Source organism: Camellia sinensis, chromosome 7, assembly GCF_055761805.1.
Source record: "Camellia sinensis isolate YWXY chromosome 7, ASM5576180v1, whole genome shotgun sequence".
Taxonomy (NCBI): domain Eukaryota; kingdom Viridiplantae; phylum Streptophyta; class Magnoliopsida; order Ericales; family Theaceae; genus Camellia; species Camellia sinensis.
The window spans coordinates 195,463,769-195,535,857 of record NC_138967.1 but is presented as its reverse complement, the minus strand read 5'-3'; the positions used below and the strand labels follow the sequence as shown (position 1 = coordinate 195,535,857).

The window sequence follows — 72,089 nt, the reverse complement described above, 5'->3', positions numbered from 1 at the left end:
GTGAGCTTAGATTTATATTCGGCTACTGACATAACACCCTGTTTCAGTTGCTCAAATTCAAATACTTTACGGTCTCAGACACACTGAGGAAAATATTTATCATAAAAAGCTTCTCTGAACTAAGCCCGCGTCATGGAATTGTTCGTATCACGGATGAGCATCCACCACTGTCCAGCTTCTTCTTGTAGGGTAAAAGTAGCCAATAACACTTTATACGCCTCTGAACACGGAAATATTTTGAATAGTTTTTCAGTCTCTAAGATCCATGCTTCGGCCTTCAGTGGCTCAAGACCTCCCTGAAATGTTGGTGGCTTCATTTTATTAAACTTCTGCGTTAAAAAATCACATCATCATTGGCGTTTGGTTCTAGTTACATCAGTAGCGGAGGAGAAGGTGGGAGCTGCTGATTTTGTTGTTGTTTTAAAGCCTCAGTCAATAATTCAACCATTCTTTCCAATCGAGAAATTCTTGTTTCGGATGATTCAGTCTCATTTGTATTCCTTGCTGTTACGACCCAAACCCGTCCCTATAGGTTTAGCATCGTAACCAGCCAGTAATCCGTGGATTACTGAAGGCCTCTGAACAGAAAAGCACATGATAAGGGGCTGCGGAAGCAATTATACAAAATATACAGGGTCCAATGAGCCGTGATGACATACATGGGACAGAAGATTTCAAAACTTATATATATACACAAGCGTGTTGGTCTGAGGACCTCAATATTTACAAAACATTTACATAAGTGGTGTTCCCAAGACCTGACTTACAAATATTCAGAAACTAGCATAAGTCCAAAAAAAACAGCCATACAACTAGACTTCGATCGGAACCTCCTCGGGAGGCACAACGGTTGGCTGACAAAACAGAAATGAAGGTCGTCAACTCTGACCCGGGTCACACGCCGGCTCACACACCGGCTCACTTGCATACATAATATAAACTGTGAGCTAAAGCCCAGTGAATAATAACAGAGTAAAGGATTTAATGAATGATGTCCATCACCAAGTTAGAAATCAGATTATTATCAGAAACAGAGTCTTACGTATATTCAGTTTCTAAATCAAAAACAGACTTATAATTGTTTTCATAATTAGATTTTGCATATAGTCACACGTGGTACATCCCTTAGCGTTAACAAATCCGATGGCCCATAAAGGGACAGCCTTGAAGGCATTTTGATGACTCATGTGCACAGAGACGTTTCTGATGATCCATGAAGGAACCTGATGACCCATAAAGGGACGCATATCATATGATGTTAAGGATGCCACGAATAACTTTCAGAATCTTGGACAACCATTCATTCATTTCAAACGTAGCATGGCATTTCAGAGAACTAATTACTTCGTATCATAATATTCAGAAAATACTTAACATTAAACATAACTTTACAAAGTTATTACGCACAGATGATTGGTAGCCCTAACTAGATGGTAAGGCGGCCCTTCACTTGTTCTGAGCCGCGTGACTTAAGGTTGATTACAAGTGTGATCCTAACTCAAAGCTTCAAATTATCTTCAATCTTCTAGCCAATTCCCCCCTTGTGAAGTCAATTCTTGAACTAGGACCCAAATCCCTCAACTCTCTCTCTCTCTCTCCCGTCTCTTGCATCAGTTGTGGAATGAATGAAATAATAAAGGCAACTTAGTGGGGTCAAAAGGCCTTGTAGGTGGTAATTGACAAAATAAAACAAATAGCATTATTTTAATCAAATTTAGTCGTTCCGAACCAAATTTTAATTAAGCCTACCATAAAATTCTATAAATTCTAACTAGCACATAAATCAAGTCAATTTCTAATTTGAATGCCGATAAGGCTTTCAATTCGCAAACCGAAACTAAATCGTGAACAGATCTTTCTACGCCTAACAGATATAAACACAACAATGCAACACACACACATGCATTTTAATTCAAGATTCAACAAAATTTCTAATTAGGCATAATTAATCATGGATTAGCGTTAATCAGAGGTTGGGGTTGTTACAGTCTTCCCCCTTAAAAAAGTTTGGTCCTCCAAACTTGAATTACCTTCGTTCTGGGACAACATTGGGTCCAATGGGAATAAATCCAGATATCTTTTCATCATGTCTGCTTCGGTCTCCCAGGTTGCATAGGTTTCTCCGTGGTTTTGCCAATCAACTTTTACTAATGATATTTCTTTGTTTCTCAACCTTTTGATCATGCAATTCACAATCTGGATAGGTCTTTCCTCGTAAGCGTAATCATCTTTCAAAAGTACGTGTGTTGGCTCAATGACATGGAGTGGATCTCTCAAATACTCTCAAAGCATCGATACATGAAACATATTGTGCATATACTCCATCACTGGAGGTAAGGCTACCCGATACGATACTGGATTGATCTTTTCAAGGACCTCACAAGGTCCAACATACCTTGGCGCCAATTTGCCATTAACACCAAACCGAGTTTGATCCTTCATCGGTGTCACTTTAATGAACACATGGTCCCCAACTTCGTATTTCCTACCTCTTCTTCGAACATCAGCATAGCTCTTCTGCCGACTCTGTGGAGTCTTTAGACGTTGCTGGATCAGTTTCACTTTCTCGGTTGTTTCTTGCACAAGTTCTGGTCCCAACAAAGGTCTATCACCTACTTCAGCCCAACATATCAGAGAACAACATTTTCTTCCGTACAAAGCTTCGTAAGGAGCCATTTCAATGCTTGAATGATAACTATTGTTATACACAAATTCAGCTAATGGCAAATAGGTTTCCCAATTCCCTTGGAAGTCTAACACACACATTCTGAGCATATCCTCTAAAGTTTGGTTAGTTCATTCAATTTGTCCATCTGTCTGTGGGTAATAGGCACTACTCAATCTTAGTTCAGTCCCCAAAGCCTGTTGCAAACTCTGCCAAAATCTTGATACAAACTTTGAGTCCCTGTCAGACACGATAGATACTGGCACTCCATGCAATCTCGCAATCTCACAATTTCAGTCATATAAATATTGGCCAATTTATCCGCATTATAAATAGTTTTGACAGGCAAAAAATGGGCAGACTTAGTTAAAAGGTCAACTATTACCCAAATAAAGTCCATACCTCGGGAAGAACGAGGCAATCCCACAATGAAGTCCGTGGTAATGTGTTCCCATTTCCATTCCGGTATTAGGAGTGGTTGTAGCAACCCAGCGGGTCGTTGATGTTCAGCTTTAACCTGTTGGCAATGTAGACATCTAGTCACAAAATCAGCAATACTCTTCTTCATTCCTGGCCACCAAAAATTCTATCTCAAATTGTGATACATTTTCGTGTTCCCCGGGTGCATGGCAAACTTACTGCTGTGTGCTTCGATCATCACACGTTTTCTCAAATCACAACAATCGGGTACACAAAGACAGTTTTGAAATTTTAGCACGCCATACTCAAACACAAATCCCGGCCTCAGCTTTGAATCAAATTCCTCTATGATCTTTCTCAAGTATTCATCTTCACATTGTTTTTGTTTGATCTCATCAAGAATCGTAGGTTGAGCGAAAATGGCAGTTAAAATCCCACCTTGTTCTTGCACACTAATCTCAATCTCTTTCTGTTCTAGGTCAACTAGCAGTTCCTTTCGATTGGTCAGCAAGCATGACAAATTTGCACTGGATTTTCGGCTCAAGGCATCTGCTACGGTATTAGCCTTCCCTGGGTGATATAAGATCTGCAAATCATAATCCTTGATTAACTCTAACCATCGCCTCTGCCTCATATTCAATTCCTTTTGGGTGAAGAAATATTTCAGGCTTTTATGATCGGTATACATCTCACAAGTTACCCCATACAAGTAGTAACGCCAAATTTTCAAAGCAAACACCACAGCTGCTAATTCGAGATCATGCGTCGGGTAGTTCTTTTCATGAGGTCGGAGTTGTCAGGAAGCATAGGCAATCACTTTTTCATTTTGCATCAATACACACCCTAAGCCTTTGTGAGAAGCATCACTGTAGACTTGAAACCCATCAGTACCATTGGGCAAAGCTAAAATTGGCGCAGTCACTAACCTAGCTTTCAATTCCTGAAAGGCTGCCTCTCTTTGTTCATTCCAGTCAAATGACACATTTTTCTGAGTTAACTGGTTCAACGGCATAGCAAGCTTGGAAAATTCTTTCACAAATCTTCGGTAGTAACCTGCAAGTCCCAAAAAACTTCTAACTTCTGTAACGTTCGTCGGTCTAGGCCAATCCACAATAGCTTCAATCTTCTAAGGGTCAACAGAAACACCATCCTCATTGATCATATGCCCCAAAAATGCTACATTGTCAAGCCAGAATTCACATTTGGACAATTTAGCATACAGTTTCTTTTCTCTCAAAATCTGTAAAGTAGTTCTCAGATGGTTCCCATGTTCTTCCCTATCTTTAGAATAAATCACAATGTCATCAATAAACACGACAATGAATTCATCAAGATATTGTTTGAAAACCCTATTCATTAGGTCCATAAAAGCTGCAGGTGCGTTTGTCACTGCAAAAGGCATTACCAAGAATTCATAATGTCCATATCTAGTTCTGAATGCAGTTTTCTCTATGTCTTCTGCTTTAACCTTTAACTGATGATAACCGGACCTAAGATCAATTTTAGAGAACACTTTAGCTCCTTAGAGTTGATCAAACAAATCATCTATTTGAAGTAAGGGATATTTGTTCTTAATAGTCACTTTGTTCAATTGTCAGTAGTCTATACACAACCTCAAAGATCCATCCTTCTTTTTGACAAACAAGACTTGAGCACCCCAAGGTGAAGTGCTCGGACGAATAAATTTCTTATTTAATAGCTCTTGAGGTTGAGTTTTTAATTCTTTCAACTCTGAGGTAGACATTCTATAGGGGGTCTTGGAAATAGGTTGTGTCCCCAGAAACACCTCAACAGTGAATTCGATTTCTCTATCCACTAAGTCCCCAGGTAAGTCATTCAGAAACACATCGGAAAATTCACAAGCAACAGGGATAGTTTCTACATTAGTTCCGTCAGATGACGTAGTCAGTATACAACACAAGTAACCCCTACATCCCTTCCTAAGCAGTTTTCTGACTTTCAAAGCTGAAATCAGATATGGGGGAGGAACTACCCCATTCCTGGTAAAAGTAAATTCAGGCATACCCGGTGGTCTAAACACAACAGATTTACTTGCACAGTCAATGGTAGCACAATATTTAGTCAACCAGTCCATTCCCAAAATACAATCATAGTGGTCAATGTTCAATGGCAATAAGTCAACATATATCATATCGCCAATCATAATATCACATGCCGGATAAACATGAGTGCACATCATAGAATCCCTAGACGGCATAGATACAGATAACACATATGTCATAAGTTCTAATGGTCTAGTCAATTTTCGAGAGAAAGCATGCGATATAAAGGAATGTGTAGAACCAGAATCTATCAATACGCATGCATCTTGAGAACATACAGAGAGTGTACCTGACACCACGGTATAGGTGTTTGGTATGTCACCAGGCACTAAGGCAAACACTCGACCCTGTCTCAGAGGTTCTTTCCCAGTATTGGCACTCGTGTTCGTCTTGGATGCAGAAGCGGATCCGGTTGAGTTTGTTGCTGGTTGGTTAGTATTTTCGAACCTGATAGGTCAATCCTTCATCATATGACCAGTCTTTCCACATCTAAAACAGGCGCCCAAAGCTCGATAACAATCCCCCTTGTGTTTCCTACCACATTTCGAGCAAGTCGGCATAGTACCACTACTTTGGTTTGAGCTACTGTAAGATCCTGTGTTTCGCCTCTTATTCCCAGAAAATGAACGACCCATTTTGAAACTGTTTCCATATCTTTTCCCCGTCCAATCAATTCTTGGGACAAGAGTTTGTTTCTTCGCTGCTAGAATGGACTCTGCCATTAATGCCCTATCCAAAACATTCACGTACATGGGTAGGCTCAGGACTCCCACCCTATCCAGTATGTCCAGATCCAATCCACCCTCAAACTTGTGGGCCTTCTTGTAGTCTGTGTCCACCATGTGAGGAGCAAACCTGGCCAACTCAGTGAACTTAGCCTCGTACTCGGCTACAGACATTCTGCCTTGTTTGAGTTCTTGGAATTCTGAAACCTTCCGGTCTTGGAAACACTGGGGAAAGTACTTGTCATAGAAAATTGTATTGAATTGAGTCCACGTCATATTCTCGTGGCCATTTCGAATCAGTAACCACCACCTTCGGGCTTCATCCTTCGGAGTATAGGTGGCTAGGAGGACTTTCTGGACTTCAGAACAAGGGAACACCTCATACAGTTTCTCCATTTCAAGTAACCACGTCTCTGCTTTCAACGGTTCAATTCCACCATAGAATGTTGGCGATTTCATTTTCATGAACTTCTGTGTCAAGTTGATGATGTCACCGGTACCCATTTCAACTTGAGCCGGCAGGGGTGGAGGTGGTAAAGGTTGTTCCCTCTGTTGTTGCATTACCACTTCGGTTAAGGTTGCAAGCATTTGTTCCATTCTATTCATTCGGGCATCAGAGGACCCTGCTGTGTCATCATTCCTTGCATTGTCCATTTGCTATAGGTAAACAAAACTTTATGTATTCAAATTCACATGCTTATACTTGAACTTATGCTTTCACTTTCGAACAATACACATAAACATGCAGATAAAATGCCCCTACTTCTTACTAGGACTTCCTAAGCTCATATGGACCTGTGTGTGCAGTAGAACACGTGCTCTGATACCACTCTGTCACGACTCAAACCCGTCCCTATAGGTTTAGCATCGTAACCGGCCAGTGATCCGTGGATTACCAAAGGCCTCTGAACAGAAAAGCACATGATAAAGGGGCTGCGGAAGCAATTATACAAAATATACAGGGTCCAATGAGCTGTGATGACATACATGGGATAGAAGATTTCAAAACTTATATATATACACAAGCGTGTCTGTCTGAGGACCTCAATATTTACAAAACATTTACATAAGTGGAGTTCCCAAGACCTGACTTTACAAACATTCAGAAACTAGCATAAGTACAAAAAAAAACAGCCATGCAACTAGACTTCGATCGGAACCTCCTCGGGAGACACAATGGTTGGCTGACAAAACAAAAATGAAGGCCATCAACTCTGGCCTGGGTCACACGCCGGCTCACCTACATACATAATATAAACTGTGAGTTAAAGTCCAGTGAATAATAACAGAGTAAAGGATTTAATGAATGATGTCCATCACCAAGTTAGAAATCAAATTCTTATCAGAAACAGAGTTTTACGCATATTCAAATTCCAAATCAAAAACAGACTTATAATCGTTTTCATAATCAGATTTTGCATATAGTCACACGTGGTACATCCCTTAGCATTAACAAATCCGATGGCCCATAAAGAGACAGCTTTGAAGGCATTCTGATGACTCATGTGCACAGAGACATTTCTGATGACCTATAAACGGACCTAATGACCCATGAAATGACCTGATGACCCATAAAGGGACGCATATCATATGATGCTAAGGATGCCACGAATAACTTTCAGAATCTTAGACAACCATTCATTCATTTCAAACATAGCATGGCATTTCAGAGAACTAATTACTTCGTATCATAATATTCAGAAAATACTTAACATTAAACATAACTTTACAAAGTTATTACTCACAGATGATTGATAGCCCTAACTAAATGGTAAGGCGGCCCTTGACTTATTCTGAGGCGTGTGACCTAAGGTTGATTACAAGTGTGATCCTAACTCAAAGCTTCAAATTATCTTCAATCTTCTAGCCAATTCCCTCCTTGTGAAGTCAATTCTTAAACTAGGACCCAAATCCCCCAACTCTCTCTCTCTCCCGTCTCTTGCATCAGTTGTGGAAGGAATGAAATGAGAAAGGCAACTTAGTGGGGTCAAAAGGCCTTGTAGGTGGTAATTGACAAAATAAAACAAATAGCATTATTTTAATCAAATTTAGTCGTTCCAAACCGAATTTTAATTAAGCCTACCATAAAATTCTCTAAATTCTAATTAGCACATAAATCAAGTCAATTTCTAATTCGAATGCCGATAAGGCTTTCAATTCTCAAATCGAAACTAAATCATGAACAGATCTTTCTATGCCTAACAGATATAAACACAACAATACAACACACACACATGCATTTTAATTCAAGATTTAACTAAATTTCTAATTAGGCATAATTAATCATGGATTAGCGTTAATCAGAGGTTGGGGTTGTTACACTTGCGTTCTCTATTGCACTATATAGAACACGATAATAATAAACACAGGAAAGATGGCTTACTTATACTCATGTTAGCACTTTTATACATAACATGTCCACACACGCGTGTTTATGGTCATGTAATGCTCTAATTGCTTTTCTAGGACATCCTATAGCTTATTTGGACACGTGTGTACGGTATAACCCGTGATCTAATACCACTCTATCATGACCCAAACCCGCCTCTATAGGTGTAACAACCCTCATACTGTTTACCGATTAATGACTGATTAACTGCTAATTACTGTTAACCGAGACTGATTATGACTGATAGTTGAACTGATTAAAGTACTGAACTGACTGACCGAAATTGAAACTGAATTGAATGAATACATCTGTTTGAATTGCATTCTATCTGTTGATTGTTTATTTTATCTGTTCATGTTTGAGCATTTAATTGAAGGCCTTATCGGCGGCCGAATTAGTAACCGATTGATGTTTTATGAGCGTCATAATTAATGTAATTTTATGGTATATTTATTTGAAAATTGATTAGGTATGATTAGATTAGATTAAAATAAGCTAATTAAAGAGTTAGGCTTAATTACCTTAATGCCACTTAAGTGGCCCACTACTTGAATCATCTTTGAGCCTCATTACACTCATTCATACACATTCCATCAGCTCATTCCTTAGACTCAACCGACCAAGATAGAGAGTGAGAGAGAATTGAGTGGATCTTGAGTTCATTGGTAGAATTGCTTGAAGGTTGAAGTGTGGATTGTTAATTTGAACCTCTAGACTTGCATTCAAGGAACCTAGGTATGAATTTCATCCTTTTGACTTGTGTTTAAGTTGATTCATGCATGGTTCATGTCCAATTGTAGAGCTAAGTCATGAATTGGTTCATTAATGGTAAATTGAAGCCCAATCTTTGCATGCATGGTAGTATTGTTGGATTTTGAGTTGTTTTCATGGCAAAATGTTACATGCATGTTCATGTCTTGAGTGTAGTCCATGATTTCATCATGTTTTGAAAAGAATTGGCTCTTTAGAGCATCAAATCGAAGCTTTGAAATGGTTTGAATTCATGCATGTTTGCATGTTCATCTTGTGCTTGAAAAATGGTTTAAATTGAGGTTGAATTAAACACCCTTGGGCTTTGATTTCTTAAAATTGAGCTTTAAAACATGTTATTCTATGTGTTTATAAATTTTTTCCAGAAAATGGGCCCAAGAGGATTGGTTTTGATGCTTTTGAGCTTGGTTTTGAACCTGGAGATCGAATCTGGGATTTCCAGATTTCAGTCGTCCGCTCGAGCGGGGGGAAGTGCCGCTCGAGCGGTAAAATCGAGCTTCCAGCATCTTGCACTGTTTTACAGTCCGCTCGAGCGGAGGATTGGGCGCTCGAGCGGAGTCATGTCTCAAGCTCGAGCGGGCGTCGAGCGGGGATTTCACCCATCCAGTACTTTTACAGTACGCTCGAGCGGGAAAGTTTACGCTCGAGCGTGTACCTTTGTTTGCCTGTACGCTCGAGCGGGGAAACCTGCGCTCGAGCGGGACTCTGTTTTTCTGAAAATCCTGAAAATGCTTTTAAATGTGCATCTTTGCATCCTCATCCCATTCTAGGCATTCTTAGGCCTAGTTTAAGGCATCTTGTTGAGGATATAGATGTAGAACACACCGAGGCATTAGGGATTAAGTTGTTATCTTTCCCAACTGTGTAGCTTAGTGTGTTCAATCTGTTAACTGTGTAGGGTTGACGACTGGGGAGACACGCTCTAGCATACTGTAGGCCGAACTCTGTGAGTAACGATTGTGTAAAGATATGTTCACAAATGATTATTTTCTAAACAACTGAACTGTACTGTTTTCTGAACTGATTACTGTTAACTGAATGAATGTATGTCCTATATTCTGAACTGTATTGTGGCATCCTTAGCACCTACTGTTTACTGTTACTGTTACAGAGATCTCTGTCGGTTCCCTTGTTGGAACCACTACTGTTTACTAACTGATGGCCATCATTACTGTTCGGTCTTCTAGACCTACTGTTTACTGTTATGCTAACGGATGTACCACATATGACTGTTTACTGTACTGAACAACTGAATGACTGATTGAAATGAACTGTTTTCATACTGTAAGGACATTCATTCTTAACCTCTTTACGCATTATGTTATTCACTGGGCTTTAGCTCACGGCTCATATATATATGTAGGTGTACAGGCACCAGACCGCGGCTAGGAGCGTCAGGATTCCTCCAGTTTTGTCAAGCCAGCCTTTGTGCCTCACTGCGAGGTTCCGAGTTGCCATGCTATGGCTTGGGGGTGTTTTGTTTGTTTTCTCCCGCCTGTCTTCATACTGTCTAACTGTTCTGTATAGACTGAATGTTTACCGTACTGTTGTCAAGGGATTAGGTCCCTGTATTGTGTGACTGTAAATTCTGTATAGACTGTACTGTTTGTGCATGTATGAATGCATGAAAAATCTTTTTGGCATACAGACTGTCACAGCTCATTGGACATTGTTTAATTACTGTATTGGCTTCCGCCAGGCCCTGTACTCTGTTTTACTGTATTACTGTTAAGCAGGCCTTCGGTAATCTCAGATTACTGGCCGGTTACGATGCTAAACCCATAGGGCCGGGTTTGGGTCGTGACAATAGGTTTAATGTCATAACCGGCCAGTAATCCATGATTACCAAAGGCCTGCTTAATAGTAATGACAATAATACAATATAAATGGGGCTGACAAAAGCCAATCAATAATAAGATAATGTCCAATAAGCTGTGAGGACCTGAATGGAAATAAACTTTCATATACATAGCCACTTATGCCAAACAATACATATATAAGACAATATACAAGCTAGGGAATTAATCTCATCATCAAAACTGTGTAAACAAAAGTCTTAAACATTCTTTACACTTAGAAAAAACAAAAGGGTGGATTTGCATCACCCAAAATCCTTGACTCACACGGGTTCGGAACCTTGTCATGAGGCACAAAAGCTGGCTTAACAAAATATGAGTTCGGGTCGACGCCTCTAGCCTTGATTCAGTGCCTGGTCGCCTCCATACATATATAATAAATAGTGAGCTAAAGCTCAGTGAATAACAATTGTGTAAATAGGTTAAGAATGAATGTCTTTTCAGCATTTTAAACAGTCAATTGCATCAGTAGATCATTTGATCGATCAATATCTCATATTTCATATCATATCTGTCATATAGTAATTATAGCAGTCATACATGGTACATCCAATAGCAAAACAGTACAGTAGGTCTTAACCGACCGAACAGTCAATTGAAGGCGATCAAGCAGTAAACGGTAGTTCCAAAATTTGGAACTGACAGAGATCTCTGTGACAGTAGCAGTGACAGTGACAGTAGTAGTGACAGTAACAATAACGGTTAGTTGTTATGGATGCCACGAGTACAATTCATAAATAGAACAAACATTCGTTCAATAAACAATATCATTTCAGAAAGAAGTGCAGTTAATTATTCAGAAAATAATTATAAGTGAACATAGCTTTATAACATTGTTACTCACAGTTAGTTCCAAGGCAAATAGATTGAGTAGGCGATTCAACTATCTTGTAGCGCGACCTACACAGACACATAACAATATACAATTGAAACACACGCTCAGATAATATGTAACTTATTTCACTTTGCTCTTTGTGAGTTTCTACTCCTTATTCCCATTATGGTGACCCAACTTGGCCTAGAAATGCCTAAGGTGCAATGAGGATGTCAAGATGCATGGAAAGACACTTAGCCAAATTTTTGAAAACAGGATCCTCGCTCGAGCGTAGCTTTCTTCGCTCGAGTGGACATGAAAAATATGAGTGGTCGCTCGAGCGTAACTTCCCTTGCTCAAGCGGTTTGCAAACTTTGAAAAAGTGTTGGTTGCCAGATTTTTTCGCTCAATACACGCTCCACGCTTGCTCGAGCGTATGACTCAAGTCCTCGCTCGAGCGCAACTATTCTCTCTCGAGTGGGCTGCAAAACATGTGCACTTCTGGGAGCATGCATTTCACGCTTGTGCGGAAGAGCAAGATCACAAAGTGGTCGCTCGAGTGAATGGTGCAAGTTCTGGAATTTCTAGATTGCACTCCTAAGCTCATAACTCGAATCCAATGCCACAAAGTATGTTATTTTGGACCAAAAACTTAAGAAAACATGTCTAAACTTGTCAAACATCATGAATTCAAAACCATTTCACCAAATCAAGGCCCAAAAGCTTAAAAATTGTGTAAAATCAAACTTAGTATATAAGCATAACATATATGAAGTATCTTGGCTCCAAAACTTTAAAAACTTGTTCAAATGAAATGTTAAGCACAAAAACATGTTGAACTCTTAAAACAAAGACAAAATGAGCACATACATGTGAGAATTCTTTGAAATCAAGCTCAAAATTTGATGAAATGACCGTGCATGCCTGATATGATCTAAATTCTCTTAATTCTAACTCAATTCTCATACTTTGACACAAGAACTTCTTGAATTCTCTTCATTACCAACTTAAACACAAGGATTAGGAATCAATTACTCACCTAGATCCTCAATTGAGTTCTAAATTGCCATGTCTTTGAGCGTCCAAGTCAATTTTTTCTATTTCCTCTAGATTGCTAGCAAATTCCCTTAGTTTGAGCTTAATTCTTCTCTAAATTGACTTCTCTCTAACTCTTCTCACTCTCCCTCACGTTTGCTCTCTCTCAAGATGGAAAATGAGGGTGCAAGAATGCCCCTTAATTCAACAATTGCTTTATATAAGCTTAACTAGGAAATCCACGTAATGACTAATTAATTGATGTTATTTACTCTAATTATTTGGTTCCAAATCAAATTTAAATTGAACCCGCCATAAATTTCTAAAAATCCTAAATAACACATATCTTAAGTCAATTTCTGATTCGGATGCCGATAAGGCCTTCAATTCGTAAACCGGAACAAAAACATGAATAGATCTTTCTACGTTAAACAAATATAATCACAAATAAGGTAATTATGATGTGAAATCTTACTTATACTAAATTAAATTATATCAATGCGGATTAGGCTCTAATTCCTATCCCATCATTTAATTCTAACCTGTTAAAATTAACGAATCAGACAGGTTAATATTCACCCTAACCTATCAGCCCACAATAACACATTTCAAATAGTCACATGGCACAACAATAACATTCAATACCACCCAATCACATAATTAATATTAAGCACATAATTAATCTAATTAATTTTCTTAATTAAGGAGACGGTTGTCACAACAATCCACCCCCCTTAGGGCTACACGTCCCCATGTAGTAGCCTGCCAGCTCATAAGCCCGCCTACATACACCGAGAGATGCTAGGGACCCACACTCGGTACTTCGGAAAGTCGGCTCTGATACCATTTGTAATACCCCAACCCTTCACATGTCATCAATATTGTCCGCTTTGGGTCTCGCTTGTACGGATTTGTTCTTCCCAATGGGTTACCCATCCCAAAACGACTCCAGCCTAAGCACGCTTAACTGCAGAGTTCTGCTAGGGATTTCACCACCTAGGAAAAGGCCTCGATACTATATAAGGGTCCGAGTTTTTGCTTTTATAGCCCAGGAACTCTCCCTCTATTCCCGATATGAGGTCCCAGGTTCCACTCTCTCTGGAGTTAGTTACCCGGGTGACAACATATATTGTTGGTAGGACGAACCTTCTAGGCTTGGGCGAATTGTACCCAGTGTCAGGAGTGTGAGTTCGAATCCACACCTATGTGCGTGTCATGCCCTAAAATTTGGACAATTAAATATTAAATTATGACTAAACCCCAATCAATATTCCATCATCTAAATCCTAGGAGTGAAACAAAATTTAAATATTCTCGTCTCTATAAGGTTTAAGTAAATTTCAATGCTCAAAAAAAATACAAGAGATAAAAAAAAATTAACAAACACCAGTCAAACCATCCATCATAAATTCATAACTATCCAATACCTCTAACATTAAAGTATTAACAAATGGTTAAAACAACTTAAATAATGTAAAGTTAAAAATAACTCACATGGTCAAATCATCAAAATACTAAGGTAAGAAAAAATAATAAATATATAAACTAATATCAACCCTAACCTCAAGAAAATAAAACAAGTTCAAAAGACATGTCCTACAATCGTAGTTATTTCTCGTCATCACCATAACCCCAACTAATCATGCAGAGGAAACTTGGTTACGCGCAAATAGAACACATCCGAGATGCCAAGAGACAAAATGGGTCAATATACAAGTATACTGGTATGAGTACAAATATTTGACACCCAAAAAAGTCCATAGTCACCATTTGGTAAAAAAAATTTGGGGTGTTTACATACAAGTCCTAATTTATGAATTTATACTCCATTAAGTCTTAATTACGATTTTTTGGACCTTCAAGCCCCATTAAATTTTTAATAGTCAAAATTGCCCTTCAAATAATGATTATTCATCATTTATGATTATCTATAAAGGAACATGATGATTTTTCATTTATTTTGATTTTCAAAACTTTAAAATATCAACTTTCAAATTGAAAAAAAAAAAAAAAAAAAACAAAAATTTATGTGCAAAAATTTGTTTTGAAAAAACTAAATTTTTTTTGTGCAAAACTGGAAATTTTGTATCTATATAGGAGCATGATGATGGAACATTGACGTGCAAAACTGAAAAATAAAAAAATAAAAAAACTTTAAAAATAAAAAAAACTGATAATATTTCAATTTTAAAACTAGAAAAAAAAAACTGATAATATTCTCGATTTTATTGAATAGTTAAATCAAACTAATAAGTGGAAAGGTAAAAACGTTTAATCCCATACTCCGTTTTTTTCATCAATTAGTGAAATAATTATCTGGAACATTACTATGCAAAGTTGATAATGTTCTTAGTTTTAAAATTTGAGAAAAACTAATAATTATCAATTTTACTAAATAGGACTTATTTGTTCAAAAAAATCTTAGATAAGACTTGAGCCACCATAACAATTGTAAATAAGACTCTTAGGTAATTAACTCAAAAATTTTTAGTTAGTTTTTTGGTGTTAAGACTTTTTTTAGTTTGGAATTAAAAGTTCATTTGACAAATTTTTTTGATTTTTTTTTATTTTTGTGGAAGAAAAAGTGAAATAATTATGATTTGAATATGACATTTTATTTTATTGACTTATTTAGCCTATTTTGTTTTTTATGTTTTTTTAGTCCCAACCAACTTAACCAAACGAATCCATAATAAGGATTCGTTTGGGATGTAGGTTGATTTTTTGGCTTTTTAACTATTTTAGTACTAAAAAGCTTTGTTTGGGATAGACTTTTTAACTTTTTTTACTTTTGTGAAAAATAAAAAATAAAAAATAATTATGATTTGGATGTGACATTTTGTTTTATTAAGCTAAAAAGCCTATTTTACTTTTTTGTGACAATTTTATTCAAAAAGCCTTCGTTTAGCTTATGTCAAACGAAGGCTAACTCACTTTTAGAGTTCGTTTGGCTTTGGCTTTTTTAGTCAACTTTTTTGTGTTGGGACTTTTTAGCCTCGTTTGGTTTGATTTTTTTTTACTTTTTTGACTTTTATAGAAGAAAAAATGTAATGATTATGAATTAGATATAACATTTTGTCTTGTTGGCTTATATAGCCTATTTTGTCTTTTTATGATTTTTTAGTTCCAAAATCTTAGCCAAACGAGGACTTATTAAGAGATTGTTTGAGATGATCTAAATAAGTATATTTTTTTATTTTTTATAAAAATATATATATATATATATATATATAAATAAATAAAATGATATGACCTAAAAAAATAAAAATATATATATTTTTATAATGTATCCTAAATAATGCCTAAATAGTTATGATTTATTATTTCTGAAGCGTACATGCTGCAAGTTTCTCTAAATAATGCCTAAATATGATTTCTTATTTGTAAAGAGTACAGAGTAAGGAACGCTCCATGTTAGTCCAAGACAATCTAAGGGATTAGAGTTAGTTGATAGGGATGACTCGCAGGCCAAAATTATTTCCCAAGGATGAAGAAGGATATAAAGTAATTTCATAGGTTTAGGGTGTGTTTGGTTTGGTTTTAGGAGATAAATTTTTAAATAAAATTTTAGGAAAAGAGTTTAGAAATTTTTTGGGTTTGTTTGATTGCATATTTTGGAAGTAGTTAGAGTATGGAAGTTTGGAATGATTTAATATTTTGTTATAATTATGTAGATATGTGTGAGAGAAAAAATGATTGAGAATGAGAGATGAGAGAAAAAAAGTAATTGATTGATGTGTAGGAAATAGAAAAGTGATTTTGGATTTTTTTTTTTTCCAAAATCACTAAACCAAACAAAATTTTAAAAAAAATTCTCTAAAATTTATTTTTCAAAAACAAACCAAACAAAGCCTTAGTATTTTTAAGTTTAAATTTGAATTTGATAATATTTGAGAGACATGCAAAATTCAACACATATTTCGTTGATATGAATAGTTCATTTTATAGAACTTTAAGTGTATTTCATATATGAAAAAAAATTAGTTCATTCTAATAATCGTAATATTTTTATTTTATTGTGTTTATTTTCAAAAAAAAATAATTGATTCATTTTCAAAAATATATTTGTCATCTATTATTTTAAAGACAAATACAATAAAATGAAAAAATTAAGATTATTGAAATAACCAAAAAAAAATTCATAGATGCTATATACCGAGCGTTTTACAAAATAAACTATTCGGATAATCAAAACGGAATCTATCTTTAGTTTTCTCAATTTCAAATCTAAATTTCATAGAAACCAAATCTTAATTTCTATCATCCATTAATCCCATTAAGTAAGATTGGTATAATTATATCAAAATTATAAAATTTATTATATATATTTCAAATCCTAAGAAATTTCATTATAATTTATCCAATAATTATGCATTCTAATTATTCTAAGGCCTGGTTTGGGATCCCATAAAAAAGTTAAAAAGTTAAAAAATTATCACTATTCACCAAAAAAAATTGAAAAATTAATTTTGCGCAAAATTAATTTTCAGACAGCTCTGACATCCCACAGGCGCAGTTGAGTTTTTGAAAAAATTGCACTGATTTAGGTGCACAAATAACACTGTTGTTTGGCCCGTGGGGGCCATCACGGGTCCCGTTTTAATAATCTGAACCGTTTAATGTGTAAAGCTCGTCGAGTATTATATCTCTATAAAAAAATCACGTTGATCGGATATCGGTAACTATATAATTAAATCAATTAAAATTTATAAAATGGATAGTGTTATAGTTAACAGTTAAAAAATAAACTAATCCGATCAAATAGCTATCGACGTCCGATCAATGTGATTTTTTATAAACATATAATACTCGATGAGTTCTACACATCGAACGGTTTTGATTAGAAAAATGGGACCCGTGGTGAGCCCCCACGGGCCAAACAGCACCTCCAATTCAATGCCCGAAAAGCAGGAAATCATATCGTACCGCCTATTCCATCCAATCTTCTCCTATACACTAATTTATACAATTTTTTAATATATATTTTTTCTTAAAAAGTTAAAAGTTGTCGCAAACAATCAATTTTTTTTCTCAATTTTTTAGTCTAAAAAATTAAAAAATATACTTATTTAGGACACTTTAAAACACTCCTAAAATTGATTAATTAATAGCCTTTAAGACCTCGTGAACCACACCTAAAATATACTGCCACACTTCTTTAACTCCTCAGATTTTCAAAACCATAAAAAATATGAAAGATAAGGATTGGATACCCACACCGCGCATTGATATGAAAATGATATTTAGGGGCAGGCGGTTAAAAGTCAATTTTTAATTTATTTTAAGTTATGTTATTTTTTTTATTTTTTTATTTATAAAAAATTAAAAAATTTAAAACGTTAATTTTTAACTAATTTCTTAAAACATATATTATTATTGTAATCATTTATTATTTCTCAAAGCATTAAAAAATTCTACTCCCTCCGTCCCAAAATAATGGTCCCTTTTGGGGAATCCAACTTTTTTTGGTAGTACAATTATTGTACTTTTAAAAAGTTGGTTTTCCAAAATTACCCTTTGATAGTACACTTTTTTGAGAATATCAATGTCATAATTGTACTTTTTATATTATTTATGAATTTAAAAGAAGGGCAAAATGGAAAATTTATATTATTTTTGTACTTGATTTTTGAAGAGGGACTAATATTTTGGGACAATAAAAAATGAAATAAGGGACTAATATTATGGGACGGAGGGAGTAGTTAGTATGGAGACGTGGGGTACAAAGTATTCTTGGGATGTTATGTGCCCGTATTTTTTATCAATTTTAATATATTATGTCTTCTCTTATCCTTCAATCAAATAATATAAAATTAAAAATCTCACATCAATTACCGATTACAATACTATTGAAGTATCACATGTGCCAGGACCCACGTGCCAGGACTCACGAATAACTTTTCAGGGGTTACATTTCTATTTTTTGTTATGGGACGGTGGGATACTTTTCTAAAAAATAAATAAATCAATCAAAGAGAAAGGAAATTATCTTATGCCATTGCACCCATAATAATTTTAAAATTAATTAACATACATACATTATTCTTATTAATAATTTTGTATGTAGAATCTTATGATTATTCATACAGTCTTATGATCCGATCTACGAGTCTCTCCGAACAATCTTATCAATCTCGATTGACAGATAAAAAATTAGATAGAGAGAGTGAAATATGATATTTAGTTAGGATGTGATAAAAAAAATATGTTAGGATGTGATAAAAAAAATATGGGCAAATTACATATACCTCCTTCGAGATTTAGCTAAATTACAGATACCCCTGAGGTTTCGGAAATTACAAATATCCCTTAATGATTATATTTTCATAACAAATTACTTCCTGAAGTTTATATTTTCATAACAATTTACTCCCTAATTTGTTATGTAAATAGTACCTTCAGGAGGGTATCTGTAATTTCTCAAACCTCAAGGGGATATCTGTAATTTTGCTAAATCTCGAGAGGGGTATATGTAATTTGCCCAAAAAATATATATAATTTTGACCATTGAACAAAGTAAGGCTAGACAAGTATCTATTTAGCCCATCAAAATCAAATAGCTTGAATCAATCAATTATAAAATAGATGATTTCAATGGTTTAAGTGGACAGATTTTTCTCGATGGAGCTAAGCTCAGATGGTTGTACTCAACCTAACTTGATTTGCCAACACTTCTAAAGATATGATGTTGTGTGTTTTATGTTTTGCGTTAAAAAATGAGTTTTTATTTAGTAATTATATTTGTTATTTTTAAAATATAAAAGTTGGACTTTTATTTTTATTATAAAAAATGAATAATAAAATTTGGTTCAAAATAGTAAAAAATTACTGAAAATTGTTCAAAAAAATGTCCAAAATAGTAAAATACTACCTGCCAAATCGATCTACATCCATCCATCAATCTGAATTCGTTAACTAAGTAGGCAGATGCAAATAATTTTTTTCAATCAACCTAAATTCAAACAGATAATAAATAACAAGTCATCTGATTTAACCCAATCCGCTAGAAATTTAAGTCAAAAATATTTAATCCCCTTACTACCACAATTCCATTTCTATTTCAGTACCAAAAAATTATGGAAAATTTTTATACAGTACTAAACAAATGACAAAACATATATATATATATATATATATATTTTTTTTTTTAAATGCTCGTGTAAAGTACAATTAAAGATGTCCCCCATAGGAGTGAGCGACTATTTTTGCGGATATCAGGACTTTGGCTCAACACCTAACACTAACATTTAGGTGGTGTTCAACGGGGCGACAGATTGGATAGCTCGTGCTTAACTAGGAGGGTCTCTTCCTGTAAATTGGGTGGCCGAAGAAAAAAAAAATACAATTGGAGATGAGATTTTAGGACTGAGTTTCTCTTCAATTTGTAATTAAATTAGAAAAGTAGAGGCCTATTATGGGTTCTTTTTATAATCTGAAGTCGAATATTATATATCTGTAAAAAAATCACGTTGGTTGGATATCGATAATTATCTCATTCGATTAGATTTCTCTCAACAGTTTATTTTTTTGATGTTTATTTTTTTTTATACAAAACTAATTTGATCACGTAATTATCGATATCCGATTAATGTGATTTTTAACAAACATATAATACTTAATGAGTTTTACACATTAAACAATTTAAATTATCAAAACAAAACTTGTGATAGACTCTACAAACAAAAATGCTAGAGACCCCAAAAATTATACCAAAAATTTTACCAAATGTCTCACATGGGTGTAGGACCCACATGAGACCTACACTCATATGAGACATTTGATAAAATTTTTAATAAAATATTTAGAATCTCTAACATTACTCCTCTACAAATTCAACAGTTCCCTCCAGTCCGTTAGGGAAGCCAGGCATATTGTAATAAACGAAACAAGCGTGACCCGCGTGTCACGTTGCATTGAGGATGTGCGTGGGACACGCTTTGTCTTTCTAGAAGTGAAAATGAAGATATCTAATCCACTTATGGATGAGAGAGAATTTGAATTCAAAATTATTTAGTTTTCAATTTTTCAAAATAATTTTTTAAAAATTTAATGCGTATTTTTATATTTTTAATAATTTTTAAAATATTTTCATTAATTTTTTTTAATCTTTAGATTAAAAATGTAAAAAACAATTTTTTAATCCTTAATCAATTTTTATATTTTCAATTTATTTAATCTTAATATAATTAAAAAGTAAAAAAATTGTACAAAAATCTTTAAAATATACATTGAATACAACAAAATAGGAAAATGTATTTAATTTTCATTTTTTTTTTGTATTTTTTGTAGTTGTTGATTTTTTTTTTTGTAAATATTATATTTTTTAAGCGTATTTAGATTAGATGTATCTAAAGAAAATTACGTAAAATATTAAAAAAATTCATTAAAAACAAAAAAAATACGAAAAATAAAATACTCAAATTCCTGAAAAATGAACTCAATTTTTTAAAGCCAAATTCAAATAAACTTAATAATTATACTAAAAATTAATAAATTGATCAAATTCAAATGATACTAAAAATTAATAATTATTATTCAAATAAACTTATCATTTTTATATAGGTTTATTATACTTTCTATTCCTTAACTATTGCTAAATTGTCTATTTAGTCCATGAACTATCAGTTGAGTCTAATAGATCCCTAAAATATATGAATCAAAGTCTATTTATCCTTAAACAATCGATTGAATTTATTAAGTCCATCTCCAATGCACTAGGCATATAATACTTGTTAGTTAAAATGTCTAGTGTGATTCACTTTTTTCAATTCCAATGCACTAGGCATATGATTAGGTATTTTGGCTCAACTCATATTCACTAGCTACATGTAGCTAGCCTTCAACGCTAGGCAAAATGTATTCAATCATTAGGATCATTTCCCTCCATCTTTATTGTTGACGTGACATTCTATAAAATTAATAGTATTTGGATAAATAGCTAAAATAAAGAGTATGGTTGGAGTAAAAACATAGAACAGTTGATAGGCAAAATAAAATATATACTTTATAGTAATATTTGGATAGGTAAAATGCCTACTACCGTTGGAGATGCTCTAAGTATTATAAATCAATAAAAGACCTTACCTAATTAAAATTTTATTACAAAAAAATCTTAAATTTTTATTTTGTCTTTAAAAAGTATTTTATTTCATTGTGTGATTAAATTAATATTAGAGTCTGTTTTTTCAGTCTTATCAATAAAATTATATGAATATTAGATATACTAAAAAATATAAGTAGATAATTTAAAAAATAACATTTCGCTACACATAATAATAATAATAATATATTAATTAAATTATAAAAATAACTTAGCAAAAAACATAAAAACAATTAATTATAAATTATAAACGAAATATAACATATAATATTAGATAAAGGCAAACACACTAGCCATTTTAGAAGATAAGTAAGAAAATATTATAACTAATTACCTTTATCCTCATAAAAGAAATTCACCATAACAACTCATGTTCACTTTTTTAAAATAAAATTTTAATTAGATATAGTATTTTACTAATTTATAATACTTATGAAATTATATTTTATTTTTGTAATTATTTCAGGGACTAAATAGGTTTGATTTAAATACTTTACGAACTTAATAGATTCGATCGATATTTTAGAGACTAAATAAACTTTAGTCTATATATTTTAGGGATTTAATAGACTCAACCAATAGTTTAGGCACTAAATATATAATTTAATAATAATTTTGGAGTATAAAATATAATAAATCCTTTTTATATTAATATTTTAAAAGACAATACAAAATGTGTGGCTCCTCTCCCTATTACTAATTTACATTTTCTTTTAGATTCTATTTTGTGTGTCTCCTCTTGAGCTCACAATAATAATTGGAACAATTTATCTCAAAACCTTGACAGCAAGCCTCCCTTTGGGAAGTGGGTTGGCTTTTTAATTTTTTGACTTTTTGACTATTCCTAGAACTAAAAAGCCTAGTTTGATAAGGGTTTTTTCACTTTTTAGCTTTTTTGACTTTTTTGTGAGAGATGAGTGTAATGGTTATGGGTTGGATTTGATATTTTGTTTTTTGTAGCTAAAATAGCCTATTTTATTTTTTATAGTTATTTTAACCCCTAACCCACCAAAATCAACTTCCCAAACTACGCTGGCAAAAAAAAAAGATTCATCATATATCATTAAATAAATGAATTATATTTTATTTTTTAAAATAGATAGTAACTATAAATTTAAACTTAAACAGTTTATTTTACAAAATCGAATACAATTTGTATATCTATTCATTAATATCTAATAAACTAATTTTATACACAAATAATTTTTCATGCAAAATTTACAAAATAAAAAATAAAAAAAAAAAAAGGTTTGAATCATAGTTGTGATAGAACTCACAAAATAAATTATGGAAGAGTATGGATGCAAGTGTATAGAGATAAACTATTGGAAAATTTACCCATAAGTCTTAGTTTTTGAAACGTTGAACCATTTAGTCCTAAAAGTTTTCTTATGCTCCATTTAGTCCCATTTTTACATCAACATGATGTGAATGATGTAAATGATCTGATGTTTCATTCTATAATTTCAAAATTTATTGAAATCTGATGAATATTAGATGTTTTTCATCCTATATTTTCAAACATTATTGAAATTTGATGAACATTAGATGTTTGAAATCCAATGTTTGTAACATGACTCTGATGTTATTAACATTGTATCTGATGTTATTAACATTGTAATGGGACCTTTCAGTCTATAAGAAAACTTTTAGGACTAAACAGTGCATAAGTTATTAATTTGGGATTTATTGGTGCATCCCCCTAAACTATTCCCATAATCTAAATGTATTTAAAAAAAATTAAAATATTTATAAAAAAAAATTAAAATATTGTTAAAAAAAAGAAATAAAAAAAAGAAAATTTACTTATAAATCTCATCTCGAGGAATGGTGATCCATTTAGTCCTAAGAATTTTTTATAAACCAATTAGTCCTATTGTTTTGAAAAAATAGATTTAATATATTATTTTAAAATTAAATTTACAGTTATACCCTTATTTCTATTATATTCTTTTTCTTTTTTTCTTTTGTGTTAGAAAGGTAAGATACAAAATATATGAGAATTAAATTTGGGATAAATTTTTATATAAAAATCTTTTTTATTTAGAAAATATTTCAAAAAGAATACAAAAATGACTTAAAATATGGGATTCTTCAAACATTCCAAAATGATATAAGATTTTTCAAACATTTTAAAATGAGTACAAGAACTACTTAATAAATTTTGGCCAAATGTATAATTTCAAATTGTAATACTCCAATGTAACACTCAAATGTAACACTTTAATGTAACACTAAAAAAAAATCTTAGTATAATATCCTAATGTAACACATAAAAAAAAACTTCTTACTGTACTTTTTTCAAACGTAACACTTCAATATAACACTCCAAAAATCTCCTTTGTATAACATTCTAATGTAACACAGAAAAAAATTCCTTATTATAACATTTTAATGTAATACACAAAAAAATCTTATTGTGCTTTTCCTAAACGTAACATTTCAATGTAATACTAAAAAAAAAAAAAAAAAAAATAGGTGAGATTCTGTAAACCATTCTAAAAAAAGTACAAATATTCCTTAGTAAATTTTGAACAAATGAATAATTTCAAATTGTGAGTATTATATTTGAAAAAAAAAGGTGCACTAAGGAAGTTTTTTTAGTATTTTTATGAGTATGTTACATTGAAGTGTTACGTTTAATATTACACTGGTTGGAGTGTTACATTTGGGAAAAATACACTAAGAATTTTTTTTTGTGTTATATTGGTGCGTTACGTTTAGAAAAAGTATACCAAAAAGTTTTTTAGTGTGTTACTTTGAAGTGTTATGTTATTCGAGTATTATATTAGAGTGTTAGGTTTTTGTTCGTAATGTGAGATTTGTTTTAGAATGAGAAAAAATCCAAAACTTCTACCGTGCAAATTGCCAAAATGTGTAATTTTACATTTTAAGCCTATTTTTATCCCTAAAAAATTAAATCCAAACATGTAAGTGATTACATTTTAATATAATTACTAGTTTAATGGAACTTTTGAGTTCATAAAAAAAAATAAAAAAAAACTAAATAATTTATAAGATCATCTTTTAAAATTTATTAATACTTCACTCATAAAAATAAAAATAAAAATTAAAAAAAAAATAAAAAATACTTTTCATAAGAACTCATTAATCTTCCACGGGGAAAGGAGAGAGTGTTGTGGATACGGCACGGGTCGTACTTGTTCCGTTACGCCCTTTTCCCTACGTCACACCGAATCTTTTTACAGTCTATCAGTACATCAACAGAAACAGTTACAGAATTTTTTAAAAAATAATTTCAAAATATCATTTAATATTATTTATGTGATATTTTATTTTAATCATAAAACATATATAATAAGTGAGTAATCTCTTATTTCCTAACTATCTAACAAAAATAATTAATATCATAAATAATATTTTATTTTAATCATAAAACATATATAATAAGTGAGTGATCTCTTATTTCCTAACTATCTAACAAAAATAATTAATCTCATCTTTGTCTTGATTAGGTAAATATTTTTGCTAATTGCTATGTCATGCAATAAAAAAAATTAAAATTTAAAATAAGACAAACGTCAGTAATAATAGTTGGCACAGCAGGATTTTTTTTTATTATAAAATTTGTTAATTTCTATAATATCACTCAAATAATTGCTCTCCCAGAAAGCGTTTTTAAAAATTATTTTTAATTTTTTTTCTCATGTTTTAATATTTTTTAAATATATTTAGAAAGTAAAATATTTATAAAAAATATATTTTTTTATTAAATACAAATATACCAAGATGTATTATTTTTTATATATTCACACACATATTATCACTTAAGTGCATCTAAATTAAATAGATTTAAAATGTAAAAAAAAAAGGTTAAGATATAAAAAGATTTCACTTAATAAAAAAAAACAAAAAAAATTAAAAATAACGTTTTAGTCTCAAAATCAACATGCAAGGATTCTGTTGAGGATAGTGTTACAATATGAGTAATATTAAGGATCATAAAAAAAAAATATCATAAAATGTTTCATGAAAATTTTTTATCCTTTGATTAGTGTGTAATATTTTTTTATATGTGTAATCCAACGATAAAAAATATTTCATGATCATTTTTATGATACCTAACCTTACTCTAAAATTGTGTTTGTTTTCAATATCCTTATTAGAGTGAGAAATCAATCAGTCCCCACTCACAATGATATCTTTATTATATGGGTTATAGCCTTTAGAATTGTCAATAAAAAAAACAATACATAATATTAAAATATTAGATAAATTATAAATATATTTTTAAAGTTTACTTAAAATACAAATTATCTTTATAATTTTAAAAATAATATCTTGCCCTTAAAATTTTTAATTTCATAACAAATGATCTCTTTTATTAATAAATTATCAAGTCAATTAATAATTTTTATTGATGTCAGAAATATAATTCAATTAATAATTCAAGTAATTTTATTGTTAGAACAGTTAAGAATTTTATTTTTAAAATTAATTTTGCTAAATAAAAATTCTAACAAGTGGTATTTATAATTTTTCAAATCATACGAAACAATTCATATTTGAACAAATCTCAAGAGATATATTTAGTATTTTAGTACATTTTTTACATACTTTTATATATTTTAGGGTAAATTATACTTTGCTTCCTTTATGTTTAGCCCTTTTTCCTACTTTGACCCTTCAAGTTTATTTTTTCTCACTTCATCTTCTCATGTTTTAAGTTTTTTTCACTTTACTCCGAAGTCTATTTTTTGTTAAAAATTAGATAGAATAATGACATATTGTTAGTTACGTGATATAAAAATATTTTATTATATATGACTTAAACCTCTAATGTAAAATTAAACTCTAATATAATATTATATTTCTTTATATTATGTGACAGTTATTGTAGTATTTTTTATCTTATTTTAAATAAAAATTAATTTTAAGAATAAAATAAAAAAACTTAAAATATAAAAAATTAAAGTGAAAAAAATGGTCAATTAAAATGTGACCAAGATGTAATTACTCTATATTTTAATATATTTTCCCACTCATGTTTTTCTAGTGGCAAGGTCAAGTAAGAGTTTGTTTGGAATGTGAGTTGATTTTTTAATTTTTTGATTTTTTAGTCTGGGGTTAAAAATCTCATTTTAAATAGATTTTTTAATTATTTTAATTTTTGTAGAAGGAAAAATTAAATAATTAAAAATTAAATGTGATATCTTATCCTATTTAACTAAAATAATATATTTTCTTTTATATAGTTATTTTAGCTGAAGGGCATGCCAAACGTATGTGAGGATGTGTACCTTCTACTATTATAATTGTTGAGTGTTTGAGAAATAATAATCAATATATATATTTATAATTAATAAAAAGTAGTGTTACGTAATATCCTACCCACGTATAAATATTGTGGTGTTTTAAAAAATTAATAAACAATTAATTTTTAACTTTTTAATCAAAAAAAATTAACTTTTTAAATAATGACTTGGATAAAAAAACTAACTTTAGTGAGAACAGGTAGGTATGAGACTGAAACATGTATTAAAGAGAAATGAAAGTGCTAAAAGAGAGAGAGAGAGAGAGAGAGAAAAGTACGTGCGACAGTCAAAGTGGGAAGAAGAAGAAAAGAACAAGACGAAGATGAAAATGAAAATGAAAATGAAAATTGGATCATCATCTTCAGATAAAGAAGAAAACAAGAAGTTTCCACTACTCAGTCACTCTCCTAAGCCCAAATTAGGTGGAATCAGAACCATTCCCTTCATCATTGGTATAAAAAAAAACCCCAATCTTATTATTCACATTCACACACATACACACTTTATTTTTAATCATATATACATATATATGAATTTGAGTGTTTTGTTTTTTGACAGTGAATGAATCATTTGAGAGATTGGCAAGCATTGGATTGAGCCCTAACATGGTGTTCTACTTGATGAATGACTATAACATGGAATTGGCAACTACATCAATCATACTCTCTTTGTGGTCTGCTCTTTCAAATGGATTAGCCCTTGTTGGAGCTATGCTTGCTGATTCTTGGTTGGGTCGCTTTCGGGTCATTGCTATTGGATCTGTCTCTAGTCTTCTTGTAAGTCAATACCTTCCTTTATTTTCTGTTTGGATCTCACGATTTTGATAGAATTTGTGAAGTGAAAAGAAAGTTATGAAAAACATTAACTTATATTTGAATTGAAAATCCATTTTAATTCCATGTGATATGCTTTCATAAAGCATTTTGGACTGGTTTGGTGCAGTTTCAGTTCTGATTGATAGCTCGAAATTCGGAGGTTCGAATTTGGCTCGACACCAAAACGACATCGTTTTGGTGTCTTTTTTTTTTAATCTTTTTTCCCTTCTCTCTGGTCTGAAACTGAGACGAAGAAGAAGAAGAAGAAGAAGAAGAAAGAAGAGGAGGGGAGGGGGAGAGAGAGAGAGATCAACCCAAATCAAAAACAGTTTTTTCTTCATCAAACCCGAGTTCATCTTCATATCCAAACCCAAGTAAAAAAAAAGAATGTTTGTTTATATGGCAGATTCAGATCAGAATATGGCAGATTCAGATCAGATCCAAGTAAAAAAAAAATATGGCAAAAAAAAATATGAGTACATCTTCATATCCAAACCCAATTAAAAAAAAATATGTTTGTTTATAAGGCAGATTCAGATCAGAATATGGCAGATTCAGATCAGATCCAAGTAAAAAAAAAATATATGGCAAAAAAAATATGGCAGATTCAGATCAGATCCAAGTAAAAAATAAATAAATATACAAAAAACATCATCTTCTTCAGATCAGATTTTTGGTAATAGGAATGTTTGGATCATCTTCTTGAAATTCTTTAGAAGATGATCCCGTGCATACCAAATTCTTGAAATTCTTGAAATTCTTCTTCAGATCAGATTTTTTATCCCGTGAAGAAGAAATTCTTCAGATTCTTATCCCGTGAAGAAATTCCTTTTTTATCCCGTGAAGAAGAAAATGATCCAAACAATTCTGAAAAATTCTTGAAATTCTTCTTCTTCTTCTTCAGATCAAGAAAAATTTTGGATCATCTTCAGATCAGATCATCTTCTTGAAATTCTTCTTCTCCTCCTCTCTTCCTCTTCTTTCTCTCTTCCTCTTTTCTCCTTCTCCCTCTCTTTCCTGTCCGTATTCTGATTCAAAAAGCAAGAAAAAGAAAAAAAGGGAAAAAAATCAAAATCAAAACCCAAAACGACGTCGTTTTGGGTTTCGACCCGAATTCAAGCTACGGATCATTTTTCGGAAGGGTGAGCATAGTCCGATTGGACTGAATTGGGGTAAAATCAGGACCAATCTGTTATCTACGGTTTCTAAAAAATTGGAACCAATCCAATCCATTTAAATCATGGAATCAATCCGAACCAATCCATTTAAATACGGATTGGATTAGTTTAGAATCACGAATTCACATAATTAAATAACAAATATATATATATATATATAATACTTTAATTTCATAAAAATATAAATATAGCGCTATATTAGTTTCACAATAACAACATATTTTTTTATAATAGCAACATACTGTTCTAAAATTTAAATAACCATAACAAAACTAGTTTCACCATAAGTATTTAAACCATTACAAATTAAAACTAAAAATTAACAAACAAAAATAATAAAAGAAGATATTATACGGTTTTAGGTTTGAATTTAGATTTTATATAGAATAAGAGAGATACTATGGGGAGGATGTATAATAAAAATATAGACTATTTATATACGGTCCGGATCGGTTCCAATCCAGAATCGTAGGGTTCAATCCGGAACCAATCCGTGGACTACAAATTTTTAATTCTTCAATCCGAAACCGAACCACGAATTCAAAAAATCAATCAAAACCTATCGAATTAGATTAGATTGAATCAGATTACGAATTTCACGGATTCCTTACTCAGTCCTAATTGTTCGTGCAGTTTTAACCGCACATGACTTCTTTTAAATATATATATATATATATATTATGTGCAGCTTTTCTTCATTTGGCATATCAACAAGGCTTCGTTTGGCAAGATTGTTAAAAATTATACAGAAAAGTTGCCTGTTGGCTGGTCCATTTTACTATTTTTCTCACAAAGCTTTTTTAAAAAAATTAAAAATTTATCTCTAACGAAACTGTTTTAACCAGACTAATTTTTTTTTAAACTTATTTATTTTTTACTTACTTTGTCTTTTATGATTTTTTTTTATTTATTTATTAACATTTTAGGTAGATAGGTCTCAACTAGACAATTTTACAAAATAAAATTAAAATTTTTTGTAAATTTTGAAAATAATTCACTAAATACAAAAGTAAATTAAATTATATATATAAACTTATTAAAAACTGATTTATTTTTGCATTTTCTGAATTTTTTATAAAAAGAATTCAAATTTCTTTAGGATTATCTAGTCAAGACATATATAAAAAGTAAATATTTGAGTCAATTTTTTAAAAAAAAAATCACAAAAGACAAAACATAAATAAAATTTAAAAAAAAAGCCAAACATAAGATCTTATCTTATATTTGATTCACATCTTTTTTCATTTTCTTTTTTTTCTTCACAAATACTTACCGAAATCAAAGATGCAAACAAAACCTTAAAGTTATGAGTTGCACCCAATTTTGTCATTTATTTATATAATTTTGCCCTAAATTTGTCAAATCCTCTGTATGATTTGACTTTTTCAGCATAGTTTTGAGGGAATATAGTTTTAGCAACACTTTTGAAAATGAAATAGGTCCTATATTTGCGTGTCTTTGTGTGCACATTTAGTTAGATAATTAAATTCACTTTGAAGCTTGTGAAATTTTTATTTTATCGGCTCAACTAGCTTTGAGAATTAACAAGTTTACTTCAAAGGAATGAAAACATTCTAAATTCTAGGCCTCGTTTAAAATGCTTTAAATTAGAGTTTGTATATTTTTTTATATAGAATTGAATTAGGTATGCTTGAAAAATACTTCACAGAAGTAGTAAATTAACACCAGATCTAGCCATGGCGATCTAAAAATAGATATGAAAAAGCTTTTAGATGTACTTAACAAGTTAAACATTAACTTAAGGGTAAGTTACAAATCCACCCTTTGAGATTTATTTAAATTACAAATTATCCCATGTGATTTTAAAAATTACATTATATCCCCTAAGGTTTTTAATTTTATAACAAATAGATCATTTTATTAATAAATCATCAAGTTAATTAACAGTTTTTAATAATATTAAATTTTTATTTCAATTAATAATTCAAATAATTTTATTATTGTATAGGAAAACAGTTAGAAATTTTACTTTTTCAATTAATTCTGTTAAATAAAAAATTCTGACAATAAGATATTTGTAATTTTCCAAACCACAGGGTAATTCATATTTTAAACAAACCTCAGGGGTGTATTTGTAATTTACCTATAACTCAATTAAAGATAAATTGATAATTAGTCTAGAGAAGCGATATGTTGGTTGAGTAAAAGATTAAATTCGTGGGGAGGACACACTTTCAATTTAGAGAGAGAGAGAGAGTTGGAGCGACTTTAACATATCCATCTAGGGAGACTGGGAGTGACAATGAAACTGATAGTTTTTGTTTATTACTCAGGAAAAAAAGACAATAATGTTTGTTGATTAATGTAATAGAGATGTTTCTTTTCTTTTCTTTTGTTGAACTTCTTTTTACAAGAAAGTACCATGTGCTTACCTTAAATCTGTTTTGTTTTGTTTTTTGAGGCAATCATTTATCACCCACTCTCTTGTGCCAATTATGTGTAAATGTCTAACTATTCCTTGCATTATTATCAAGAGGTGAGACCAACCATTTCAACACCAAAACTACTTACTAAAAAATTTTAAAAAATTAAAAAAATTGGTTTCTCATGTTCCACACACCCAATTCCCGCCCCACCTTGCCCTAATTTAAGAGGGGGGGGGGGGGGGGGAGGGGAAACCAAAATAATTGAAGCCTTGTCATTGTAATTTTCAGTCCCTAATTATGGTCCTATCATGTTCTGTTTTCATAGGGTATGACTATGTTTTGGTTAACCGCCATGACTCCACAGCTGAAACCGGTACCTTGCAATCAGTTAAACAATAGTTGCAACTCTCCTTCAATAGGCCCATATGTCATATTATTTGCTTCTTTTGGACTAATCTCCATTGGAGCGGGCTGTATTAGACCTTGTTCTATGGCATTTGGCGCAGACCAGTTGGACAATAAAGAAAACCCAAATAATGGAAGGGTTTTGGAAAGCTACATCAACTGGTACAATGCTTCAACTGCATTATCGGCTGTTATTGCTTTAACTGTTCTTGTATACATTCAAGAAAATTTCGGTTGGCGAGTAGGTTTTGCAGTCCCTGCTCTTCTCATGGCTTTCTCTGCTCTAATTTTCTTACTCGGTTCTGTTTTCTATATCAAAGTTAGAGCTAGCAAGAGCATGTTTTCTGGATTTGCTCAAGTTCTAGTAGTGGCATTTAAAAACAAAAACATTGATCTCCCTCCGAGTCCTTGTGATGATTGTTACTATCAAGGTGATGAATCGAAGCTTCTTGCACCAACCAACAACTTAAGGTATTGTATGATTGTCATCTCGCGTCATTGGTATCTTGTGGTAAAGATTTCTTAATTATAATTTCAATTACCATATTATGAGACGCTTGGTCCTGTGAAATGTTTAATTACTTTAAATTAAACATGTGAAAATAGTCATAATATCTGCTTGTTTTTTATATATATGTATATAGTTTCCATGCATAAATGGTTTCCTCTCTCTTTCTCTTCTTTTTTTTCATTAATTTTTGGGTAATTAATAATTCATTGAAAGAAAGCAAGCTACATATACAGAAACAAAAAACAGCATATCCAAGCGTGTAAGCGGCTCGGTTTGGTTTGGTCGGGGTTGAGGGAAAATTTAACACTGAACCAAAGCTTTCTAATTTGTTCGTTGAGGAACCAAAACCAACCACATGTGATGTCTCGATTCTGTCCCTTTTTTGGTTTAGTGTAAAGAATAGATTCACTAGAGACTTTAAGGGGTTTTGTAAAAACCTGTAAAATTTCACATCGGGAATAAATGACGAGAAAGGGTGGAGACTGCTCTCTAAATGCCGCATACCCCTTTCCCTTCAACAATTGCCTACTGCCAATTCATTTGATTAGTTTCCACTTGCCTCCAAGAGCTTAATTTAACTCTCACATCCCCTCCAATTATCTTTTCAATAACATTGAGTACAGTTTTTATTACATAGCTTGTTGACTCTCCTCTCCTCTCCATGTTGTAGGTGTTTGAACAAAGCTTGTATAATTACAAATCCCCAGAGAGATTTAAACCCAGATGGGTCGGCATCAGATCCATGGAGTCTTTGCACTGTGGAACAAGTAGAATCGCTCAAGGCTTTACTTAATGCCATCCCCATGTGGTCCTCTGGCGTTATGGTCACCGTGAGTATGACCCAAACTTCATTCGCGACGCTTCAAGCAAACACCATGGATAGACACCTTATCTCAAACTTTGAGATTCCAGCAGGGTCCTTTAGCGTATTCATGGTTGCGACACTAATAATATGGATTGGACTCTATGAATGGGCAATGGTGCCCTTATTAGCAAGATATACGGGAAATTTACGTGGTCTTAGCCCTAAGGTTCGAATGGGGATTTCATTGGTAGTCACGAGCATCGCAGTGGCAATCGGAGCAATTACCGAAAGTGTAAGACGGAAAATGGCCATCGAAGAAGGGTTGGCGGATGATCCCAATGCCATTGTGGACATGTCTGCAATGTGGTTAATTCCACAGTTTGCCTTGCTTGGAGCGGGCGATGCTTTTAATTCAAGCGGGCAAGTAGAGTTCTATATGACTCGGTTTTCTAAAAGCATGTCTAGTATCGCAGTAGCTCTTTACACATTTGGGATGGCGATGGCTGCCTTGGTGGGCAGTGTTCTGGTTAGTACCGTGGATAATGTCACTAGTAGTGGAGGTAAAATAAGCTGGTTGTCGAAAAACATTAACAAGGGTCACGTAGATTACTATTATTGGCTAATTACGATTTTGGGGCTGGTTAACTTTGTTTATTTTCTTATCTGTTGTCGGATTTTTTATAACGAACCTTTGAAGGAAGAAAATGAAAGGACGGCCTTTTCTGAGGACAATCGATGATGAAGAAGAAGAAGAATCACACGAAAAGTATGTATGGTATGTTCTAAGGATGCTAAAATGCAGTGTTCATTTTAATTTTGATGACATGAAGGTAAAGATTATTTTTCTATTATTTTGTTTTTGTTTTACATTTGATTTTTGATATGCTCTTAAGCATTAATAATTGAGCAATGTCATTTTGCTTTTCCATATTTACTTTCTTCTATATCCAAGCAAAGTACAAAAAACAAATTTGTTGCATCAAAAAAGTCTAGCGGAGTGCTTTTGCTGTTGATGTTCTTTTCAATCTCTATGCATTTCACTACTCCATTGGAAACTCTTTTTGTTTGTACCATACTCTAACTTGGTAATTTTGACCGCCCGTCTAGGGTGGTGCCTTGATATTTGACAGTGGACTTAAAAGGTCACTTCACCTTTAAACGCTTTACGCTTAATCATTCTGAATAATGCTTGCATCGTTTGTATTACAGTAGTTGCTATCAGTGAATTAGCTAATACTTATTCCTCCGTCATTGCTTTTTTTTGCCAACAATATGCATGCATATATACTATACAATTAAGAAAATGTAAATATCAAATCAGTGGGACAATGTAAAAATTATTACACTAGAAATATAATTTTTTGTGGTGTAACTCTGACAAACGATGAGGACTTGCAGCATATACTTGGAGAATTTGTACCATACACACTACACACATTAAAGTTGCATTACCATAAAAATATAAATAATGTTTGACTGTCTCACTGATTTAATATTTTTCTTTAAAAAAATATGAGTATTCATGAAAAGGTCTTTTAACTGTAAAATTTTAATATCCGTGCTATATTACCTTGAAATAATAAATATTGTCTTTGTAGGAAAATTATTTTCCCAGCTTCCACTTTTGCTTTTGGGAATTATCTATTTTCAAATATTATTGCACATTAATAAAATAAATTATAATTATATTTATATTTATTAATATTTATAATGTCTATCACTTGGTAATTTTTTTTCCCATGACCCCACTAACAGGTTATTTTCCCTTTGTTTTTCTGCAACCGCCAATCACTGTTTAGGCCTTGCTTTTTTCTGTTTCTGTTTCTGTTTTTGTTTTCTTTGTCCTCTTTTTTATATTTTAATTTGAAAGCTTGTTTGATGAATTGTTTTTGCTTTCAAAAAAGTGGAAAAAAAAGGAAGAAACAAAAAAAAGTGTTTTCACTCTCTCCTCCCTCTGCTACTAGCTCCAGCCACCACCAGCCGCTAATGAGCCAATCGAGTTGTTGCATCAATTACACCCAATTTTCTTCTCAAGTTTCCTGAGGTTTCGTTAGCTTTTACTTTTTATTTCCTTTACTATTAAGCTCGAAGAAAACAAACCTAAATTTCACAGATCACTCTCCTCAGGAAGTAATATCCTTAACTAACATTGCAAATGAACCGAACTGTTCATAAGCAAACTCAGCTCGGCTCGTTAAGGACTCGACTAAACAAGCCGAGCTCGAACCCAAATAAGCTTGATTTGTCAAACTCGGCTCGTTTATCTTTATTTAAATTATATAATAAATATATTATTTATATATTAAATAATATATAAATAATAGTAAAGATACATTATTTATATATTAACTAATATTAATAATATTTTTTTATTTAAATAATATTAAAAAAATATTATCAAGTCGAGCCAAACTCGAATTTCATTAATATTAACGAGCTTAGCCAAGTTACTTATCGAGTCCAGCTCGAGCTCGATAAGTAAACGAGCCGAGCTCAAGCTCAACAAAGCTCAGTTCAGCTCGGCTCATTTGCAATCCTATCCTTGACTGCACTCTCCTCGGCTTTGTTGCCTAGACACTCATTTGAGCAATCTCTTCCAGTCCACTAGTGTTCAGATCAGGCATCTTTGTCTCTTCTTGTTCAGGATCTTCTAAAACCATCTGACTAAGCCCGGTGTACAACTCCTCCCTTTTGCCATTGTCATTACCAGTACTGACCCCAGCCCCTCAAATGTATTATGAATGATACCTTAAGATGGGTGTGTAAAGCTAAGCAAATTGCTTCAGCTCCAAAAACAGAGGATTGTGTTTGTGTCGGTTGTAAGAGATGTGAATAAATCTGTTCAAAAATAACATATTTTGACTTCCTCTATGGCATTCACATTGTATCTTCTACCGGTCAATCTCATCTGCAACGGCTCGAGCAAATAATGATCATTGTATCAGAATATGGAGTAAAAGTAGAAAAGGAAAAGGCATAAATGTTTAATACCCAAATCAACAGCACACAAAAAGTCAACTCAGTGATTTTATTTAGATAACACGTCTCACAAAGAGATTAAGAGTTTGCTTTACATCAAACCATCTCGTTTTTTTCGACATTATCATCCACAGCTATCAACTGCTACTTCTACTGCGCCTTGAGTTCTTGCACCCTCTCTTCAGTAGCCTTCAATGCTTTCCCATAGATGCTTATTAACTATAAAAAAAAAAAAAAAAAAAGTAATTTTCAAGATTTAATTAATAACATAGGTCCAAGATTCATTGACATTTGGCTGTTATTTCTTTTTCTTTTCATTTGTTTTTATGGAAGCCCAATGATTCATTTGCTAAAAGCCTACTAACTTTGAGATTGTAGGTTCAAACCCAAGGCAATCACTTTGTGTAAATTACACCGAAACTAGAATATGTGCCCAATCTATCCCTCCCAGGCCTCCATCAAATGGAGACACTAAAGGTATATTTTTATTTTTATTTTTATTTTCCATTTGTTTTGCTTTTGTTAGAGGGGTCAGGTTATATGTTCCCCTCTCTTGTATCTTTTTTCATTTTTAATAAAATTCCCCTCATGCCATCAAGGTTTCTCCAAAAAAAAAGCAGCTATCTGTTCCTAGCATTCTAAAGGAATCACTGAAACAGCGATGTTCTTTGACATCATAAACTGGTCTACATCACAAACCAAGATTTTCACAGCCATGCGAAGCAATTCTTCCAAAACCCAAGTCTGATAACCCACCCACAAACTTCTGAACTCTCAGGGATCAAGTTTCTAGTGAAACATAGGATCGTTTTTTTTTTTTAAAAAAAAATAAAAAAAATTATGCACATAAATGGAGGATATTTTATTTTCTTCTCAACAGAAACTTACCTCATCAAGTTGATCTGGTGTGATTATAAATGGAGGACACATCATAATATTATCACCAGAAACACGAACTAACATCCCATGCTTCTCACACTCTGCTCCAAAATATGCACCTATCCCTGAGTTACCAATAATCAAGCTCTGTTAGAAGAAGAAAAATATGATTTAAAAAATATATATATATTTAGGTGCCAAAAGCATTGATTCTCTACCTCAACCATTAAAAATTAGAGCAATTAAGTAAATAAATAAATTTTAAAAAAAGAAAACAAAACCAATAGTTAAACTAACCCCATTCAGGAGGAAATGATTCATTAGGTGACTTGTTATCTGTGAACTCTGTCCCGATAATCAAGCCAGTTCCACGTATCTGAAAAATTAAAAAAGCTAAACATAAGTAAGCATTTGGTAACCATATTTTCTCTTTATAGTACTGAAACATGAATAAATACTCAAGTTACAAAAATACCTCCCCTATGATGGGACTGTTGGAAAAGGCTTTTATACCATCTTGAAATTTTGGGGAAAGACTCTTTACTCGCTCAATAATATTTCTTTCCCTGCACACAATTAAAACTTATTATTTTCTCTCTACAGCTAACTTTTCTATGCCAAGCGAATGTTCTAGCATTGAGGACCTAAATTCTAGACCATCAAGCACAACATCCAAAAATATATCAGAATCAATCATGAACCAGCCTGTCATAGGCTCTATCAAACACAGCATATCTATATAGGGATGATTCAGATTCTTTGACCACATGGCATACTTATACTCAATACTTTCCCTGGAAGGGAGAAAGAAAAATAAACTCACCCAATAGAGTGAAATCAAATAGTCCAAATCATCCTCTTGCAATAATGTTTGAGTTCACAATTATGATTGGTCATGCTAGCTTGAAATCAATGTGGCCAGACAATGAAAATACTTCATATATTTATGATTCTTAGGAATTAAGGTGCAAGGAACATACTTGTAAATCTTGACAGTTTCCAATGCAACAGCACATGCCACCGGATGCCCAGAATAAGTAAATCCATGAGAAAAATTTCCTAATAAGAAAATGAATTCGGAAGATGCTCTAATATTAAATAACAAAAAGATAAATGAAAGGAGAATCGGGACAAATTGAAATTAAGGTACATGACGATACCAAGTTCGTTGCTTTGAGAATGTATGACATCTGAAACTTTGGGGCTCACAAGAACAGCTCCAATAGGCATATATGCAGAAGAAAGTGCCTGACAAACTCAATTTGAGGACAAAGGGTCAAAATCAAGTATCTTGCTGGCAAGCACTTTATGCCTGTATTGAATATAGTCTAATTCTACCTTTGCTAAAGAGACAAGGTCTGGTTTTATGTTGTATTTATCACAGCCAAACATTGTTCCAAGTCTCCCAAATGCGCAGATTACCTACGGCATAAATGTCAACAATGCAAGAGTCTTGCCTATGGATCAGAAACAAAAGAGTTCACTTGATAAAGTACTCAAGATGTGAAAGAATCTCCAAAGTACCTCATCCGCAATAAATAGAATGTCATATTTTTTCACTACAGCTTGAATCTGCATCATATACAGAAACAAATGCCAATTAGAGTCCCATATGCATTGTGTAATACAGAGAGAGAGAGAGAGAGAGAGAGAGAGAGAGCAGAATATAAAATAAGAAATCATATGCTGCATATTAAATGTGTTCCAACAACTTAATGTCATTGCAGAGTAGGGTTCCTGTTCATAACACAGGAGGAGGTTCTTCCACCTTCCAAAGAAGAGTTGTGAATATTGTAATTTCAATCATCTCGCTTCTCTAGCCACAAAACTTTTAAATTAAAAATATAAATAACAGACCTTCTCAAAATAAGTTGCAGGGGGAAGTATCACACCTCCTGCACCCATCACTGGCTCCGCAATGAATGCAGCAATCTGAAATGAACCACCATATGATGTCAGCAACACAAACCACCTTTTCTAGTTGTAAAATGATTTAAATCAGAAAATATTAATTTCGATCAGATTACCGTCTCTGGTCCCTCTTTGAGGATAAGATTCTCCAAATTATTTGCTAATCTGGTTGAGAATTCCTCCTCCGTCTCACCTGACACATGCATCCTTATGCTAATTATTTTTCTAGAATCACAAAACATGACAAAAAACCTCAAGACTAAGAAGGCTAAATCAAACCAGGAAGATGATAGCGCCAATAGTGAGGGCAGTCGGTGTGCAGCACAAATGGAGCAGGCAGATCAAATTTTTGATGCAGTGGAGTAAGGCTGTACAAAAATTAAAATAAAATAAAAATAATGGAATCAATGAGTCCCATAGAGAAGAAATGCAATTGATCTTTTTTATTATAATGTTAATTGTTAATAAGTATCCTACCCAGAAAGACTAGCTGCTATAAGCGTTGACCCATGGTAGCTGTCAAAACACAGAAACAACAATAAATTGCTTTGGAGTTATGCCTAGATAAAATGCAAAAAATACCAAATTGAGCAAGTGACTTACGCTTTTGATCGAGCAATAAACTTCTTCTTATTTGGCCTTCCAAGTGCATTGTTATAATACCAAACCAGCTTAACCTACAACCAAACAGAAAAATGGAATTTTCCCACTATCATTTCTGAAACCTTGGCAGTATGGATGTTACTCGTTTGAAGTCATCTCAATCGATATTAGGGTGGTTGCTCACTTCTGAAGTTTGGATTTAGCTTTCAATATTATTAAAATGGTAGTATGTTTATCGAAGCAGCTGTTGCATTTAGCTTATGACCTTCAAATACATAGTCATTAACTCCAATAACTTATTTTACTTACCCAAGAAAAAAGTAAGACTGTAACGTTTCTCCCTAAAAAAATTACATACCAAACAAAAATCATGAGTTAAGACTTGAGAGAAATCATCCTATGCAGTGCTTAGTGCTTTATCTTTTACACAGCCTCTCCCAGGCCTGGAGAAAGGAGAAGAGTTGTGGCAGGTTGACTACCAATGTAAAACATACAGTCACAACTTTATAATAATGGATTCATGCTAAGCATGCTGAAACAAGAATTGGGCAACCAGAACAAACATGACAACACAAAGAAGAGAAGCTCTTTCTTTTCTCAAATTTGTATAGTTGATATCTTGATTGGTTAGCTGCCCATGGTCTTTCCTTTCCCATAAAATCAGTATATTCATATTGTGGATGACTTTACTTGTGTTCAACTCCTCCCCTCTCTAAGCTTGCTTAAGGTATTAATTATGTATATCTATAATATGTAACTTTAACAAAACTAAAAATAGACAAACATAATGGGCAAGAGATACCCAAGGGTAGCCACTTTTCATAAAGATGGGGAGATTGAGGAGGTTGTGTCTAGAGTGGGATAGATGAATAGAAGAGTGCATAAGGTAGAATTTATATTAAGTTGAAGATATAAGATTGCTATAAGACATGCTATGATGTATGGAACCAAATATTAGGAAGTTCATAAAAATAAAATAAAAAATATTTAGGAAATGAATGTATCTGAAATGAGAATGTTGAGATGGATGAGTGGTGTTACAAGAAAAGAAAAAAAACAAGAAATCAATCCATAAGAAGAAATTAGAAGGGGTACCAATTGAAGATAAAAACAAGGGAAAGCCATTTGAGATGGTATGGTCATATGCATCATAGACTCATCAAGCCACCAATTAGGAACTTAGGAGGATGGATTTGATCTATGTGAAAGAAGATAAAAGAAATAGCCAAGGAGGACATGGATTGAAGCGACAACAAATTATACGATTACCTTAAATTAACAAAGTATATGACTTTGAATAGAATTAACTGGAGGAAATGGATCTATGGAGTTGACTGCAAGTAATTAGGACCATGGTTGTTAAAATTTGGATCCTATGTAGAATCTGGTGAGAGGGTCTTGTAGGCTGAATCAGGTTGAGAGACGTAAAACTCTAAATAAGATGAGAAAAATCACAGACAATGATGATGTATATTAAAATAAGGTGAAAAATTACCAGCCCAACGATCCTACCTGTGGTTCTACTGGTCCTACTTTTTATTTTGCTATAGTACCAATTTTAGATAGGTTGGGATCTAGATCGTAGGATCATACAATCCATATTGTAACTTTGATAACTACTAGGAAAAAGGCTTGTCGAGTTGAGTTACAATATCAGTTGAGAAAATTTTGTGAAATATTACCTGTCATAGTGTAATGAAATAAGAAGAAAAAAAGGAATTCTTAAATCCAGATCCCTTTCATTGGATTTACATCCCTCCATCTTACATGTCTCTCACATGGTAGTGCCCACTTGAGAGAGAGAAAGGGTTGTAGATCCATCATATAGGTATGTGGATTTAGCAGTCTCCAGAAAATAATAACAAAGCAACAGCATCCAAATAATAAGCAAACCTGTGTGTCATTGGCTTCCGATCCACTATTTGTGAAAAAGACTTTTGCCATTTTGGAAGCTGTAAATATTTCTAGAAGTTCCTTCGCAAGATCCTATGTGATTTGCAAAATAAATAAATAGATAATAGTGTAGTGATAATGGAACCCGAAGCCTAAAAATAATCATGTGAAATAAAAAAGGACATTCATCAATTATACCAGAGAGGGTTTTGTAGTACGATTCCAGAATGAGTGATAAAATGGCAAGGTCTTTAGTTGTGTAGTTGCAGCATCAACAAGACGGTGTTCATTTCCCCCTGAATGTTTCCAGAAGTACAGAAGCCATTGAAATTGAGAAGACACATCAAGTAATCCAAACACAAAGTCACATGAACTTCAATGGCATAGTGGAAGAATTGCATTTCCAGTTGTTGGATGTAATCAAATGTACATAACTTGTAAGTTGGAAAGCACACGAAGATGACTAAATTGTCAAAGTGTCCAATTTCATTAGATTTATTTGTGAATGAAAGTAATTTTAAATAGGCACTTATATCTTATGACAAGTCCATGTAGAAACAAAATGCATTAAGAGAATTTATCAGGAACTTTTCTACTGTGGAATTTTTTTTTCTTCACTGGATACATGAAAGTCCAAAATTAAGGTAATCAGATATCTAATACCAATACCCATGTCATCTCATCTCATATCCAGCAAGGTATTTGAAACATCTTGAACAGTCTAAGTAACAAGCAGATGATGGATAACCAAGCATGGACCAACATGTGGCCCTCATATTATTATCAAAAGGCAATGAGCAATTAATTGCCTGCAGCAGCTATGGAGTGCAGTATGCAATTCATTTGGTAATGACATGGCTATTTTACTTTATAATTTGCTAATTGTTGAAAAAATTCCCTGAAAACTTGTCTTCTTTCTTTCAGAAGTAAATAAGTTCCTTTCTGAGTTTGAAAATTTCTTTGAGATTACATTCCTAAGCAAATTTCTTTTTTTTGGTAAGCAATTTATTACCAAAAAAAGATAGATATACAACAAAGCTTAATACACAACCAAAAGAGTCAGAATATTTCCAATGAGAGACCACACAAAACCTAGCCTACAAAGAAATCCTCTCAACCCAAAAGGCTAAGTCAAAATCTCACAAGACACAAAGAAAATACATAAAAGGACACCATGTTCATCTAAATACATACAAAACCTTTAACCAACACCTCCTTGCTTTCGATTTTTTTTAATTTGTGTTCTTGCTAGAAGGTTTTTTGGGTTTTGGCATGACCTCTTCAGCTTACTTGGAAGGACTCCAATAACTTTCTCCACATCTAGCCTTAAATTATCAATTTTCTCAAGTTTCCTGTTAAGTTCATCTCTAGGAGACAGAGTTGTATACAATTGGACTGATATAACGACAGTTCTCTACATTTGGACTGATGTAATGACAGTTGTATTGTATACAACTTGGCCTGATAGCTTATTGTTATAGTGAAGGAACATCAACTATTAATTTAGAATATTCAGCATTAATGGAGTCGTACACTGTTAACATTAGTAGAATGTACTTCATATATTGGCATTCATATCTCCACAAAAATTAAAAATATATATTTAACATAAATGAAAGAAACATAAATTCTATGTTTAAAAGCCAATTAAATGGTTTGAGGGACGGGATGGGGAGTGGCATAGAGGATGGTTTACCTAAAGCTGTGCACCATAGACCAGCGAGAGAATCAAGATACTTCTTCCCATTTGTGTCATAGAGATAGCAACCCTACAGAAAATTGATAAATAAAAGTGAGTTATGTGTGCTCTACATGGCCAAAGAAAACAGCCTTCCAGATAGTAATACAAAAGAGGATGATACTAAACTATGCTACATGGACTCAGCAATCCGGTATGAGTATTCGCAGTGTCAGATTTGTGTCATTATATCCATGGACGCCAGGACAGGGCAAGATTTCATATTTTTTTTAAAGTTTCTTTACTAGAGAATGTGAGTTTCTTCTTGAAACACCATGAAAAATTAGAGGATCCAAGTGTCTAAATTGGATACGGGTGTTAGACACATATCCCAAACTTTACCCTTCTTATAGCCAGTGGACACGGCCCCGCAGGTATTTTGGGGAATAGGAGAATCCATGTAATATGCATATCCGTACGTACTAGAGTCCATGTAACATAGTGAGCTCCATATAAAAAAAATAAAGCGAGAGAAGGAGGGAGATTAAAGGGAAAATATAGAAAAATGTATACCTCAGACTTTTCTATTACTAGAGGATGCAAATCAGTAGTCTGCCACCCAGCAGTGAATGGTGCCAACATACTATGCCCCTTAAACCTAAGAATGAAAAATAGCTATAGTAACTGGCATGTACAATTATATTTGCATATGGGAACATGTACACTCACAAGCTTTCACAAAGAGTTGGAAAAGACAAAACTACTTATACCTACCACATATCAAATGCACAGGCATCCAAAAGTAGACAGAAAGAGATGAAAACAGGAAAACATTGCATACCCTTTATCATCCTTTAACTCAGTAGCTGAAATATCCTGTTGCACAGATGCTTCTGCACTATTCCATCTGGCCCACAAGGGAGCTCCAAGTATATGTTCCTGCAAACTTTTAGAAGCTGCAACATATTTTATGTACGAACTAGCCTGCAAAATTAGAAGTACAATATGCCTGATGAGAGGGGCAGCACTAAAGCATAGTACTTAAAACATTAAGGATTCATTTGGATGTTCCATCAAAATTGATTATTTCCATTATGAATTGCATCTCTCTTTATATACAATTTCAATAATGTGTATGGGACAATTATAGAATTGAGGCGTCCGAACAGTTTATATTGCAAACAAAATCTGACCAAAATTCACATAACTAAAAATGGATTGTATACATGACAGTTTCCATGTGCCAGAGTAGTAGCTTTCACTATGCAGCAGTGCATAATCATCGTTTAATGTCTAAGATGTGGCGGTGAAGGATGGCTCACTATACAGTATAGATTTGTTCTTATTTGAAAATGTCACAATCGTGTCATTCACAAAAGCACACATTAGAGCACATTAACAGTAGTACCTAACTTGGTTCTCAAGGACCAATCTTGATAAAAGCCCATTTGCACAACAACCTCAATAACTTTTAACAACACTGCTAATTAAAAAAAAATCCCTGTTAAAATTTGTGCACAGCAATGTAATTAACATGACCCATCTATTACAGCATTGAATTTTTGAATATTATATTATTGGATCATATGATTCCACCACGACACCTAGGTTGTGTTTAAATTCATGATTTGATAAAAAAATTTGTGGAGAGAAAAGGAAAGAGGAAGAGAAAATTGAATTAAATAGTAGCTAAATTTTTCACTTTTTCCTTTGCTTTTACCTGTCCCTCCCCACTCAAATCCTTGATCCAAACGAAGTCCAAAATAATTAAGGGGAAATTACTATTCAGCATAGATTTTGAAAAATTATTACACATTAATGAAAAAGTTTATGATTTTAATTATTAATTTTTATAATGTTCACCACCTTTTTGTAATTTTTTTTTTTTCCTAACACCAGTGAGGTGTAGTTTCCCCAATAATTAATGCCTTGAGATTTCTATAACTTCATTGACATTGATTCCAGAAATTGAATTGCTGAGCAACCCAAACCCTATCCTTATCACAAAGCATTTTAAAAACATCCACCCAACATTCTTCCTTACCAATAAAAAGTCAAACACGTATTAGGAGCTGTAGATATCAAGAAGAAAAAGAAAGAAAATAAATAAATAAATATATAAAGCTGTTCGATTTTGATCCATGAAAATTTTATGAGATGAAATTAGATTAAATTCGGATAATTAAACCCCCAAAATTAGGGGAAAATATATATATTGATAAATTTATAGAATATCATCAAATTCAGCAAAAAGTAATCAGCAAAAAGCTCAAACTTGATTATATATTTTGATAATTTTATAAGAATATCATCAAATTGAAGTTAGATAGTGAATTCGGATCCAATTCTTGCACAGCTTGAACGAAAATCAGTAAATTTAGAGAAGCAAATCATGAAAGAAAAGATTTACCGTATGAAATGTTCAATGATCCACAACATAACGAAGAAATTCATAGAATATAATACAGACAAACATATATACATAACAAATCTATGGATACGAGTGTGAGTTGAGAGTGTGTGTATGGATTCACTGAAAACCTGGGTTTGGATGAGGGTTCTTCGGATGACAGATCGAAGGAGATGATTGATGATCATCGTTTCTCTCTATTGTTCTTGTTTAGTCAGTGAAGTACTACTATCGATTGTGAATGTGATTGTGAATGTGAATATAAATAGAGATCAAAGCGTGCGGAGAAAAAATGGAAGAAAATGATTGTATTATTTTGGCAAAAAATCACTGCATTATTGTTATCCGGACAATGAGTACGTAACTGACTGGGATCCACGTGTCAAAGTCAAAGGGGCTGGATTCTCGATATGGACCGGAGAGGTGTTGTTTGGGTCACCACTCTGCTTCGATGATTTGAGTGGTTGATATTTTAAGTCTTTTTATATATATGATTTATAAAAAAAATTAAGTTGATTAAAATAATTATAGTGTCTTCATTTGATCATATTTATCTCTAAATTATTTTTTTTTTGATAATTATAACATGTTTACTTATCATATTTGTCTTTGAAAAAATAAACACTAAGGATTCGTTTGATATGTAGGTTGATTTTTTAATTTTTTAACTTTTTGACTATTTTAGCTTGGGTCTAAAAAATCTCATTTAAGATAGATTTTTTGGCTTTTTTTTACCTTTGTGAGAAAAAAAATAAAATGATTATGATTTGAATGTGATATTATCTTATTGATTTTTTAGCCTATTTTATCTTTTTGTAACTAAAATAACCAAAAAGTCAAATTTTTTGGCATACCAAACCAAGGTTGAGTGTGTTTTTAAAATTAACTATTTTTTTTTAAGACATACGAAATAAAATAAATATATTACAATTATCAGATTGATTTGATTTTTTTTTTTCAATGATATACACTAAAAGTTTTAAAAATAAACTATTCAGACTATTGAAATGAGACCTGTAATGAGTCCCATTAGTCCAAACAAATACCTCTTCGGTTCAAATTGGACTAGAGAGAATCTAGGCCCCCAATGAAATATGTCAAGAACAATGTTATATCTACTTGAATTTTTATTAACAACCTTGATTTTTTTTTTTTGACTAATCCCAACTCAACTTGCCAAACAGGGATTTATTGCTTAAATTAACAAAGATTTTGACTATAGTTCTTGAGGTCAAAATGTAAATCTTGGCGAGAGTATCATTTTGATCCATGTAGATTGCTTTTTGACAACATACATCTAAATATCATCCGATATTTAAATATAATTAATTTTTTAATAATCAATCATTTTTAACTTCTTATATTTTTAATAAGATTGTTAATACATATTATAGAAGAATATCAAATATTTATTACTTTCAAGAAGTTATTCACGGCTCCGAAGCACCGCCGCATAGTACCTCATTCCACTGTGATTGGTAAAAAATGTGATGTTCTAAAAATTATCACATAAATCCGAAAGATCATATGGCTACTTGTCTACTAATTGTATTGTTTATTATTCACCATTTTATTGCTTTTAGCTCCATAAGGGTGTCATACCTATGTAATATTGCATGGAATATTTTGATAATTTGTTTGGAACCACTCACATTTTTACATTTTTGTTGATGGAATAATAAAAGGTTGGCAATTGGTAATTGGGTGGTGACATGGCTACATAGTGGCCATGGAGCACCGAGTAATTTTCCTTCCTAAAATTACTTTTCAACTTCTACAAGTCTTCCAATTTCTCAGTTTTTTCTTTTTGTTCTTTTGTGTCCAATTCAACATTCTATCGTCACCAATGGTGGCAGAAGAAAAAGGCAAATCGAATTGGGAAGCAGCTATGGTGATCTTAGATACTTCCACTTCTTTGTAATTATTGAACTTCTTTTCTCTTTTCTTTGTAATTATTGGACTTCTTTTTATTTGTTATTATTTTTATTTATAATTGATGGAATTTTAATGTCCTCATCCGTTGAATAATAGTTATTACAATCCGTTTTGGAAATATAGTGAGAAAAAAAATATATTATAATTTCTAACTGAAAAGAAAATAAATGAGAAAAATTATAAACATAAGCAAACTCAATAAATAATTGTAAGTTCTACATTCTGTTTGCATAAACAATTAATGAAAGAGAGCAAATATTCTTTTATTTTCAATGCTTTATATTTAAATGAGCAATTTAAATAGTTTGAAAATTTTATAAACAACAATTTTCTTTTCTTTTTTCGCTTTTTTTAATTATTAAAATCTCACCAATTTAAGTGAGAAACAAAAAATGAATTTTAAATAATGTTTGTTCCAATTTTTTTGAAAACACTTTTCAAAAAATTCTATTTTCTTATTTTTCTGTATTTTTTTTTTTGTTTTTATAGAATTTTTTAAATATTCTAAATAATTTTTTTTTTAATTTTTAGATACACCTAATATAAATATACTTAAAAAATATAATTTTCAAGAAAAAAATCTTTACTAAATTCACTAAATATCAAAAATACAAAAATTCAATATATTTTTCATATTTTTGTATATTTATTAATTTTTTAAAATATTTTTTTCACAAATATTTTACTTTTTAAATACATACAAGTAAGATGTATCTAAAAAAGTAAAAAAAAAAAAATTATTTAAAATTTTAAAAATATTCACTAAAAATAAAAATAAAAAAAACACAAAAAATAAAAAATAAAAATTTTTAATTTTAATTTTAATTTTCAAAAAACTGAATTTAGAAAATTAAATCAAACACACTTTTTTTTCTCCATTTCTCAGCTCCTCAATCATCGTATCAAGAGATATAACTTTTGTTTCTCTTTTTCTTTTTTCTCCAAACTCTTCAATCCAACAAGACTATAAATTACTACTAATCAAAAAAGAAAAAATTTATAATCTTAATTAAAGAAAAAGAATAACTAAAAGAAAATTTGAAAAAGCCTCAGATTTAACCAGCAAACCTGTTAGCCATCTTCTCCAATCACCCTCCAGAGGAGTTTTTTTCTGAAATTTTCTCCCAAAAGAAAAAGAAATTCTCTCAACTAGAGCCATTAAATTCCGAAGTATCACGTAGTACTCTTAATAAATGAAGAACCGCAGAACATATTAAATGAGTAATTGTCTCTCAACTAGCTCTTACTTTTTACAATAAACATAATCAAGACAAAGTGCTTGAGCTTCTCACTAAGCCATATACCAAAGTCCCGATGCCGCTGAATCTCTTTGAAACTTTTTGATGAAGCTCAATCATGCAAAACCCTTCAATCTAGTTACCAACGTGTTAAATCAGAGAAATTTCTCAGAAACGAAACCGTTGCAACCTGGCAATTCGAATTCAGTGGGAATGTAGTGGCTTGTTTATGCTTTCAAGGTTCCAATCCAAGTTGTAAAAAGTAGTAGCTCCAAACAAAGGTTTGTTCTTCAGCTTCTGCAGCCTTCGGGTAGGTCATCAACCCCCCTCTAAAAAAGCGAGAAATTTCACAACATTAGTTCATTCGCATGTTTTGAGTTATGACCTATTTATTTTTCAAACCTGATGATCCAGCCGGAGGATTCAGCTCAAAAACCCCACTACTCCTAAGGGGGTTAGAGGTCGATTCCCGAGGCAAGTTTAGCACCACCCTATCTTGGCCCAGTCTCAACCCCGATTTCTCATTTCCCAAACGATCCCTAACCGGGACACTCAATAGTGGTCCCCCAAAGAAAATAGACTCCCCTGTGTACATCAGCTTCTCCGACTGCTCTAACGGAGCCTTGGCAACAGATGATGAGGGTTCTCGAGGCAGAACAACAGGCCTTCGATCAGAACTACTTATTTCAATATTAGGGTTTGATGCTATAGTCTGCCAGGATGGTCTGCCTCGTGCTTCTGAAGCTGATACAGGAACCGAAACATACCTTCCAGCTTCTTGATCCCAAACAACTGAAGTCCTTTTAATGTCTCTGAGGAGAGAAGTAGCCGGACCAGAGTGCAATAACGGATCACCAGCGCTACTCCGCCTTTGCACGATCTTTTCATCAAATCCGGCAGATATATGGGATATTGGGTTGCTGATAATGCTAGGGAAAGCTTCCCTTGAACTTTGGGTCGGACGGTCTTGAACAAAGCTAGGTTTTGAACCAGCCACCGCACTAAAATGGCTCAAACCATGAGCCTGAGGAAGGGGACTTAGGGTAACCGAGTCATGAACGTGACTTGGACTGCTGAAGCTACTAACGCTTTGAGTGCCGGTTTCATATTCATCTCGGCTACCTTGACTCGGACCAAAAGAGTTTCTCAAAGGAGAGAGTTTGAATTCATTCTTGGCGTCTTTGTTTCCACCCATGTCAGTGCTCACACTGCTTCTCACGCTCAAGTTGCCGCTAGAGCTCAATTCAGGATCTTGCATACGTTGATTGTCAACAGGTCGTAGTACAGATGAGGATGCCCTGGCTTTTGCTGCAGCTCTCACAGCCTCATTTGAATCCAACTTTGCAAGCTTCCAAGCACTGATCCGAACTGGCCTTTTAGGTAACTTGTTTCCAGCTGCATCAGGGTCAACTGTTGATGGGACCATTCCAGGATCCAAGTGAGGTACAACTTCTTCCTGAAACAGACAGATCCGAAATAAGATACAGTTATCCCTCGATCAAGTCTAATTTTTTTCCCGTGTCAGCACTACAATTTCAATAGCAAAAGGAAAAGACTGCAAAAAGCATGCAGTTCTTTTACCCATGGCTTGTGTTTGCTTGTTAATTCAGCATTCAGCAATAAAAATTTTAAGACCAACAAAATTATCAGGTGCGTGCAGAGGGAGTCTAGTTGGTAGCAACAAATACAGCAAGAATTTCATAATAACCAGGGGAAAAAAAAAATTTCCTCCATTCAAAAAAAAAAAAAAATATAGGGGAAAATAAAAAAATATTGATGGTAGTAAAATTCAGTCAAGGTAAGGCATGACGTATGAGGAAAATTAGCATGTAATTGCATCTTTTTTTTTTCTTTTTTTTTTTCCTTTTGGCAAGTGTATTTGCATCTCAAATTCTTGCGAATAAATTGGAAAATTCAAGGAGCTTTAGTCTTATACAGCAGAGTGTCCCGTATTAATTAAGATGGCGTGATATACATTGTTGAGAAATTTGCTTAATATACATTGTGGTGTTGGTTATGACTCATTGTAATGTTAGTTATGACATTATTTTGGTTCCAAAAGCTCAAACTTTTGTAACAATTGAAGTTCTACGACAATATCAAAGTTTTGGTTCTAAGACGTCCTAGGTTCAAGTCTCATATGCAATCATTATCCTGCTATTTTGTGTACTTTATTTCGTATGTGCTTGCACACCTTGTTCGGTTCTGTTTGTGTATTCATTTGTTAGCCTATCCAAGTACAATACAAGGTTACATGAAGAGGATGTTAACAAGGATTGATATACAATGTTGCCATTTTTTAACAACTTTTGGGACAATCGGTGAACTAACAATAACTATGATATAATTAGGATGTATAAAGGCAATAAACAATTGGGATAATTACAAATTGAACTTATTAAGCAAAATGCTGAAAACAAAATATGAAACAAATTTTCCAACAACCGCTCATCGTATTTTTCTTTTCTAAACTACCCATTAAATTATGAAGGCGGTCAGTGGTCAAGCTTTGCAACTTCAGTTGTGCATGCTTCATATGTCAAAAATCCCACCTCATAGACATGGACTGAACGATGGACAACTAAGAAGATTCAGACAAGTGACAGGACATGCAACATAATAATTTTCAAGAAATGAAAGACACGACATGCGGGGAACATGCACAAATACATCTGACATAAAACATATATAAATCCATTAAATCTACATTGTCTTTTCTTTTATCATTTTTTGTTCAAACAAATAATTAGTTTTGTTTCAAAGTTTGTCCAAGTCAAACAATTTAAAATAATAACATGATACATTTGCAAGTGTTTGATAACGTGTAGTAAGTGTCCAACGAGCCTCCATGTTCGAAACATGTTGGATACAGACATGAGACGCTACCTTCTTAGAAGTGCCTGTACTTCTTAGATGGACAATATGTTTTTTTCTCATGATCAAATGTTCCTGCTTCTGATTTTGTATTTCTATACATAAACATATACAACCAAAAATTTATACCTGATAATCAACAAACACCCTAGGAGGGGTGCACCACGCCCCCTTGTACTGCAGGCCCAGAGAACTTCCACCACTGAAGCCAGTTGTAGCAGACCCTGTTGGAGAATACAACACATTTCCCAATTCTTCATCTACGGACCCTCCTGCAGGTGCCTCACTCATGGCTCTCATTGCAACAACATATTCATAGGTTGTAATACCCTAATTCATGTAATGAAGTCATCAAAGAAAGAACCAAGAATTTTAAACAAAAAAATAAAAAACTCAAAAACATTCAGATAGATGTTATTTATGCATCTTTGTTTTTCTATAATTTTCTCCTGATCATGTTATTTATGCATCTTCGTTTTTCTATAATTTTCTCCTGATCATGTTATTTTTGCGCCATGCTCCATTTGGTATAACAAGTTGGACTTCACAGCCATCGAATCTAATCATAACAATATGATTACAAAGTTCTATCCAAGTCCACCATTTCTTAGTGACCAAATGGAGTGATATGACCCGATCAATTCGATTAGGCACTCGCCATCCATTTCATTGTTTAACTCTTTGACAACACAAAAAAGGAATATATTAAGAGAGATTGGATTTGGTTAGACAATGTGTGGTTGGTAAACAAGAAAAGCAAAGCATAGCCAAAGAGTCCACACTCACCTTTCTAATCAGTATCATATGGAAAAAGAAAAGTTCACCCAAGGGTACACATGCCAGCATCGAAACTGCCGTACAAACAGCCTGCACCAAATTAATTCAATCACTACCTTGAGAAGTCTGGGTAATTTCATACAAAGAATTATCAATTTTCAGCTTTGATTCAAAACATGCTTAAATTGAGATATATACCACAACAGTTGCAAATGGAGCAAGAGAGAAACCATGCCCTAGTCTATCAACTATATCAGCCTCCATGCTTTTCTTATGGACAAAGCACCGCACTAGAACAGCGATACCAACTCCAGCTTCAATAACAAGCTGAGAGAGAGAGAGAGAGAGAGAGAGAGAGAGAGAGAGAGAGAGAGAGAGAGAGAGAGAGAGAGATCATTATAGTAGTTCAAGAGATTTATTTCTAAAACTACAAGTAGTCCAAAACATACCCAAACGAGACTAGTGGCCATAAGAGAAATGAAAGTTAGGTAGTTTTTTCTCCCTACACAGTTGTTGAGCCACTGCAACAATCGAATATGATGCAATTAGTTTCCACGACAATATTACAAACATCTTAGCTAAGATCTGTTCTGCATATAGCACAAGGAACAGTCCAGAATATACCCGACAATGGTGATCAAATCCATCCACACATTTATCACAACTTCTACAGTGTTTGCTGAACTTGCGCACCTGCAGCATGAAATGCATCTAGTGTAAATTAAAAAGGCCAGGATAGACACCATCGATATATTTCGTTCACAGTGCATAAAGAGAATAGAAAAAGGGAGAAAATTTTATTCCAAGAGGAGAAGAAAGTAATTACGCAAGGAAAAGGAAGTTAAATTGATAACGGCTCGCCAATCTCTACTAATCAGAAATAATGGAATACCCTTAAAAGAAGATTCAATTGACACCTAAAAGGAAGATATATGACATCTTATCCCATGACCCCTCAAAATCTATCATTGAAAATCCTAGTATTCATTTCCAACCAATCTCCCAAAATATAGCAAATGTAACACAATTAGCAATCAAGTTTTTGTATTGGTACCATAAACCCCTATAATCATTCAAAAGCAAGTGTATGCAAAAGATTGATATGCAGCACAAAGACACAGACAAAGGAGTATAAACGTGGTTGAATCTCCTATGGGAAATCTTTCTACCCACATTCCTGTCATTTTGCAATTCACTTGGGTTAAGCTCCAGCTGGCAAAGATAACAAGCAAGGGTCATACGGGGAAGATAAGCAATCAAGCAGTTCTATGGTGACAGTGTGGATCCACAATGGAGTGATAATGATAAGGCTTTGAGGTGAAGCAGGTGAGAGGGTGAGGCCGTAGATGGATGCTGGCAATGCAGGTTATAGCCTTCAATGTCACAGTTGAGTGGAGGCAAAGTTGGTATTGATTAGATGCCATTATTACATTGATCATAAAGTTTGGTAAGGCGGTCTAAGTTGTTTCACTAAAGGCATATTCTTGAAATACAACTAAAGAGGCTTAAAGACTTCAAGTTTTATATATGGATGATCAAGAATAAAAAATACCTCAGCCTCGCACAATGTGCAGTACAAAGCATCTTCACCTGTGCCCTGTTGATCAGCAGCCTCATCTTGTTTGCGGCAATCTTCATGTACAAATGCTGCGCATAAAATTCCTCCAACAATATGACATGATGATCTTCCACTAGGGGGTTCCATCTGCATATCGATCCTCGTCTGTTCTTCTGAACCTTTCCTGACAGAGTTTACTCCTGTCATGGAACTTCTAGCCGATGATGGAGAAGAATGTGTTGCAGTGCCAAGTTCATTAAATTTTCTAGAGTTGGTCGAGAGCTCGAGCTTTGAATTGGGTTTATAACCAAAATCAAATTTAGACATAATTCCAGGATCTGCAGGGTTAATTGCAGTAGACCGAACATAAAGAATGAAAACAAGCAGTGCCTGCAATACCATAAGAAGAGGAACACCATCACATATGAAGGCTATGCATGTCAGGATAGAGCCGAGAGTTTGAGACCATGAGGTTACTCTATACTGTTCTTATATCTCTCTCTTGGACTACTATTCTTAAGGCTCACTAGTGGTATTTTATTATTATTATTACTGTAAATGTAATTTTTCTTATTTTTTTAATCTGGAGTTCTCTGGCTGTTGAGTGAAGTTGTATCATTCCAAAGGAGACATCCTAGTGGCCTATGGTCCTCCTATCTCCTTTCCAGACAGACCCAAATTTGAATCCAATTAGTTTCATGTCCTTTACATGTCATTACGATTTTCATAGCTCCTCCCTCCACCCCCAAAAAATAGTAATAATCATAATAATGAAGTTGTGTGAATATGATAGCAGTAGTTGGCACTATTAACATAATAACACAAAAGAAAGCACGAGATGAATGAGAATTGAACCGTCAAACTATTTCATGAAAAAGTATGTCATGATTAATTTCTCTTCGTTCTTTCTTCTTTTTTTTCCCCCCTTAAAAAAGGAAGCATGCTGAAAGGAATTATAAAACTTGTATAAATAGGTCTTGCTTTTCTTGTATAAAATAGATGGAATTCATAAGAACTAATTCCAAGATCAACTATTCATTTTCCAAATGCTATTGAAAAAATAAATGCTAAAAGCGCAAGCCCATAATTCAAATCAAATAAATCCACTTACCACCAGCGAATAAGTGCCAAACAAGGCATACTCCCAGATTTGGCCTCCAAGGAAAGGGGCAAAGAAAGCATAGAATGCGACAACCAACAAGCAAAATACGGTAATTGCAACAACCTACCAAAGAAAAAGAACAAATTTTAACAAATAATCATGCGCTAAAATGAAAACGCAAACACTTTCGAACATAAAATCGATAAGATGGCCAACTCCATTAGTGTAAAAAAATAACTCAAAATAGACACTTCAATAGATGTCGTTATCATGTCATTAGTGGGAGAGGGGGTAAAAACATGTTTATACATAAACCATGGACCTGAAATCAATGCAAAAGATAAACCGTAATCAAGTGATGTTAAAACCACCATGAGGCTATCTTTGTGACTATGGTAGTGCACAGAAAATAGTTTCTACAATATATCTTAATAAGTACTTAGGGAGATAAACAATTTCCGTTTATCAGTATAATAAGTTACTGCAGAAGCAGCTTTTATATCTAATCTAAACATGAAATGAATGCCCAGAGATAAGAATAATTTCCATCATCAACACAATAGAATTTCACAAAAGCCACGTCATAATTTCTTCATTCTAAGTTGAGTTTAGGCTATCATATTAAAACTCATAGAGAACCCCACATCACAATAACTTCGATTATAAAACAACTTGATCAAAAATAAATGCAAAGAAAAACACACAAAACAAACAAACAAGCAAACAAAAATCTTATTAGAATCATGTAGTTAATATTAGAGGCAGAAATGGTGGGTTTTGAATCAGTGATGACAAGAGGGGAAAAATTTTAAAAAAATTTTAAAAAAAAAGAAGGTAAATCTGAATTTCACATGAAGTATTATGTTATCGTGTTTAGGGTTAGTTTAAGTTTTATTCTGTGGAGTCTTTGTTAGCTCTAGAATATTCTAATTGGTCAAAATTCCTTAAGCTTATAGAAATATGGGAAGTCTATCATCTGTCAAAATTTTGTAATCTTATAGGAATATGAAAGTCTAGCACCTTACAATGTGAATTTGATATGAGAAATGGAGTTATTAGAATTTGATATTGTGTTTGTGTGAATATGCCCAACCCTTTTGAGGGTGAAGCATCTCTTTCCTTCTTTTCCTCTACTTGTTCTTCTTCTCCTTTTTTGCATGAATAGCCAAGTGCTATTCTCAAGGGTTTTTTTTTCTTTTTTTTTTTTTTTTTTTTGTCAACATCAAAATTCAAAAAAGGCAAAACATAAACATCAAGCTCTACACATCCACAATATTATTAAAATATATATATTTAAAGGATCTGGATTTGTTTACTTTAGTCATTAGTTAATAAGTATTGTAAAACTAGGGTCACAATGTACTTCGTTCCTACAAATGAAGAGAATCCACCAAGCCCACAAAATTATCCATGTTAGGTATAACCTTCCCTAGAATCTAACTATACCAACAAAAAGAACCTCTCAAGCCTTTAAAAGGGTTGTTCAACTCCTCAAAAGGTCTTCCTATTACACTCTCTTCAAATGAGCCACATCAAACGTAATGGAGCTAATCACAAAAGGCCCTCCTCCTCTGCTTCCCCACTCTGCCTCCACACAAACTAAACAAAACACCGACAACATCTTTACGGCAAACCCAATCCAACCCAAATAAAACCAAAATCAAACCCCATAAATCCCTAGGTGAATGAGCAGGTGATCAACAAAAACAAATACCATGCACCCACATAAATCTTTGGTAAAAAAAATGATTTAAATCCCTCGATATTGCCTCATGACCGATTGTTATATGGAGGTCTACCAGTGCGTAGACTGGTTAGCAAACAGTGGACTTGACAAACGATATCAGTTCACCATCTTCTGAGGACCATCCTTGAGGACCGTGTCAATCTACAATCCCCCTCACAGCAAAAAAGAGGGGGGGTACGACAATGAACACGTGGAAAGAATCTAAAATGCTACACAAAACACAATGCATTAATCTCATTTCCATGACACAGCCAATAAGACAAGCACGTTCAGAGCAGTATTAGAGCAAAAAATAATGCTGAAACAATGTAAACTAACCGCATGCAGCAACAGTGATCTATTGGGCAACTTAACAGACATCCATGAACAAGAACTCAACTGTAAAATTTGATAATAAGTAGGCAAAAGGACACAAAAGAACATTATGGAATATGGAGACAAATCACTGATAGAAAGCAAACAAAAACAAGCAAGATCTTTCAAGCGTGCAAGGAGAACCTCTAAATATTTTCATGATTTCAGAAAGCATAATCATATTTACATACACACACACATATACAACCAAAGAAGTTCGAAAAAGAAGATGTGCACACTACATTTAGTACAAAGTGTACCCATTTGAGCTGAAACATGTTCAGATATGAAAAGTTAGAATAACTAAATCAAACATACAACTTCAAAGACCACACAACATCCAATCATTCTCTTGGAATTTGAGCATAATTTATCAAGTAAAAAAGCCCAAATTTAAAGTCATCAATACAAACTAACTAATATCACGTTGTAATTTGTAAGAAAGCACCACGCAGCAAGTAATTTTGACCATGTGAATTCAACAACTACTTCAGTACTCACCCACAATGTGAAACTCAAAATCCACAAAGAAAACAGGGAACCTTTCCCCATTTCTACCATCAAAAAACAACTACCCACATTAAGAAATTACTTAACTGAGCAAAAACCCTAATCAGAATTTTTTACACAAATGAAGAGAGAGTGAACCAAACCTGAAAGGTGTGAGCTGGCAGTTGCCATCCATGTCTCCTCACCATAACTCCCTAACTATATATTGCAGCACCAGAAAATCAATTTAAAAAAAAAAAAAAAAGGGAAAGTTCTAGTTCTAGCCCTACCCAATTCAGGGCTAAATTACCCACTAAAGAAAACCAAACCCTAATCTACTCTCAGCCTGAGACACACAAAGAGATAGAGAGAGAGAGAGAGGGAGAGAGAGACAGAGAGAGAATAGCTTCCTATGTTCCAAAAAAATTTAAAAATTTAAAAGAAAATGTGAGGCACAAATTCTTTGTGGATGGTGCCTGTAGAGGCCAGTACAGTGGGAATGAAAAAAATAAAATAAAATAAGAAGAAGAAAGAAAAATAGTTTCAAAAGCTATGGAAGTTTGCTACTGATGGGGAGAGAGAGAGAGAGAGACAGAGAGAGAGATGGGAACTAGACAGTGGGGTGTTTGACGAAGGAAGGAACAAAACACAATTTGACAAAGACGGCAAAGCGTTGAGTGTTTTAGAGAGAGAAAGTGGAGAGAGAGAGGGTTGACGCACAGACTCACGCGGTGTGTGGGTGAGGGTGTAGGTACAGGCGCAAGCACTTTTTATTTTTTATTTTTTATTTTTAAATTTTATTAGATTAAAATAAATAAACAAATCTTTTTATAAAAAAAAAAAGACAAAACAAAACAAAAAACAAATAAAACAAATAAAGCATATTGGCTCCATTTGGGAAGCAAGTTTGGACTAAAATAGTTACATGGAATAAAATTAATTATTTTAATTAAATATGATAAAATATTACATACAATTTATAATCATTTCATTTTTTTTTTCACAAAAGTAAAAAAAACATATTTCAAACGAGACTTTTTAGCCCCATGTTAAAATAATCAAAAATCAAAAAATAAAAAGTCAACCCATATCTCAAACGAACTCTTAAAATGCTTTACATAATTTTTATATAAACAAAACAGATATTAATAATATTTTTGAGGAAACACTAATAAATCCCAAGTTTAGATAGTTTGAAACATTTATATCAATGTTAATTACACTCGAGCCCACGAATATAACTCATGGATAGGATGTTTGGAGGGATATATTGGTTGTTTAGGTGATGTTATAGTTACCAAAAAATTCAAAAGTGTACTATATCATTTTTTTTCATTTTCCCTTCATTATGAACAAAATGGAAGCTCAAAAATAGGAACGTCAACGTTTCCTTGATGATGTTGCAGTGTTGATCATCAGTTTGTGTGAGTTGAACAATAGATTTGGGAACATTACACTCATAATTCGTTATTCCTCGAATAACATTACAAAACCCCCTAAAAAATCATAAAAAACTCATGAAAACCCCTTCTATCAAATTTACAAAGGCAAACTGGCGTGGGCAATCAAACATCTTGGAGTACAATTAATATTGATGACGTAACGTCGACAATTTAAAATTAATCCGTTGACGACATCGTTGATCGTGTGTTAATGCGATAATAACAAGTATGAATGTCTTCAATGTTAGTTTGGTTGTTTGTGGAACAATATGACATCAAAGTTGATACTCGAAATTGACTTTTGTTTAATTGGTGTGTCATGTAGGGTTTTAGGTGATCTTATTCACATCATAGATTTGGAGTTTACCATTGATTGCAAATGTGATGTTGTGCATGTTCATAATGTGACAGACACATAGTTTTATTGGTTAATGTTGTAATATTTTCACGGGTTTGGGTGTTACAAGTGATTGCAAATGTGACGTGCATGTATGTAATGTAACAGACGCATGGTGTTGTAGCTAATGTTTGTATGATTGTGTGTGTATTTTGTAATGTTGGAGGCTAGCAGGAGGATGTATGCTTGAAAGTGTTGGTGAGGTTTGGTGGTAGTAGGGGGTAATGGCTGTTAATTGTTGGGGATTGTCGGGCTCGGGCTGTGTCAATGTTATGTTATGTTATGTGGTTGGTGTTTGGTGCTAATGTTATAGGTTGTTAGTGAGAGGCTTAATAGTACGACAATGTGGCTCTGGACTGATGTTATGTAGGTAAATGTGAACGTTACAATCCACACATTTCCAAGAAAACAAAAATGAATTAACATCAATAATGCAACACCAAGTAGGTAACATCAATAATCCCCACAATCACTCCACGAAATTCCTAAAAAAAATAGAAATGTTAAATGATACCTTATCTATATACACTCAATTCCAAAAAACACATAAAAAACATAATCACAATAAGGGACAAATAAGTAAATTTAAATATTACTAAATCAAATCAATAATATATACTACAATTAAAAAGAACTATTTGGTTTATCAAAAAAACATGTAGAACTAATGGACTAACATTTCCCCAAATGAGATTTATTAATAATTTTTTCTAACATTTTTGTAAATATAAACCATATGAAATGACTCTTTTTTTTTTCCCCTTTTCTTTTTAATAAATGGTGATAACTTTATGACAACGTTTTTGTACGTAATTTTTGCATATTAATCTTTTGTTAATATACCACTGTGGTGTTGTTTGGCAAGTTGGTTTGTGGCTTAAATAGTCACAAAAGACAAAACAGGTTATATTAGTCACAATAAACAAAATATCACATTCAACCCATAATCATTACACTCTTCTCTCACAAAAAAAGTCAAAAAAAATCAAAAAGTTATTCACAAACCAAACTTTTTAGCCCAGGTTAAAATAACCAAAAAATCAACCTACTTCCCAAACGGAAGCTGTATTTATTAGATATTTTTTAATAGTGTGACATTATATGCTTACATCTTTGATAAATGATAAATTTCAACATTAAGTGGATCACACTTTTGAAATGTTATGCAATATTGTTATGTAAATTTTTTCACAAGTTTGTATGTCACACTTATAATATTTTGGGAGACTTATTTATAAATCTTTTTTCAGATACTTATGGTAGGTTAAGTTTTGTATAATTTCTTATAGAGTCTCAAGTCCTATTTATATATGAATGTATTCTCCAAGATCCTATATAAACATAACGTGACGTGACACTTACATGAACGTAACGTAACATGACACTTAAATAAACATAACGTAACGTAACGTGTCACGTTACGTTTCGCAAACTTAATGAGTTTTTATTTTTTTAAATTGAATGTGAAAATATTGCTGATTTATGTTGGTGTCACGTTACGTTTCATATAAATATGATCTATGGTAACATTCAATTTCCTACCTACATAAACGTAACGTAACACCTATGATCTATGGTGTCCCGTTACATTTATGTAGGTGTCACGTTACGTTACGTTTATGTAGATATGATCTATGGTAACATGCAATTTCCTATATGAAATTGCATATTACCATAGATCACAGGTGTCACGTTACGTTACGTTTATGTAGATATGATCTATGGTAACATGCAATTTCCTATATGAAATTGCATGTTACCAGAGATCATAAGTGTCGTGTTACGTTTATGTAGGTGTCACGTTACTAGATCATAGATGTCACATTACGTTTATGCATGCGTCACATTACGTTACGTTTATGTAGATATGATCTATGACAAAATTCAATGTTGCCATAGATCATAGGTGTCACGTTATGTTACGTTTATGTAGATATGATCTATGGTAATATACAATAGGAAATTGCATGTTACCATAGATCATAGGTGTCACGTTACGTTTATGTATGTGTCACGTTATGTATATGTGTCACATTACGTTTATTAGGTGTCACGTTACGTCACGTTTATATAGATATGATCTATGGTAACATTTAATTTATTATATATGGTTTTACTATTACTTATGATATTAACAACTAATATTGAGGGTAAATGTGTCAACAAACTTCCCACATGACTTATGAGAACATAAGGTTGCGTTTGGTAAAGTTTTGTAAATATGATTTGAGAGTATGAGTTGTATTTTGAGTTTGTGAGTTGTGGAATTATAATTTGAGTGTATAAAATTTGTTTGGTTATGATTTTTGAATAGAGTGTTGAATTGAGCTTTGAAAGCTTGATTTGACATGTGAAGAAAGAAAATTTGTTTGATTATGAGTTTTAGAAAGAGTTTTCAAAACTTATTTTAAATTGTTATAACTCATAACAAAACACAATACTTTCACACTATTGAAATTTCTGATCAACACTCATAACCAAACTCTTTTTAAAATTCAATTAATTTTTTTTTATCATTAACAGAAAATAACATTAATCAAATTTTTAATTGAAAATACTACGAAGGAAATATATTTTTTTCAAAATAAATATTCAAAAAATTTAAATCATAAAAATTTAAATAATTTAAATAATCTAAAAAATTTAATAAGTAAAAAATTAAAATAAATATTCAAAAAACTTAAATTGTAAAATTTTAAATAATTTAAATATTCAAAAAATTTAGATAATTAAAATTGTTAATATTTTAAATTTAAAAATAACTCTATACTCAAATCATAACCAAACACATAAAACAAAATTCAATTAAGAAATTATTTTTAAAACTCATAACCAAACACATAACTCGAAACTCTATACTATTTTCACAACTCTACACTCAAATCGTAACCAAATACATAACAACAAAATTAAAATATTTAAAAATATTTTTATAAAATAGAATTTGAATTTATTTTTATAAAACATTTTAAATTTTAAAAAATTAAAATCGTAATATTTTGAAATCAAAATATTTAAAAAAGTTAAAAAAATTTAAAAATTGTAACATATTTAAATATTTAAATATTTAAAATTTTAACAAAATTAAAATATTTTTAAAATATTTAAAAAATTAAAATATTGATTTGAATTGAGTTTTGAATTATGTGTTTGGTTATGGGTTTTGAAAAGTAATGATTATGTTTTGAATTGAGTTTTGAGAAATAGCTGTAGAATTAGGATTTGGAAACTCAAAACAAACCGCACACTCAAATCAATGGGTGAAACTATGATTCGAAACTCTTACCAAACGGAGCCTAAATTTTTTAGTAGGACCATATGTATCATAAGTTTCTATAATAGGACTTATAAATAATTTTTCCTAATATTTTTACTACCTTATTGATTTTAATCATATATTGCATAATTCTTCAAAATTATTAAATAAGTTATCCTAATTATATTTTTTGGGTGGTTGGAAAAGAAAGGTAGAGAAATAAATATTAATATTGGGACCACTCCCATCTGTCTTTACATTCTCCATTGTCTTTGTCTGAGAACGAAAAGCGGTAGTGATTGATGATTTAATGCTGTTTCCATTAAAATTTGTCCCTTTTAGGTTGAAAGAATATTATCTAAAAAAGTTTTGGAACAAAAATAATATATACAAATTAACTAATTTTATAAAGACCAGTGTTAGGGGTGTCGACAAATTGAGGCTTGAATGTCCCCAATTTTATTTTTAGTTTTTTTCTTTTGTGGAAGGATGGTTATGTGTAGAGGTGTGTTAAAAAATTAGATATTCAATACCAAGTCAGTTTATGTGATTTGATAAGGTGAGTGAGTTGAGCTTGACTGATTGGGCGATAAAATTAACTAATCAGTTAGGTTTCCAGTTAAAATTTGTTAACTCTATATAGTTTTGTACGAGTCTCTGCTACATTTTTATTTCAAATCAAGAAGATTCGGAAGAAATTAAAATGGCTTTGGTATTGTTTATGTATAAAAAAATTACAAAACTATATAGAGTTAACAAATTTTAACTAGCAGCTTAAATAATAAGTCAATTTTATCACCTAACCAGTTTAATTCAACTCACTCACCTTATTAAATTATATAGACCGAGTTGATGCCTAATGTTTAATTTATTGGCACACCATACACAACCACCCTTAAAAAAAAAAACAAAAAAAATCAAGACATTAAAGCCTCGATTTGTTAAGAACCCAAGCAATAGTCTTCTATAAATATTTTATAGTCAATTATGTACAATATTTTTACTACAGTTCCACCGTCAAAAAACTACATTGGCTACAATCTTATCGACTCCTGTTGCTCTGCTCTTTCACCTTCTTTTGCTGTTGTTAAATTTGCGACACTGTCAACTTTACACTCTTAATCGTATCGTGGACTAATACTCAACAATAAAGACTACCATCGTAAACCATTGTCGTCTCCGACATGTCATTACGAACCCTTATATAATTGACTCATTTTAGTAATTTATTTTCTTTTCTCTTTAGGTTGTTCTTATTTCTCTTTAGCTAATATCGAATTCTTTCTTTGTTTTTCCATCTTTCTCAAGCACAGTGATGATAGTAACACCATGTCGGCCATACTACTACTATCACCATTATTTTATTTCTATCATCATATTGTTATTATTACCACCACCACTGCTACTTTATTTCATCACTAACACAATCATTATCGACGCCTAGGACCATTTTTGTCAACAAGTAAAGTTAAATTACTAAATTATAAGGTTAAAATAAATAATAGAAATATAAATAAATAAAAAACTTAAAGAAACAAATGATAAATTTGTTACAAAATCTAAGGCTGTGTTTGGAATGATTTTCAAACTATGATTATACCTCTATATTCCAATATGATGTTTGGATAATATTCTCAAATCATATTTCTATAACATTTAGAAAACTCTGCAGAAAATTGTGTGAGGCGTGATTTTTAAATTTTTTTTTTTTTCAAATTTGGCCTAACCGATCGTCCCACCGGATGTCTTACCGGTTGTTCGGCCGGTTGACCGAAATAGTGAATTTTTTTTTTTTTGCAATTAACATATGTTACTTTTTATAAATTTGGAAATTTTTTTTTCCAAATTTTTAAAATTTTTTTATATGCTTTAATAGAATTTTGAATTATATGCTTGGTTATGAGCTGTAAGTTTTTGTATCACATATCATATGTCACATCAAAAATTTTCTACTCAATTCAAAAAAATTTTACCAAATAAATTTTTCACATTCAAATCATAATTTCAAAATTCAAAATTTCAAAATATAACTCCTACTCTCAAATCATATTTAAAAAACCCTATCAAACCCAACCTAAATGTTTTGGGGGGACAACTCACACTTTGTTTATCATCATCATCATATAAGTAAAGAAAGGAGCGTGCATGATGATGTTTTTAAAATCACGTGGGAACCACTCCTCAAAAAGGGATGAACTATGACGACAATGGGCTTCCATTGCCATTGTATAATAAGCTCTGCTCACGCTGTCATTTGGCAATATTATTTTTTAATTAAAAAATTAAAATATTATTAAAAAATAAAAAACTAACAATTTATATTAAAAGTTAAAATTTTAATTTTTTTCTTTATTTTTTATATATATTTTTATAAAAAATTAAAAAATATCATAAATATATTATTATTTTTTTACATCATATTTTAATTAAAAAATTTAAAAATTATTAAAAAATATATTTCCAAACAAGACCTTATCCTCCCTGACATGGCTGCATCGCAAAATAAAAAGGTTTATTGGTGATAAAGTTGACTTCAGAGATATGAAATGGTTTTTTTTTTTTTGATTTTTTGGAGATAAGTATATGATTAATAAAATAAATCAATATTTTTTTCATTCTTTATTTTTACTTGCCTGTCTATATGGTCGCCAGAGTCGTCAGTGTAACAAAAAAATTTACCCAAAAAAAGTTACCAGTTAGCGATAATATGGATAAATAAACATTATAAGGTCTTGTTTGTTTTTAGATATAGAATAGAAGAGATATATAGTGAAAGAATTAATAGTGAGAGAATTGTTAGTAAAAGAATTGTTAGTGAAGGAATTGATAGTAAGGGGATTAAGTAAAATTATGTTTGTTTTGATGATAGTTGTTGGTGTAGGAATTATTAAATTATTTTTATATAAAATAATAAAACAAATAAAAAAATACAAAAAATTAAACATTAATGTTAAAAAAGATGCACAACATAGTCTCCTCACTATTTTTTTAATATCACATCCACCTCCTCCATTTCAATCCCCCTTCCAACTTCTATCTTAATTCCCTCCTCTAACTTAGGGTTGGTTTGGAAAGTGGGTTGACTTTTTGATTTTTTTGGCTATTTTAGCCTAGGCTAAAAAGCTTGGTTTGGGAATGACTTTTTGGTTTTTTTACTTTTTTTGCTTTTTTGACTATTTTAGTCTAGGCTAAAAAGCTTGGTTTGGGAATGACTTTTTAGCTTTTTAACTTTTTTGTGAGAAAAGAGTGTAATGATTATGAGTTTGATGTGATGTTTTGTTTGTTGTGGCTAAAATAATCTATTTTATCTTTTGTGGCTATTTTAGCCACAAATCATCTTCCCAAACGGATTTTCAATTTCTTCCCCAACTCTACAAACAAACACAACACTAAATAGGCCCTACTTCCATCCTAATCCCATGTAACGCCCCAATTTTTTTTTTTTTTTTTTTTTTGTAAATCATAAGATTTAAATAACAATAACTTGCTAGATAAAGTTTTAACTACTAATTAGGAACTTTTAAGTTCTTACAAAGCCAACGTCCAACGACAAAATAAAACTACAAGTTCACACACAACGTCACAACATAGTTAAATCCTAATACAAGGGATAACAGGATTTTATTTTGATAAAATCTTGACTCTAAGTCAGCCAAGGTTCGATATTGGCAGCAGCTCCAATTTCAGCCTCAATCCCTTCTTCGACATAATCTGGCATGAAACGCCAGGGCAACAAAATATATGCCATGAGTTTTGCAACACAGTAAGAAAACGTAACCAACCTACCATTCTTTTTAAGAGAAAAATAATAATATTCTAAACATGAGATAACAATATAATTATACACAGAAATTACAACCATTAGAATAATTTCAGTAATTTTAATAAATCAGGTGACACTCGAAATCTCACCAAAGAGATTTAACTTACCAACCACTAAGCATGGCAACGGTTAATTTGAAACCCTCCCTTGGTCAAATATTTAAGTGTTACCAACCGTAACTACCAGGGATGCCCACGTCCGGGGTTATATACCCAAGTAGTGGCATCTGTGGTCTGCCCCAAGGAAACGGTCTGCCAGGGGTAAGTAACCTCCCTGTGTGCCACCTGCACATCCACCCTTATTCCAAAACCGAATACCGAAAAGGGTTCAAATAAGTCCCGTGCCATCTTAGAGTTTCGCAACACAATTTACGTGAGAATTCTCAAAACCAAGGCTCACCCTGAACAACCGGTGTTAACCGTCAACCCTTAATTCTGTACAGTCTTTAAACCAAGACTCACCCCGAACAACTGGTATTAACCGTCAATTGTTAACTTTGTATATGCCGTTAATCATTTCAGTTAATTTTGATATTAATCACAAATAATTCCAAATTTTTAATCACAAGTAATGTTATACCAACTCATTAAAATTCCCAATCATAAAATATTCCATGTGTCACACAATACTAAATAAAAGTACAGAATTTAAATAAACAATTTATTTAAACCATGGTATGAAATAATAACTTAGAGACAAGAATTAAACCCTAAATATACACATGCACAAATTTTTTTTTGATTTACAAAATTAGACTAGCATACTATTAAAGTGGTAATTTTATTCTGTCCAGAAAAATTTTCAGAGTATATATCTTGCAAATAAAATTATAAATACATTACTTATACAATTCTAAAATTCATATCAATCTACAGGATACTCAATAAACATGTTATGGTTATTTTTCAGAAAGCTTTTTCCAAAAATAACTTATAAATAATTCTAAACAAATTCCAAGGGTGTTTATGACACAGATTTGTCACATTTCCTTACATTAATTCCATGCTTAAATTTATAGATCAAACCCATAATCTAAAAATTTATCATGAAACTAGACTTCTCAAATTTCATCTTTTAGTTAGAAATTACCAGATTTGGCTTAGTATAAAATTTTAAATAAGTTTTCAAATACATGGTAAAATCTGTCACACAGTTTCAGATTTAGTTAAAAATTTGTATAAATTCGTAGAAAGCTCAAAAATTGTTTCCAAAACTTTCTGGATAAACTAGACATCATTATCAACAACTTTGTAGAAGAAATCATCTCGAAATTCTGAATATAAAATTATCTAAAAATTCGGGTAACATGCTGGCAGATTCAAAACAAATTATTCTCAACACAGTTTCAGATTTAGTTAAAAATTTGTATAAATTCGTAGAAAGCTCAAAAATTATTTCCAAAAATTTCTGGATAAACTAGACATCATTATCAACAACTTTGTAGAAGAAATCATGTCGAAATTCTGAATATAAAATTATCTAAAAATTCGGGTAACATGCTGGCAGATTCAAAACAAATTATTTTCAACACAGTTTCAGATTTAGTTAAAAATTTGTATAAATTCGTAGAAAGCTCAAAAATTATTTCCAAAAATTTCTGGATAAACTAGACATCATTATCAACAACTTTGTAGAAGAAATCATGTCGAAATTCTGAATATAAAATTATCTAAAAATTCGGGTAACATGCTGGCAGATTCAAAACAAATTATTTTCAACACAGTTTCAGATTTAGTTAAAAATTTGTATAAATTCGTAGAAAGCTCAAAAATTATTTCCAAAAATTTCTGGATAAACTAGACATCATTATCAACAACTTTGTAGAAGAAATCATGTCGAAATTCTGAATATAAAATTATCTAAAAATTCGGATAACATGCTGGCAGATTCAAAACAAATTATTTTCAACACAAAATTCCTACACATATATATAAAATTTCTATTTATGAGTAGTCATTTTAATCACAAGGAATTAATCTGAAAGTTTCACTAATAAAAAGAAATGAGAGGGTTGAGAGGGTTTTCTTACTTAGTAATAGGGTAACAAAATGGTTGAGAATTTTGGCTTCCTTAGTCTCTTACTCTGCTTCCTCTCCTATCACCAAGCTTGGTTGTTTCAGGGATTTCTCTCTTCTTTTTCTTTTCTTTTTTTTTTTTTTCTCACCGAAAGCTTGCATGTACCCTATAGACAATGAAGGCTTGCATGCATATATATATACAATCCTTGTTGCACAAATCTCTCTCTCTCTCTCTCTCTTTCTCTTCATTCTAAGTTTTCTTTCTCTCAATTCCAAGAGCATCATTAGCTCTTCTTTCCTAAACAAACATGCAAATCAACATGTGGAAAGCCTCCACCAAAATTCTGCAAAGGTTTGATTCCCTTTTTTTTTTTTTTTTTTTTTTTTTTTTGTGGGTTTCTGAAAGTTGACACACTAAGATTTTTAACTAAGGTATTTAGTAAGAATAATTATTATATTGAATCCTAATTAAAATAATTTATACACAACAATTATTGAACACCCACAAAATTTTTATTTATTTATTATTATTATTATTAATTTTTTTTTTGTTAGTGATTGAATTGGATTAATTTAAAACTAACTTTTACAGTAATACATATTTCAGATAGACTCTGGATAAAATTAATTAATTAATTTTTTTTATCTTCTTTTAAAAATAATAAAATGTGGGTTTTCACATCCCATCTCACCCTCTACATCCCAAAACAAACGGGGCCTTAAGTGAATAGATAAGTGATGTATGAACAAATAAAGAATAACACAAATACTAGATAAATAGACAAACAGGTAAGGGTAATATGCTCTTCTATTAATTTATAATACTTATGAGTTTGTATTTTATTTTTGTAATCATTTCAAGGATTAAATATGTTCAGAAATTTAATAGATTCAATCGATAGTTTAGAAATTAAATAGATTTTAATTTGTATATTATAGAGACTTTGTAGACTCTCAATTGATAGTTTAAGAACTAAAAGTAGATAATTTGATATGGGGCTATGTTAGCTTAACCAAGATCTTGGGTTCGAGACTTGGGAACGCAGCTGTGTTAAAAACTTGTTGGGAGAGTTTTGCCGCCCTTGCGGTCCTACCCGACTCGAATCGGATTAGTTGGGGTCCTGTGGACTTCTGGATACTGGTGGTTTAGACCTAAAAAAAAAGAAGAAGATAATTTGATGATAATTTAATAGTATAAAGTGTAATAAACCCTATATTTTTTGAGGAAATTATCTAACAATGGGAAGTTGAGAAAATTATGACATATATATATATATAATTATAATTATTAACATTGATAAAATTTGCTATTAATTTGTAATTATTTTTCAAGTTCTACGTTGATCTGAAATTTTTCATTTTTTTATGTCAAGTGATAGCCAATGTGATATTTTTTTATTGATTTTAGAAAAATGTTTTGGAGCTCTAAATTTGGAGCACTAAAGGAGCTCTAGAGAGTGGTCCTACTGACTGATGTGATGTTTTGGCCTTAAGTTTTTTTTTTTTTTTTTTTTTTTAAAAATTTCCACCTCATTAGTGGTCCATTAGTGCTCCCAAATTAGTGGGATGTATTATTGTTGTTGATTTTATAAAGAAGTTAGCTTTCAAATTCACAAATAACAGTACATACATTTTTATAATTTTTTTTTTAAAAAATATAAATTTGAACATACGTTTTTTATAATTGAAAGAGTCAAAATAGTTCACGTATAAAGAAGGTAAAATTATATTCATAAATACCAATTGGTTGTTGGTCGAGTGGCGATTGGAGCTCGACTTGGTAGGGAGGACTACGGTTCGATCCCCCGCAACGCCAATTGGGAGGGGGCTTGAGTCTAACCATCCAGAACTGCTCCCCGAATCCGGATTAGTCGGCCCAAAGTGGGTCGGATACCGGGTGGGTAACCAAAAAAAAAAAAAAATTATATTCATAAATAGTTAAAGAATCTTAGTGTAAGTAAAAATGCAGCAGTGCTACATGCACAAAAAAATCACCCCCACAAACCCCCGAATCGCGTGACCAAATTAGCTGGAGGTTTTGAGAGAAAAAAAAGAGTATAAGAGTTTGGATCATTAATTTGTTTTTTTCACCACATCATTTGAGAGATTTGTAAGAAAAAAATTGAATGAATGAAACATTTTCCTAAAAAATATTCAAAAAAAAAATTCAAATTATAAGCGAAAGTCCAAATAATTTACATTTAAGAAGGTAAAGAGGTAAGCACCAAACGGATTTGAAAAAAAATTATGTACATATATAAATCTACTTTTTAATTCATTTTTTTAAATTTAATTATGTATAAATGATATAATTAACTAATAATTTTAAAAAAATTATTACTTTAAATATTCTAATTAACCATCATATGATTAATTAACTAATAATTTTTAAAAAATTATTACTTTAAATATTCTAATTAACCATCATATGATTAAAAATTAATAAAATTTTAGGCTTGTATACCAATCACTTTGAAAAAAACCCCGCTCATAAAGTCTCTGTGTAGAATGTGAGTTGATTTTTTAACTATTTTAGAGTTCGTTTGGCATAAAAAAGTTAAAGGTTTTTTTGGTTAAAATAGTTATAAAAAAATAAAATAGACTTTTTAATTCAATAAGATAAAAATCATATCTAACCCATATTCACTTATTTTTTTCTCTCATAAAAGTTAAAAAAATCAAAAAATCTATTCTAAACGAAATTTTTTAATCTTAAACTAAAATAGTTAAAAAGTCAACTCATATCACAAACGAACCTTTGGTCCGAGGCTAAAAGCCTTGTTTGTGATAAATTTTTTGACTTTTTTTAAGAGGAAAAATGAAATAATAATGGGTTAAATATGATATTTTATTTTATTCAACTAAAATAATGAGTGTGTTTGGTTTGATTTTGAGAGATAAATATTAAAAAAAATCTTGCGAAGAGTGTTTAGAATTTTTTTGGTTTGTTTGATTGTATATTTTAAAAATAATTTTGGAGTATGAGAGTTTGAGATGATTTGATATTTTATTATAGTTGAGTAGATGTGTGTAAGAGAAAAAAAGTAATTAAGAACGAGAGAAAATAGAAAAAAAATAATAAATTGATGTGTAGGAAAAAGAAAATAATTTTAAATTTTTTTTAATCAAATAAAATTTTAAATTTATTTTTCAAAAATTATATTTTGAGTGTTAAACCAAGGCCATGTATCCCAAACATAGCCAAAATAGAAAGGTCGGTCCCTGTCACGCGCGACTCGGCCGAAGAGAGAGAGATAGAGAGAAGAGCGCGAGTGTCCGAAAGAGAGCGAGAGTCTGCAAAACAAGAAACCCTAATGATAAAGAGTCCACCACCAAAATTGGGGGAAATAAAAGGCCAATCTTGAGTCCACTCGCCGAACTCCCTCGCGTGGATTTGCAGCGGCAGCAACCGATCCAGAAACAAAGATAAGATACATAGATATAGAAGACAGGTACCCTTTATCCCCCCACACCTCTCTCTCTCTCTCTCTCTCTCTCTAGAATTCTCTCT

General features: G+C 32.1%; 4 protein-coding genes across 8 annotated transcripts in view; 2 read left to right on the top strand and 2 right to left on the bottom strand.

Moving 5' to 3' along the window:
- Window positions 1-27,296: 27,296 nt before the first annotated feature.
- On the top strand, window positions 27,297-34,143 carry LOC114281739 (protein NRT1/ PTR FAMILY 1.1). The gene is made up of 4 exons (XM_028224296.2): window positions 27,297-27,566; window positions 27,673-27,890; window positions 31,820-32,370; window positions 33,081-34,143. The coding sequence occupies exons 1-4, from the start codon at window positions 27,320-27,322 to the stop codon at window positions 33,952-33,954; spliced, it is 1,890 nt and encodes a 629-aa protein (XP_028080097.2). The 5' UTR covers window positions 27,297-27,319; the 3' UTR covers window positions 33,955-34,143.
- A 1,409-nt stretch (window positions 34,144-35,552) lies between these two features.
- On the bottom strand, window positions 35,553-46,026 carry POP2 (Pyridoxal phosphate (PLP)-dependent transferases superfamily protein). Of its 2 annotated transcripts, XR_014336664.1 has the most exons (20): window positions 45,700-46,026; window positions 44,000-44,142; window positions 43,732-43,816; window positions 43,177-43,249; window positions 41,679-41,776; window positions 41,481-41,573; window positions 39,588-39,661; window positions 39,462-39,500; window positions 39,264-39,352; window positions 39,101-39,177; window positions 38,931-39,005; window positions 38,598-38,645; window positions 38,412-38,495; window positions 38,234-38,321; window positions 38,054-38,132; window positions 37,549-37,639; window positions 37,371-37,449; window positions 37,083-37,198; window positions 36,290-36,413; window positions 35,553-36,123 (listed from the first exon to the last, which is right to left on the bottom strand). XR_014336664.1 is itself a non-coding variant. In XM_028224297.2 (19 exons), exons 1-19 carry the CDS (start codon window positions 45,754-45,756, stop codon window positions 36,345-36,347), a joined length of 1,557 nt encoding a protein of 518 aa, XP_028080098.1. In that variant the 5' UTR covers window positions 45,757-46,026; the 3' UTR covers window positions 36,218-36,344. The 2 variants fall into 2 exon arrangements, 1 of the variants encoding a protein (XP_028080098.1); XM_028224297.2 differs by lacking the exon at window positions 35,553-36,123 and having other exon boundaries at window positions 36,218-36,413.
- Window positions 46,027-48,661: 2,635 nt separating this feature from the next.
- Window positions 48,662-58,383, bottom strand: LOC114281741 (putative protein S-acyltransferase 19). Its single transcript, XM_028224298.2, has 9 exons — window positions 57,807-58,383; window positions 55,062-55,175; window positions 53,945-54,340; window positions 53,017-53,085; window positions 52,842-52,913; window positions 52,591-52,719; window positions 52,402-52,482; window positions 51,745-51,945; window positions 48,662-50,197 (listed from the first exon to the last, which is right to left on the bottom strand). The coding sequence occupies exons 1-9, from the start codon at window positions 57,849-57,851 to the stop codon at window positions 49,127-49,129; spliced, it is 2,178 nt and encodes a 725-aa protein (XP_028080099.2). The 5' UTR covers window positions 57,852-58,383; the 3' UTR covers window positions 48,662-49,126.
- A 13,383-nt stretch (window positions 58,384-71,766) lies between these two features.
- Window positions 71,767-72,089, top strand: part of FHY3 (far-red elongated hypocotyls 3) — a 9,061-nt gene continuing 8,738 nt past the window's right edge. For 3 of the 4 annotated variants that reach the window (XM_028224299.2, XM_082880308.1, XM_082880309.1), the window contains exon 1: window positions 71,767-72,030. The gene's annotated coding sequence lies outside the window, so the exon portion shown is untranslated. The other variant, XM_028224300.2, reaches the window with a different exon arrangement.

Excerpts from the sequence above, each read along its gene's own strand:
- LOC114281739 (XM_028224296.2), top strand. The coding sequence starts at position 27,320 with ATGAGACTGAAACATGTATTAAAGAGAAATGAAAGTGCTAAAAGAGAG. Across the intron at positions 27,567-27,672 it reads AACCATTCCCTTCATCATTG|TGAATGAATCATTTGAGAGA; the intron begins GTATAAAAAAAA and ends GTTTTTTGACAG. Across the intron at positions 32,371-33,080 it reads GCACCAACCAACAACTTAAG|GTGTTTGAACAAAGCTTGTA; the intron begins GTATTGTATGAT and ends TCCATGTTGTAG.
- POP2 (XM_028224297.2), bottom strand. The coding sequence starts at position 45,756 with ATGATCATCAATCATCTCCTTCGATCTGTCATCCGAAGAACCCTCATC. Across the intron at positions 43,250-43,731 it reads TAGTAATAGAAAAGTCTGAG|GGTTGCTATCTCTATGACAC; the intron begins GTATACATTTTT and ends AATTTTCTGTAG. Across the intron at positions 36,414-37,082 it reads CACCAGATCAACTTGATGAG|TTAATAAGCATCTATGGGAA; the intron begins GTAAGTTTCTGT and ends TTTTTTTTATAG.
- LOC114281741 (XM_028224298.2), bottom strand. The coding sequence starts at position 57,851 with ATGGTGAGGAGACATGGATGGCAACTGCCAGCTCACACCTTTCAG. Across the intron at positions 52,720-52,841 it reads TGGCCACTAGTCTCGTTTGG|CTTGTTATTGAAGCTGGAGT; the intron begins GTATGTTTTGGA and ends TCTCTCTCTCAG. Across the intron at positions 52,483-52,590 it reads CTCCATTTGCAACTGTTGTG|GCTGTTTGTACGGCAGTTTC; the intron begins GTATATATCTCA and ends AATTTGGTGCAG.